This window comes from Manihot esculenta, chromosome 10 (genome assembly GCF_001659605.2).
Source record: "Manihot esculenta cultivar AM560-2 chromosome 10, M.esculenta_v8, whole genome shotgun sequence".
In the NCBI taxonomy this organism is placed as follows: Eukaryota; Viridiplantae; Streptophyta; class Magnoliopsida; order Malpighiales; family Euphorbiaceae; genus Manihot; species Manihot esculenta.
Window position 1 is genome coordinate 1169892 of NC_035170.2, and position 69132 is coordinate 1239023.

At 31.7% G+C, this 69132-nt stretch overlaps 10 protein-coding genes and 1 long non-coding RNA gene across 14 annotated transcripts in view; 4 read left to right on the forward strand and 7 right to left on the reverse strand.

The window, feature by feature from the left end:
• Positions 1–6514: 6514 nt before the first annotated feature.
• LOC110625346 (late embryogenesis abundant protein EMB564) lies at positions 6515–7345 on the forward strand. Its single transcript, XM_021770966.2, has 2 exons — positions 6515–6906; positions 6990–7345. Exons 1-2 carry the CDS (start codon positions 6786–6788, stop codon positions 7151–7153), a joined length of 285 nt encoding a protein of 94 aa, XP_021626658.1. The 5' UTR covers positions 6515–6785; the 3' UTR covers positions 7154–7345.
• A 136-nt stretch (positions 7346–7481) lies between these two features.
• On the reverse strand, positions 7482–10260 carry LOC110625309 (protein ESKIMO 1). Its single transcript, XM_021770923.2, has 5 exons — positions 9328–10260; positions 9000–9171; positions 8667–8869; positions 8420–8578; positions 7482–8078 (listed from the first exon to the last, which is right to left on the reverse strand). The coding sequence occupies exons 1-5, from the start codon at positions 9621–9623 to the stop codon at positions 7730–7732; spliced, it is 1179 nt and encodes a 392-aa protein (XP_021626615.1). The 5' UTR covers positions 9624–10260; the 3' UTR covers positions 7482–7729.
• Positions 10261–10409: 149 nt separating this feature from the next.
• Positions 10410–12568, reverse strand: LOC110624368 (protein ESKIMO 1). Its single transcript, XM_021769461.2, has 5 exons — positions 12064–12568; positions 11804–11978; positions 11246–11448; positions 10977–11141; positions 10410–10806 (listed from the first exon to the last, which is right to left on the reverse strand). Exons 1-5 carry the CDS (start codon positions 12513–12515, stop codon positions 10458–10460), a joined length of 1344 nt encoding a protein of 447 aa, XP_021625153.1. The 5' UTR covers positions 12516–12568; the 3' UTR covers positions 10410–10457.
• A 7133-nt stretch (positions 12569–19701) lies between these two features.
• LOC110624425 (protein trichome birefringence-like 28) lies at positions 19702–21646 on the reverse strand. The gene is made up of 5 exons (XM_021769552.2): positions 21150–21646; positions 20895–21066; positions 20588–20787; positions 20314–20478; positions 19702–20215 (listed from the first exon to the last, which is right to left on the reverse strand). Exons 1-5 carry the CDS (start codon positions 21524–21526, stop codon positions 19867–19869), a joined length of 1263 nt encoding a protein of 420 aa, XP_021625244.1. The 5' UTR covers positions 21527–21646; the 3' UTR covers positions 19702–19866.
• Positions 21647–23633: 1987 nt separating this feature from the next.
• Positions 23634–26340, reverse strand: LOC110624653 (protein ESKIMO 1). Of its 2 annotated transcripts, XM_021769874.2 has the most exons (6): positions 26190–26340; positions 25510–26078; positions 25243–25414; positions 24600–24799; positions 24372–24530; positions 23634–24276 (listed from the first exon to the last, which is right to left on the reverse strand). In XM_021769874.2, the coding sequence occupies exons 2-6, from the start codon at positions 26052–26054 to the stop codon at positions 23928–23930; spliced, it is 1425 nt and encodes a 474-aa protein (XP_021625566.1). In that variant the 5' UTR covers positions 26055–26078; positions 26190–26340; the 3' UTR covers positions 23634–23927. The 2 variants fall into 2 exon arrangements, with proteins under 2 accessions (XP_021625566.1, XP_021625565.1); XM_021769873.2 differs by lacking the exon at positions 26190–26340 and having other exon boundaries at positions 25510–26175.
• A 1490-nt stretch (positions 26341–27830) lies between these two features.
• LOC110624780 lies at positions 27831–39415 on the forward strand. Of its 2 annotated transcripts, none has more exons than XM_021770096.2 (24): positions 27831–28109; positions 28261–28400; positions 28736–28820; positions 29319–29372; positions 29537–29628; positions 29751–29854; positions 30167–30242; positions 30667–31120; positions 31635–31964; positions 32293–32496; positions 32613–32711; positions 32802–32874; positions 34836–34963; positions 35089–35383; positions 35459–35697; positions 35784–35908; positions 36075–36192; positions 37649–37704; positions 37812–37905; positions 37986–38175; positions 38269–38337; positions 38425–38525; positions 38601–38663; positions 39085–39415. In XM_021770096.2, exons 1-24 carry the CDS (start codon positions 28056–28058, stop codon positions 39190–39192), a joined length of 3351 nt encoding a protein of 1116 aa, XP_021625788.1. In that variant the 5' UTR covers positions 27831–28055; the 3' UTR covers positions 39193–39415. The 2 variants fall into 2 exon arrangements, with proteins under 2 accessions (XP_021625788.1, XP_021625789.1); XM_021770097.2 differs by having other exon boundaries at positions 32317–32496.
• A 1121-nt stretch (positions 39416–40536) lies between these two features.
• On the forward strand, positions 40537–43289 carry LOC110624941 (omega-3 fatty acid desaturase, chloroplastic). Its single transcript, XM_021770421.2, has 8 exons — positions 40537–41200; positions 41328–41417; positions 41534–41600; positions 41933–42025; positions 42123–42308; positions 42410–42490; positions 42590–42727; positions 42828–43289. The coding sequence occupies exons 1-8, from the start codon at positions 40692–40694 to the stop codon at positions 43011–43013; spliced, it is 1350 nt and encodes a 449-aa protein (XP_021626113.1). The 5' UTR covers positions 40537–40691; the 3' UTR covers positions 43014–43289.
• Positions 43290–43537: 248 nt separating this feature from the next.
• Positions 43538–46159, reverse strand: LOC110624942 (N-(5'-phosphoribosyl)anthranilate isomerase 1, chloroplastic). Its single transcript, XM_021770423.2, has 5 exons — positions 45972–46159; positions 45629–45691; positions 45110–45474; positions 44860–45023; positions 43538–44005 (listed from the first exon to the last, which is right to left on the reverse strand). Exons 1-5 carry the CDS (start codon positions 45979–45981, stop codon positions 43780–43782), a joined length of 828 nt encoding a protein of 275 aa, XP_021626115.1. The 5' UTR covers positions 45982–46159; the 3' UTR covers positions 43538–43779.
• A 5010-nt stretch (positions 46160–51169) lies between these two features.
• Positions 51170–54391, reverse strand: LOC110624629 (zinc finger CCCH domain-containing protein 29). Of its 2 annotated transcripts, XM_021769842.2 has the most exons (2): positions 54197–54389; positions 51170–53613 (listed from the first exon to the last, which is right to left on the reverse strand). In XM_021769842.2, the coding sequence occupies exon 2, from the start codon at positions 53602–53604 to the stop codon at positions 51601–51603; it is 2004 nt and encodes a 667-aa protein (XP_021625534.1). In that variant the 5' UTR covers positions 53605–53613; positions 54197–54389; the 3' UTR covers positions 51170–51600. The 2 variants fall into 2 exon arrangements, with proteins under 2 accessions (XP_021625534.1, XP_021625533.1); XM_021769841.2 differs by having other exon boundaries at positions 51170–54391.
• A 6790-nt stretch (positions 54392–61181) lies between these two features.
• On the forward strand, positions 61182–63372 carry LOC110624125 (jasmonate-induced oxygenase 2). Its single transcript, XM_021769230.2, has 3 exons — positions 61182–61906; positions 62119–62449; positions 63030–63372. The coding sequence occupies exons 1-3, from the start codon at positions 61392–61394 to the stop codon at positions 63276–63278; spliced, it is 1095 nt and encodes a 364-aa protein (XP_021624922.1). The 5' UTR covers positions 61182–61391; the 3' UTR covers positions 63279–63372.
• A 5409-nt stretch (positions 63373–68781) lies between these two features.
• LOC110624666 overlaps positions 68782–69132 on the reverse strand; it is a 2942-nt gene continuing 2591 nt past the window's right edge. The window contains exon 3 of the long non-coding RNA XR_002489458.2: positions 68782–69132. This exon is cut by the window's right edge and continues 246 nt beyond it. This is a non-coding gene — a long non-coding RNA (uncharacterized LOC110624666).

The following is a 69132-nucleotide window of genomic DNA, read 5'->3' on the forward strand; positions in this document are numbered from 1 at the left end:
CGGTTGCAACAATAATTTTCAATTTTATCTAATTTTTGCAATAAAATTTTCAAACTAAGTATAAAAAATCAGACAAAATAATATAGACTTCATATCAATATTATTATTATTCAATCTCTTCATATTAACAGTTTTTTCATTTCGGTCGAAATATTCTCAAATCTTTAAAAAAATTGTACAGATTAATCCAAGAAAAAAAGCATAAACCCTTTACCCACAACATGTTTTAACAATCAATAAACTGAAAATTAACTCTAAAAAATTAAAAAATAAAAGGAAAACAAAGCATTAGCCCTAAATGCATGGAGAAGAATAATCATTTTATAAGTTCACACCATTCAACTCGAACAAGAGAAACGCTACGGATATCTTGATGTGCCTCCTCTAAGTGTTGCGCAATTGAGCAGAAGATGGATCAAGAGGGATTGAGACAAAATGAAGATTGTGCAGATTGAAGAAGAAGACAAAGATGAAGACGACGACGACGACAACAAGGGAAGAAACGAAATCAAGAAGATGACAATGATAAGGGGAGCAACGAAATCAAGAAGAAGAAGATTAGAATCAATAGAGGGTGCTGAAGACTCATCCAGAATGAGAAGAGAGGGGGAGAGAGGAATGAGGAAAATGGAAGCGGCTAAAACAGTTAGGATTAAAACTTAAGATATATATATATATATATATATATATATATATATATATACCGGTTTGATTTTTTCTCATTGATTTCGGTTAATTAATCGAATAAAAAATCAAAATAAATAAAAATTAATAATCGAATCAAATCGATTGAACTGAACCGATCGGTTCGATTCGGTTCGATCTAATTTAATTTTTCAGTTTTGATTGAAAACTGCTCTATACTATGTGCAGGATTTTTGTTTTTCCTGTGAGGCTATTTTTTGGATCTGTTTCTATTTTATTTATTTTTTTGGTCCATCTGCTTGTTTGTTTTGTTTTTTGGAGTTCTATTTGAGCGATGATTTTGGTAGTATTTTGCCTCAATTGCTTTTGCCAGGCGTGCCGAGAGTTGGTGATAATCGACACTTTAACATTGTTTGCTCTTTCAAGACGGCTTCATAGTTATACTAGACTCAAAATGTTAAGGGTCAGCCTTTTCCAGCGATGGTGGCTCTGAATATACAGAATCTTGGTTGCATGTCGTCAACTGTTGATTTGCAGATTCAAGGTTTGGTTTCTTTGTTTTACTGTTGTTTCCTATTTTGTAGGCAATGGATTTTTTGGTTGGTTATGTAGTTGAGGCTGTGGAGGCGTGGGCGGTTTGTTGTGGTTGTTTTGATTTTAGTCTGTTTGGCTTGGCGTTGCTGAAATATAATTTTACTTGAATTGGTAAAAACAAAAAATGTTGGGATGTGATGCATCATGTGTGATGAGAGCAATCGATGTTTTTAATTTATTTTATTACAAAGTTGATAATAATTTACTAAGAAAATATTTTTTAAGGTAATATATAAACACGTTTTTAAAGAGATTTATTTTGTATAATTAATATGATATAATTATGCATTCTAAATTATATTAATATGAATATACCTCATAAAACATGTGGGACTCCTATTAATTAACGATTTAAATAATATAATTATATTATATAAAGGTATGGTTTAAATTTACATTAGAAGTAGATTGATCAAACTTGGATTAAAATTAATTAAACGTGAACTTGATGATTGAATTAAATTCGCTGTGTATGTTTATCATTAAAAATTGAAATTTTTTACTTTTAAAAAATGAATACCGTAGACAATTGAATTTAGTCAAACTAAATGAATTAAACTATAATTAAAAATAAAATCAAATTATAACTATATTTGGGATCAAAATTAAAAAAAATATATATCTAAATTCTTCTTGCTTTTAAATTAAAACTGCCCCTTCAACTTCAATTTCAATTTTAATTTAGAGGTCAAAAATACTCAAATTAAAGTAGTAAAATTGCTTATCATCTTTCTACCGTGATTAAACGCAAGAAGCAGCAAATTCTCAAGCTGAGAAATGGAAACAATGTGTGGATTGAAGATTCTAGTCAACTTAAAGAGCTTGCTAGCGGTTACTATCAGGAGCTGTATTCGAAAGATTTGGCGGTTGACTGCAGCCATTTTGTTAGACCTGATGGGCCTGCTCTTTCTTCTTCTCAACGGTTGCTTCTGGATCATCCTTTTTCTCATGATGAAGTATATGATGCTTTGCGCCTTATGTCTCCTTACAAGGCTCCAGGACCCAATGGTCTACAAGCAGTTTTCTTTCAGAAATCTTGGTCTGCGGTAGGTTCACAGGTTTCAGCGTTTATTATTGAGGTCTTGGGCGGGAGGGAGTTTCCAGAGGAAGTTAATGAAACGGTGCTGACTCTTATTCCTAAAATTGCTTGTCCAGAATTTATTTCTCAGTTCAGACCAATTAGCTTATGTAACGTGATCTATAAGCTTGTTACAAAAGTGTTGATTAACAGATTGAAAGATGTTTTGAGCTCTCTCATTGGATTGGAACAAAGTAGCTTCGTTCCTGGCCGACAAATTATTGATAACATTGTGGTGTTTCAAGAAGTTTTGCACACTATGAGAACGTCTAAGCGATCAGGGAGTTTTATGGCGATTAAAATTGATCTTGAAAAGGCTTATGATAGACTAGATTGGGATTTTATTCAGTGGGTGCTGGGTTCTTACCACTTTTCCGATGCTTGGATTTCTAATATTATGAATTGTGTTAGAACATCTTCTATGTCAGTGTTATGGAATGGTGAGAAGTTAGAATCTTTTAAACCGACTCGTGGTGTGCGACAAGGCGATCCAATGTCTTCATATCTTTTTGTTATGTGTATTGAACAACTTTCGATAATGTTTAAACAGCTTGTTCGTCAAGGCAGATGGAAGCCAATTCCTATCTCGAGTAATGGTCCGATGATTTCTCATCTTATGTTCGCGGATGATATGGTTTTGTTCGCAGAAGCTTCTGTGGAACAGTTGGATTTGATTTTATCATGTTTGGATGACTTTGCTAAGGCTTCCGGGCAGAAAGTGAAATTAGCTAAGTCTTCTCTTTATTTGTCGCCTTTTGTTGATAGTGATTTGGCGTCACTTTTGTCTTCAAGGTCAGGTATTTCTTTGACTGCTGATTTGGGAAAATACTTGGGTGTGCCATCTATTCATGGGAGGATTTCAGTCTCGACATATAGTAGTATTTTGGATAAAATGAGAGGCAGACTTGATGGCTGGAAGGCGAGAGCTCTATCAAAAGCTGGACGACTAACGTTAGTTCAATCAGTTCTTAATGATATTCCTGTTTTTGTGATGCAGAGTGCTCTTTTACCGGTATCGCTTTGCAATGAAATAGAGAAAATATACAGGAACTTTATTTGGCATGGGAAGGATATGAAGCCAGCTGTACATCTGATTAATTGGGATACAATGTCCTTGCCGAAGCGGTTAGGTGGTCTTGGCATCAGAAATATGCGACAAATGAATCAGGCTCTATTAGGGAAGTTGTGTTGGCGAGCTTACAAGAATCCACAAGCTTTGTGGGTTAGGTGCCTTTTCAATAAATATGAGTCAGGTTTTGTTCATTGGGAAGTCGCTAAGCGAGCTAATGGTTCAGTCAATTGGAAATCTTTTTATTATGGTTTGGAGCTACTTCGAAAAGGGATAGTTGTAGATGTGAATAATGGGATGCACACTAGATTTTGGCTGGATGATTGGCTTCCGGTTGGGCCTCTTTGGAATTTTGCACTTAAACCGTTGATTGAGTTGAATATGCAGGTTTGTGTTCGATATTTCTGGGTTCCTAATGTAGGCTGGAATTGGGACATTTTAAATTCTATTCTTCCTACTGATGTCCTTTTATATTTCTAATCAATTACTTTAGTTGATGATATGTCGTGTTTGGATGGTTTTGCGTGGAAGCATTTTTCTTCTGGCTTATATACAGTTAAGTCAGGGTTTGATACGTTTTATTCAGAAGTGTCAGGATCTAATATGGATTGGCAAGGGCTGTGGAAGGTTAGGGTGCCACAGCGAATTCAAGTGTTTTTGTGGGAAGTGGCACATGAGAAAATCATAGTTAATGTTCAACGCCGAAAGCGAGAATTTGTTGATTATGATTTATGTCCTCTTTGTGGAGTTGCAAGTGAATCTGTTTTGCATGCTCTACGAGATTGCCAACATGTGAAACAAATTTGGAATTCCCTTTTACCTACCAATTTCGTTTCTCCATTTTTTGATATTTTGAATGTGCCTTTATGGCTATCTGCTAATATAGAAAAAGTAGGGTTATTGGCTAATGGAATACCATGGGATGTGCTTTTTAGTTCGGCTGTTTGGTGGTTATGGAAGCGAAGAAACTTGTTGGTTTTTAATGAGAATAATGACTAGGATACTATTGATGCGTCCTTTATTCAGCTTCGAGCAAAAGAATATGTTCATGCATGGAGGTTTTCGATGCAGGCTGGGTCTGGACTGAGAGGCCGGTCTTTGAAGTATGTTGGGTGGAAGCCGCCAGAAATAGGCTGGGTGGTAGTGAATTCCGATGGTAGTGCATTGTTGTCAGCAGGAATGACAAGTTGTGCAGGTTGTTTTCGAAATAATAAAGGTAGATGACTTTTGGGCTTTCAACGGTTTTTGGGCAATTGTGGAGCAATGGAAGTTGAGCTATGGGGAATATATTATGCTTTAGTATTAGCATGGAATTCAGGGTGAAAGAAGATTGAAGTTCAAACGGATTCTCAACTCGCGTTAGATTTACTTGCAGGTAGAGGTGCAGAAGTTTTTAGAGTTGCTAATTTGGTGAGAAATTGTCGTGATCTTATCAATAGAAGCTGGGAAGTCAAGATGGTAAAAATTTACAGGGAAGCAAATGCGGTAGCGGATCGTTTGACTAGTTTAACCATTGGTGATGATTTTAATTTGAAAATTCATCAATGGACTCCTGTTATTATTAAATTTTTACTGGATACTGATAGGTTGGGACTTTCATGGCCTAGATTAATAAAATAAGGGCTCTATCCCTATTTTTTTTTTAAAAAAAAATAGTAAAATAAATTTAAATTATATAATTTTTAAATTCAATTTAGAGTTTATAATAAATGTGCACGTGTTTGTATGCGCCACCGACATACCCCCTTAGCAGATAAGGTTGTGACGGCAAAATGCCAAACTCCACCGGATAAGAAAAGAAGCAGAAAAAAAAAGTGTAAGAAAAAAAAAAAAAGAAAGCCAGCTACCGCCGGCAGCAAGAGAATAATATTGAGTCGTAGTAGGAGTTAAGAGTGAGTCAAGCTTGATAGAACAAAACCATATTCTTCAAAGTACGTAATTTCTTTAATTTTGAAAAATAAAATCACTCATTATACTGAAATCCGAATAAAAATAAACAAAGCTGGCGTAGAAAGATCAATTCCATTCCATATTAGCAAACGGCAGCTGATTATTTGCTTAGTCATACAATGGCTTGAAAAGAGAACCCAGTCTCCACATGAGACCAGAAAATGGAGAATAGCTGGACAAGCCCAGCACGCCCAATAGCACAGGTCTATCTCCGACTCGGTCTCTAGAAAGTTCCGGTTTGATGGCTGGACGTTTGCAGCTTGTTTTTTTTGTGGGTATTTGAACATATCGAAGCCTATTAAAACTGTTTTCTTATTATATAATCTTGTCTGATTAGATTTAATTTTAAAAATAATATTTATATTGAATTTAAATTTTATATACTAAATATTCGTTACTCAAACAGTTATATAAATAAATAATAGTTATATTTATATATATATTTATTATAATAATTATATTTTTACATATATTATATATCAAATAAATAAAATTTAAATATTTCATTCGATTACTAAATTTAAATGTAAATTATTTTTAAAACTGTGATTTATGTAAATTATTAAATTAATATTTATGAAATCAAACCCTTCAAGTGTTTTTCAAATAATAATCAATCTGAAATATATTTAAATAATTAAAAATAAATCAAATTTAAAATAAATTCATTTTATATAAATAATTTTTACAGATAATTTATCCACTATCATCATTAATTTCTTCGTCTGTTATTTAATTATTATCATAATAATTAAAATTAGTAAATTTTAAAGAAAAACTATGATTGAGTGTTTATATTTTAATGAAATTAATTATTTAATTTTTCTTTATTTTTGAATAGAGTTTTTCTTTTCAGACGGTTAGTTATTAAGTTAATAAGAATGACTAAATAATTTTTATTTTAAAACTATAGAGGTTAGATATATATTTTTAAATTATAAAAATTAATCAAAAAAATATTTTTAATTTTTTCACATATAATAGCTACTTGAAATAAAATACCACCAACCTTTTTTTTTTTAATTAATATCACTAACGGCTCAAATAAATCGTGTACGAGGCTAACTAAAATTAACGGTCAACAATGATCAACCGTTTGTCTTCTGATCAGGCGATCACCTACACCAACTCTAATCTGTACATGGCAGCCCAGCCCTCAGCATCGGACAGCTTCGAACCGTTTTAAGTAGGTACACGTGTCAGTTAGGAGGGCCCTTGTAATTGTATGTCACCAAGAACAAGATTCGTGTCATTCTGTTAGCACCTCAATTGTCAACGTGTCAACCAAAGTCCCTCCTCTTTTGCCGCATCATCCACCACGTATCACTCCACCTCTCCTCTCGCCTCTATAAATTCTCACGAACCCCGCTTAATTTCCCTCGACGTCTACGTTGATCAGCCTCTAAAAGCGAAAAACTTCGGTTAAGGTGATTGAAACGAAGGAGAAAAATGGCTTCAAATCAGCAGCAATCAAGAGAAGAACTTGATGCGAGAGCAAGGCAAGGTGAGACTGTAGTCCCAGGAGGTACTGGAGGAAAGAGCCTTGAAGCCCAAGAACACCTCGCCGAAGGTAAAGCTTTTAAACTGTTGGATGATATTATTCTTTTTCTTCTTTATGGGCGTTGTGTTTTAATTTGGTTTTTTAAATGATAGGGAGGAGTCGAGGAGGGCAGACGAGGAAGGAGCAGCTGGGGACAGAAGGGTATCAGGAGATGGGTCGAAAGGGTGGACTGAGCACCACCGATGAAGCTGGTGGTGAACGAGCAGAGAAGGAGGGCGTCTCCATTGATGAGACCAAGTTCAGGACCAGGAGTTAATTAGCTAGTACTTCTGCCATTTCCTGACGTTAACTGCCGCAGCTTTTAGCTTTGTAATAAGAATGTATAGGTGCTGAGTGTAGTAGGCAGGTTAAGTTTCGTCTGATGTATTTCCATTAGTAGGTTGTGGCTTGTAGTTGTGAAGTAGTTGAGGTCAGTTGGGATATGTACTTCGTAGCGGAGGCTTAAATGGTTGTCCATTTAGGGTTGCCTATTTAATGTCATTGTAATAATAATGAACTATTTACTAGTGTTTTTCCTCTTTTCCCCCTCGTTTTTCTTTTTACTTGTGTAATTCATGTTTTTCCTTGTTTGATTCAAAAAACCATGGCCATATTTATGCATGTTCATCGAAACCATGGGCATTATTTAATAATACATTAACCAAATATGGAAGATTTTATAAACATTAGCTTTTGAGATTTTTACGGGGATTTATTTGATTTATTAAATCATGAGCTAAGAGTGTTTCCCAAAAAAAAAAACACCGAGTAGGTCGAATGGACGACAAATTTGCATGTAGTGTAAGTGGATGACGTAAAGCTTAAGCTAAACGTAGGATTGAACAAAGAGTGGTCAAGACTGAGGTACGATGAAGGCATAGAGCAATTCATTCCAAGTATCAGGGAGGCCTGGGATGCACCAATGAACACAATCTGCATACTTGGCTGGATCAGATTTCTGCTTTGGGGTCAGAAATTTACCACCTTGAAGGATGTAAACAGAAGGATGTGCATCTTTTCTGTATTCCGACAAGGTTGTGATGTTGAGGAAATTGACTTTTACTTTCATGGATTTAACCACTTCTGCTGCAATTGTGAATATTTTCCTGTCTGTACCCACGTCTATTGGCGTGGCTGTGTTAGGAATTGGTGTCGTCTCCGTCGCACAATTAACCCCTTTTGGGTTGTTCCAGTCCAAGCTCCTGTAGCATTTCCTCACTTCTTGTTAATATTCTCATGGTTTAGCTTTTCAAAAGGAGTAATTCAAATGTGACAAATTTTAACATAACCTTGACTAAGTTTAGTAAAATTTATATATAACATCTTATTGCAAAAATTAAATCAATTGAATCATCTAGTCAATTTGATTTGTTAAAAATTCTATTTATTTAGCCATTTTAATATTCGATGTAACTCGGTTTGATTTACTAAGAATTTTGAAATCAAACCGAGGAATGCTCGCTCATCTGCAGACCAATGTATCACTTTTAGATATAGCTCGTTGCATATAACTAAGTATTAGCTAATTAAACAGATCTCATACCTGTAATGTTCAGGAGCTGCACTGTTAAAGAAGATAGAGGTCCGTTTATGATCAATGTTGTCCTCCACCCAATTGGCCCATGTCCTTAAAACTTTCTCAAATATTACATGCCGTTCGATCTCTACATACTTTGTGTCTCCTTCTTCAAAAGATCCTTGCCTAGGAATTTACATTACTAATTAAATGAGTTTTTTTCTTTAAGAAAAAAAGAATATCTGAAAAAGAAATAAATGGATGTAGAACTCACAGTACTCTTACAGTGGGTTGCTTGATCCACCAGGCATATGAATTGAAGATAAGATAATCAGCATCCTTCCAATTATTTCCATGCTTTTCAATTGATTCAGACATTATTATACCAATTGTTTTGCCATCCCTAAACTCTGGAGGGTCTACATTTGATTCAACTAGATATGGTGCCCAGTAGAATTCTATTGTCACATTATATTTCTGCAAAATCATGTTTGACAATAACATCATCTGGGTATAATTATATGTGTCGATTCGAAGGTAACCTGATCAGAAAATCTAAATTCGACGTATATTTTAATTTGTAGATAAGGTGTAAATTTAGGAAGACCTGAATTCTGAAGACTTGTGGATAGCCTGAATAGTCCACGCTCTTCTTGCTTGGTGAGACAGCAGATTGGACCAAACAAACCAAAGATTGCCATTGGTTAATATGTATAGAGTCTCCAACAAACATAAGCTTCTTTCCCCTCAGTTCCTGTAGGAACCTTTTTGCCTTAAACCTTAATCAACCCAAGAAAATACAATTAGTAATTTGGCCCTCTTCGGCAACAACCTTGGAGATAATGTACGTCGCAATGCCAGTATCTAGAAGTTGAAAAAAGAGAATTATGATGGCTAACTGCTACAGTTTAAGTGCTGCTAAAATAGTTACTTACTTGGGCAAAGAACAATCTCTGGGTTGCCATCTCCAATTCTGATAGAGAGAATCAGGCCTTCCATTTTTCAGACAGGCAGACCATTGAGACAGAAACTCACATTCATCTTCTTTGTACAAAGGATGTGTCTGATTATCCAAAATCCATTCTCCTATGAAGATATCACAGTCTTCTACTTTCTTTCTTCGATCTTTCTTATCATTCTTCATGCATTCAACCAATGATATTGACAAAAGAAGAATCACAACAACCAAGATGGGTGTGCATAGCAATTTCTGAGTACCAATAATATTCATTCTTAAAAAAACTTAAAAAAAAAGAAAAGGATATAAGGCACTCTTATAATTCTTTTCCATGATGGTTTGGCTTTATATAAGATATTTTTAAGAACCAAAGAATTTTATTTTTTTGGGTTTTGGTCAAAAAAAGTTGGCTGAATTTTTTTGATTAACTTTCTTTAAATACCCTTTTTTTTGGCTTAAATTTGGGGATTCTATTTCATGCATTGGAGCATGCATATCATGAGATTAATTTTCTAACCCACAGAAATATTCTTAGTTACGCTAATCAACAATAATAGTAAAAAAAATATATTCATTCAAGGATGAAATTTACTATAATTTTGACTTGTTTATTATTATTTATTTATTAATTAAATAGATATACATTTAAAAACGTATAAACATTTTCTTCAATTAAAAGATCCCTTCATTCATATGTGCTGACTGGTTAGTTAATGGGGGCAGAGTCTTTATTCATTGGTTCACATTGGCTTTCTAATTCCCTTCCGGCTTTTCCACTTAGCTTCTCCATTATTCTTCCTAATTGATTTTTTTATGCTAATTTAATAATAAACTTAACCTTGTTAAGAAGAAATCAAAAAGTGTTAAATACCAATAACGTATTTTAATTTGAGGGATAAATACCTTTTCTTCTAATTTTAGCCCATATTTTTAGTCTTTTTTTTTCTGAAAAAATGAAATAATATTTAACTCAGTCCTCCATTATTACAAGATATTCACTTCAATATATGGATAGCTTGCATCCATTATCAATATAATTCTTCTGCAATGCAAAGCTTGAAAAAAAAAAGAGAAAAAAAAAAGAAAAAGAAACAGGAGTTCTTTAAATTAAGAACCAGAGATGATACGAGTATAGAGCAATTCGTTCCATGTATCAGGCAATCCTGGAAGACACCAATGAAGACAATCAGCATATTTCGCCGGATCAGACTTTTGCTCTAGCGAGAGTAACTTGCCATCAACTGCGGTGTAAATAGAGGTATGTGCATCTTTCCTATACTCGGATAGTGTAGTTATATTGAGAAAATAGACAGGTAGTTTCATGGATTGAGTCACATTAACTGCAATACTATAAAGCTGGTGGTTGGTGCCCACTTCCAATGGCTTGGTCATGTTCAAAATTGGTGTAGTCTCATTAGCACATTTGATCCCATCAGGATTATTCCAATCCAAGCTCCTATTTGCATTTTGCATAATTTCCATATCAAATAAGTAAGGCCAAATAAACTGAGAATAGCAGTCGTTCATACTTTTAAATCCTAATAATTTATTCTATTTGAACTGAAAAATGAAAGGAAAAGAAAAAAAAAAAAAAAAAAAAGGAAAAAGAAGGTCAGACAGTCTTACTTCATATGAGTAGGAGACATGCTGTTGAAGAAAACAGAAGTCTTGTTTGGATTGACATTTTGTTCAACCCATTTAGCCCAAGTCCTCAAAGCTCTCTCATATGCTATTGGCAATTCAATTTCATCATATTCTGTTGTCCCTTCATCCAACAATCCTCTTCCTTTCCTTCAACTCCATTAAGGAAAAAGAATCAAATATTTTTTATTTATTAATTAAATTGAAATGAGAAAGAAAATAGAAATATAAAAAGGCAAATGGAGTGTACTTACGATACTTTGGTAAGAAGAGATGTCATCCACCAAATGTAGGTGTCAAAAATAAGATAATCAACATTCTTCCAATTATCACCATTTTTAGAGATTGATTCTGCAAAAATTATACGTTTTGATTGGCCATTTCTATTTGACATGTCGTCTGAATTTGATTCTACCAAGAATGGTGCCCAATAAAACTCTATTGTGGCATTATATTCCTGAAAAATGTTACAAAATATTCCAATATTTAAATTAAAATTCAATATAATTAATGTATAATATTGCATTTTTCACCAAAATTATTGCATTTTTGAACTAACTCATCATCCAATCTGATCCACAGTTGATTCACCACAAGACAAAGACTCAATTATTAGCTCAATTATCGCCTTTCATCTCTGCAATATACCCAAAATCCTTGTTTCGAAAAAATAAAAATAAAAATAAAAATGCACACCATAAAAGCTAAATCCCCAAATGTAATTCTGGAACCAAATTGAAGAGTTTTATTGCTGAATTCATGTGTAAATGATCAAGGCATGAATTAAAAGTAAGAAATTAAGAAAGATTAACCTGAATTTTGAAGACAGTGAGAGAAGTAGAATAGCTGAGTAAGCTCTTCTTGTCTGAAGGAATAGCAGACTGAACCAGACAGATCAAAGACTGCCATTGTTGATGAAGCAGTGAATCTCCAACAAACATTAGTCTCTTCCCTTTAAGCTTCTTCAGAAAATATTTTGCTTTGAACCTCAATACCCAGTTAATATATTAAAACCATATTAATTAATTTCTTCTCCTCCCCACAAAAATAATAATAAAAATCAAATTCTTACTTTGGCAAGTGACAATCTCTAGGCTGCCATCTCCAGTTCTGGTACAAAGAATCCATCCTTCCATTTCTGAGGCAAGTCACTGATTCTGAAAGAAACTCACATTCCTCTTCTTTGTATAGAGGATGTGTTAAGGTATCAAGAACCCATTCCCCATTGAAGATATTACAGTCTTCTGCTGGAACCACAACATCTTCTTCTGGAACCACAACATCTTCTTCTTCTTCTTCTTCTTCTTCAAGATTCCATGGCTGAATCTTCTTGGCATGTTCTTGAACTGATATATTCTTGGAGTTGGCATATGGTTCTTGAGAAAGATCTTTAAGTTTTGGAAATGGAAGGGATGAGAAGAGATTGATGTGTTCATTGAATAGAAAATATCCAAATAGAAACAAAGAAGATAATGCTAAGATTGGAAGGCAAATGCTTCTTTGGCTGCCATTTCCATTCTTCATTGTTTTTTTTGGAGGGTTATTCTCTGGAAGTGTGATGCTGCTGCTCTAAATAATTTAATATTCATTGTCTGTCGTGGGTCTGATCACGATTTTGGTGTTCGAGGCCCACAAAATTACCACAAATAATTGGATGTGATTAATTGCTAAACATATTAAATCTAGATTTACGTTTGCAATCCCCTAATCTCCTGCATAAAAATCTATTATAGATTATAGAAATTATACTGCCAAAAAGGGTTATTTTATTTTTTTAAATTTCGTTTTACTAAGGAAAAAAAAAGAAGAATAAAAAAACAAGGGCAGTTTCAATTGTTGAGGTTGGTCCCTGTGATGGGCATGCATTAAAGGGCGTTTAAGTAATAAGCAAAGCTACCGACAAGAGTCTTTCCTCATTGCAGACATTGAGAAATGAGCTGTCTTGGTCGCTTCCACACATACATCTAAGCCTTGAGGATAATGTTCTCATATATTGTGTCTTCACATCTACTGCTTAATGTTTCTCCCATTTTTTACTTTTTTTTTTTCTGTTTGATGCAAAATTTAACTTTTTATTTCTCCTCTTTGTCCTTTCTTTGATTTTTTTTTTTAACAGTATAAATGGGATTGCATTTAAAAAGCCGAGAAGACTCAGTATAAGAGGGTTTTAAAAGATGTATTCCAAGAAAAATCCATAAAAGATGTAAACATTAAGTTATAGTACAAGACTCAGTATAAGAGGGTTTTGTACTATAACTTAATGTTTCGGTACTTTACTATTACAAATCTTAAACTTCAGGTGCATATGGTAGGTGTATTATGTATTATTGTTGGTGAATTATTTTATTTTATTTTTATAAAAATGCTACATAATAGTGCAAATCCTTACTTTGTGGGAGATTTAAATTTAAAATTTATTTGATAAAAATTTAAAAAAGACCACATGCTCCGAAGGTGAAACATCGCTTATTTACGCTACATAACAATCACTCAAAATGGATAGTGTGCTATTACTATAAGAGGTGGACCCATGATAAGAATTTGATAAGTGATTAATGCGGTTCCACTCGAGATAAGCAAAATCCGGACATCTCAAACACTCAGTTCTACATTAAAATTCGTCCTCTCTGAAATAGGATGAATCTCGATATAAAGGTACCGTTAAATAAGGACATATCAGTATATTCCCGTTATGCTTGTAATCGTAAGATCACTATTAAGCAACTGGCTATATTATCCGGTTGGCCTGACCCTCATAATCAATTTTGCACAACCCAACCCCTTTCCTAGGGTCATGGCACTGAAAAGTTATTATAGGCGGACTGGTTGTGTAATACCCGGCTAGAATCCGGCACCGGAATTCCTGTAGTCCGGTGGAATTCGGGGTGTCGGAATTCTACAAAAAGGTAGGATTTATGTTGTACTAAGTGGTGTGATTTGTGTTGATGTTTTAAGGTTAATGGAAGTGAGTTTTGAGTTGAATTGACCTAAGGCAGTTGAGCCAAGTTCGGTCGCCGAAGGTAAGTTCGGCCGCCGAAAGTGCTCAAGGTTCGGTTTCCGCAGGTAAGTTCGGCCCCCGAAGGTTGCATGAGTTTGCATGCGATTGGGCAGCCGAAATTGAGTTGGCCAGCCAGCTTTTGGGCATCCTTAGTCAGCATTTTGGACAGGTGTTATGTCCAACTTGTTGCCAGAAGCTTGGCCACGTCTCCCACGAGTTATTTGCTGAGTTTGAGCAGATCATGTAGGAGTTTGCTAGTGTTCAAGCGATTGTGAGAGTGTGGAAGCAAAAGTTAAGCTTTTGAGAGTTAGTACGGTTGAAGACGAGTTGATCTGTTTTCCTTGGATTCAGAACGTTCATCTTCCTGTTTATAGAGGTAAGGGAAGATCTGGACCTTGTTATATGTTTTCTGAAAGTTTTATGGGGATAAAGGAAGGAGATGCATGCTTAGGTTATTAATGAAAGTTTTGATGTTTTATGCATGTATACATGTTTATGTATTATGTTTGTTTTGTTGTTTGGGGTTATTAGATTGTTTTGGACCCCTTTGAACATATACTTGAGTATATGTGTGTTGAATAGTGGACATATTCATGTTTGGAGCAATTGAAGGGAAGGAGGAGATGGTTTGCCGTTGAAGCTGAGTTCTGGATGAACTCAGGTTCGGCAGCCGAAAGTTCATTCGGCCGCCGAACCTCCTGCATGGTGGCTTGGTTGCCACAGTTTGCCCCCGAGTGTTTTTGCATGTTCGGCTCTGTTTGGGGGATTCGACCGCCGAAGGTGCCGCCGAAGGTGCTTGAGTTTCGTCTCTGGAGAGGACATTCGGCCGCCGAACCTGCCGCCGAAAGTGTTCTGTCCAGCTTTTCTTTTTGCATGCTTTGCCTGAGTTTTATAGTGAGATTAAGGGGTTTCTTGGGTAGTTTAAAAGAGTTAGTCTTAAGATAGTTTGGTCCCTCATTTGAGTCTTTATGTGCTTATACAGACCAGAGGAACCAGAGAGAGCAGCAGTGAGTACTGCTCCAGAGTTTACTGAACCTGCAGAGTCAGTCCAGAGCCAGAGGTGAGTGGAACTAAACTTAATGTTTTTAATGAAACAATGGAATGTTTTAGCATATCTCATGCATCATGATTATGCAAGTAGGTTGCCTGCATTAGTATTCACGAATATGTTGCATTGCATTGTTAATTGTTGGTGTGAGTAAATACTGAATGATCCAATAGTCTCTGAGTTAAGACCAGGAGCCTTTGACTACGCCCTGGCAGGTATAGTAAAGTCCAGGAGCCTTTGACTACGCCCTGGCAACGGTAAGTACAGAGGTGTTATACACACATATACATATATGACAGGAAGACCAGGTGCTCGATTCTACGCCCTGGCACGGAAGTTACTGAGGCTATGTGGTGACAGGTTTACTCTTGATGTGGCTTGTCTGTGTTATGATGCATTCCATGAGATCATATGTTATGACTGATTTTATTGTTCTACTCACTGGGCTATAGAGCTCATCCCACTCCCTTAATCCCAGTCTTGCAGGATTTCAGTGTACAGCGTACAGGAGAAGGTCAGAAGAGTTCAGAGATAAGAGAAGAAACTTGTAATAGCTTAGAGTGGACATATAATATTAAGAGATGTGTTAATTGTGCTTACAGTTAGAATTGTGCTTGACATAGTTGTGTTGTAAATCTTTGGTTTTTGTACATGATCTGTTTATGTATATATTTTGCTGAGCATGTGAAAAACCAGGCTTAACAGGTATGAGATAACCCATCTAGAGCCAGCTCTAGTCAGGGGTATAGACAGAGATAGTGCATGCACAGGTTAAGTCTTGGATCAGGAAAAGAGTTTTTTTTATTTTCACATAATATGTATGATCATGTATGAGATTTACAGGTACACAGAGAGTATAGCAGGCTTGCTACGGGTTCTGGCGGCCTTAAGCCGACCTGAATCCTAGCGCCGGTGACGGTCCATTTTGGGGTCGTTACAGGTTGCAGTCCTTAAAGCTAAGCAGTATGTTTGCACCTTCACGAAGACCCGCCTTCAACTACCCTTCGAAGACCATGAGAATATCCTCCGCATAAATCTAGTTATACTCAGAAGAAGTAAAGAAAATACCTTCATTTATGTCTCCCACAGATGACAATAAGAAAAGAAAATGTCCTCATTTATGTCTCCCACAGATGACAATCATAAACAAAAAGAAGAGAAATGATGATTCTTATATAGTATCCTAGTCGGAAAAGTTTTAAATACTACTCAAAAAATAAGACAACCATTGTGACCAAGAGAAGACAAAACGATATAAGCAGCAAAAGCTAGTCAAAATGTGCCATGTAGTCGAAAAGACAAACCGCCACCTTCAAATCTGAAGAATCAAATACTAATAGGGTGATCTCTGATGCTACAAAAAAATCATTTAAAGTAGTCGGTGAACTGTCACCATAAGACTAGACCACGTGACAAGAATATAATAAGTGATTAACATGGTCTCATCCGATAAAAGGAAGATCCGGACGTTTCAAGCACCCAGTTCTACATCAAGACTCGCCCTCTCCAGAATGAGACGAGTCTCGGTATAAAGTTACTGTTAAACATGGACAATCTAGTGTATCCCCGTTACGCCTGTAATCGCGGAGTCACCATTCTATTAGCTGACGATATCTCTTATCAGCAGCTCACATATCACTGTCGGATTATTGAGAAATGTTATATTTGCTTTCACCTTCTTACAGTATAAGAGGAGAGGAGAAGAATCATAGAGACAAAGATACGCTATTCTTGAACACTACTCACGTTTTAAGTAATTCATCACATTCTCTCTATTATTCAGTATATTGACTTGGGTGTCGGAGTAACTATTGTAGACTTCCACCACCACCACCTCGCCTTCTTTTCTTTACAGGTCTATCCAATTACAACTTAATTCCATTTCAGCTACTTCATCAATCTAATCTCTGCAATATCACTTACATTTTCTATCAACTCTATCAAATCCTTTATATTATTTTTTATAATTAATAAAATGATTTTATAAACAAAATGTATTGATAATACTTTCTTTTATACTCTATTTCTAATTAATGAGATATTTTTTCATACATCTACAAGTTAAAAGGGTTGATGTATTACATTATGTATGGATATGTAAAAAAAAAAAAGAAAACATAATAAATAAGAAAAAAAAAACTTATTTATGTTTCGATAAAGAAAAATGAGATTTTTTTTTCAGTTTATTTTATAAAGTTAAATGTGTACCTCCAACTATTTTTGGATAACACATTTTTTATATATAAATAAATATAAATTGAATTTATCAATTTAAATTTTATTCTAATTGAATTATATGATTTATTAATTTTATTTTAATTACTTTTTATTTTGAATAAGAAATTTGAGATATAAAGCTTTGAACCTAAATTTTTCACATGGATGATATATTTTTATCCATTGAATTAAATCGGTATCAACATTTTAATTATTTTCATTACATATATTTAAATGCATGTTTATTGATCCTTATAAACCATAAGCATAGAGGATCTAATCATGGTCTTGAAGAAAGAGACGAATCCCAAAAGCATAGAGGATCTAATCATCAAAGGAGAAGAGAACCATATTGGAATCACTCTTGGACTCTTGAAAAATAAATGAGTTAGAGATTCTGATTCTACTCGGAAGCAGCAGTCCCTTTCAAAGGAGGGAGTTCTCTTATGGATCAAAGGATTAGAGGGTAGTCTCTCTTTGAGGCCTTTCCACTAGAAAATTGCAATCTTAGGAAGAAGCTTGAGTTTTCACAATTCTTTCTAAATAAGCTCCATATTAGCACATACCATTAATGCTACAAGTAATTAGTCAATGCTCCAAGAATATCATTTGCTATGAATGATGTAGTATTCTTAATTGTTATAAATTATAAGAAATAAATATGTTAATATAGAAAATAAATATTAATAGATGGCTCAGTTACTTAATTTTAAGGATTGTATAATTATAGATTTAATTTTCCATTTTTTTTAGATACCGTCTCATATATAAATAGTATAGAATGATAATATTTATTGTTTTATTTCACAATACAAATTACAACCTATTTATACACAATAAACGATATCTAAACAGGAAGGAAAATCAAGTCTATAATTATACAATCATAAAATTAAGTAACTGATCTATCTATCAATATTTGCTTCCTATATTAATATATTTACTTCCTATAACACTACCTCTCAAGTTGGAGCATAAATGTTAATTATGCCTAACTTGTTATATATATAATCAATTTCAGCCATAAGAATAACCAACCCAAAACAATCAAAATAAATAAAAGATCAGAAGAATAGAACCCGTGAACAGTAACTCATGAACAGTAACCGATGAACAGTCGTAAATAATACGCGATGAACAGTGCCCGATATCTCTAAATGTTACCCTTTATGGGTAACTCAAATGAATAAAACCCTAAATTTTCAAATGTTACCTTTTATGGGTAATCCAAATAAACAAAACCTAAATCTCCAAATGTTACTCTTTATGGTAACCCGATGAAGAGTCTAAGTATCCAAAGGTTACCTTTAGGGGTAACCCAAAATGAACGGAACCCTAAATGTCCAAATGTTACTTTTTATGAGTAACCCAATGAATAGAACCCTAAGTTTTCAAATGTTATCTTTATGGTAATCCAAAATGAACAGAACTCTAAATCTCCAAAATGTTACTTTTTATGATAATCCAAAATGAACGGAGTACTGAATTTCCAAATGTTACTTTTTATAGATAATCCAAAATGATCAGAACCATAAGTCTCTAAAAAATTTAAATCTCTATGGGTGAGACTATAATACCATATAAAATGATAATATTTATTGTTATATTTCACAATACAAATTACAATCTATTTATACATGAGACGATATCTAAACAGGAAGAAAAATTAAATTTACGATTATACAATTTCTAAAATTAAACAATTAACCCATCTATCAATATTTACTTTTTATATTAACATATTTACTTTCTATAACCTATAACACTAATCAATAAAATTATAATATTTATTATTTCATTATTAAAATATATCAAATAAAAATAATTACTAATTCACTAAATAATTTTATTTTTGTGTAATAATATAATTGATAAAAAGTACCATTTCAACAATACTATGTTTGAGAATGAAATTCACATTTTTTATTTAAAAATATAGTGAATTTTATTACTGTATTCAACACTTATTAATTGTTAAAATATTATTTTAATAAAAATTTAATAAAACCTTAAATCACTTTACTTTTATATGCCAATTTTTTTTAAGGGATGGATTCAATTTAAATGATTAATTTATCACATGATTCAGTTTTAACGACCTTTTTTTTTAGAACGAGGATTTATGGAATCATAGTTTTAATTGAAAATAAAATACCATAACCTCGTTTATAGCAAGGATAATGTCTTGAGATCCACAACGCAATTAGTTGGAAAGGACAAAATCTCAGTTTTGACTTCTTTTTTCTCATCTGCGCTATCAATTTCCAATAATTTCTCCTTTGTTATTGGGCCAGCAGCCACTAATTGCGCCTGGATTTACTCTATGGCAATCCTCCCTTCAAATATTTATTTATTTATTTAAAAAAAAAAAGAAATCACAGATTAATTTTTTATTAGTTTACTAAGGTCCTGAAGAAAATAAAGGACTAACTTCAGAATTTCAGAGCTAAATCCAAATCCCAACCAACATCAAATTAATTGTTGAATTTGCCTTTCTGCCAAGAAGCTACATAGATGTTCTCTTTCTCTCAGGAAAATTTTTTTTCCTTAAAATCTGAAACCTATACATGAATTAAAAAGCATATTCTGAAGGAAGAAAAAATTCCAGGGGTTTAAGATTGAGAAACAATGTGTGTGTAGAGCAGCTCATTCCATATATCAGGTAACCCAGGTAGACACCAATGGATACAATCTGCGTATACTGCTGGGTTCTGTTGCTGCTCCACCGTGAGCAGCTGACCTTGGCGGGTAGTGTATATTGACGTATGGGCATCTTTTCTATACTCCGACATTGTAGTAATGTTGATAATATGAACAGGCACTTTCATGGATTTAGTCACATTCCTCACAATATAATGTAGGCGTTTATCTGTGCCTACATCCAATGGAGCATTCATGGTGGCTACTGGTGTAGTCTCTCTAACACACTTAAGCCCTTCTGGATTGTTCCAATCCGAGCTCCTGTAACCATTTGCATATATTCATATTCATAAACATTATCAAACGCTAAGAATCAAGGCAAGTGTATGTTAATTTTGTGAAGTCTGTAGCTAGCTTACTTGATATGAAGAGGGGACATGCTCATGAAGTAGACAGAAGTGAGATTAGGATCTACATTTTCATTAATCCATTTAGCCAATGTCCTCACAACTCTTCCATAAGCTACTGTTCTTTCAATTTCATCATATTCTACATTACTTCCATTGAACATAAATCCTTGCTTTCTTCACTTCCATCAAACCCACAAAGGAAAAGAAATATAGTCAACTTCACAACAAGCCTGAGTTGATTTCTTTTTGCGTGTGTGAGTGTGTATGAATTGAATTAACTTACAAGACTTTCATGTTAAGAGAGTTCATCCACCAAATGTATGAATTAAAGATGAGGTAGTTCACACCCTTCCAGTTTTCTCCATGCTTGTTAATGGATTCAGGCATGATCATGCGATCTAATATGCTATGCTTCAATGAATCATCCGAATTCGATTCGACTAGAAAAGGTGACCAGTAAAACTCTATTGTAGCATTATAGTCCTAAATTAACATTAGCATTCACTGTAAAAAGACATATAACTTAAAATGGGCAAGAGCCTCCACAAAATTAGGAAGTCCCCAGAGTAAATTGAAAGAGAAGAGTGTACCTCTATTCTGAAAATAGAAGAAGAACCTGATTCATCCAGGCTCTTCTTCCCTGGAGAGATTGCAGATTGAACTAGGCAAACCATGGATTCCCACTGGTTTCTATTTAGTGAATCTCCAACAAACATAAGCCTCTTTCCACGAAGTTTCTCCAGGAGCAATCTTGATTTGAACCTTTTTACAAACACATAAATCTAAAATCAACAGAAGAAGAAACATATAACCAAATGCGAGAATTTAAAAACACAGAGACTTACTTAGGCAATGAACAATCTCTGGGTTGCCATCTCCAGTTCTGGTATAAAGAATCTCTTCTTCCATTTCTCAAACAAGTAACCTGCCTTGAGAGAAACTCACATTCTTCTTCCTTGTATAAAGGGTGAGTAACATTATCAAGAACCCATTTCCCAGTGTAAAAATCACAGTCCTTTGGTGGTAATAAAACCTCCATATCATCATCTTTCTCACGGATTTCTGCAAGTTTAAGTCCTGATAAGAAGAAAGACTCTGCTACAGACTTGAACTTGTCACTGTAGGCGAACCATTTACAGAGCAGGAGGAAGAAAACGAGCACTAGTATGGAGGAGTTGCTCCATTTATGGATGAATCTGGAGGAAAGTTTCATTGATTGCATCAGAAAAATTTATAGCTGATAGTGATGAGATAAGATTTTGAGGATATGAACCCAAGGACTAAGGAGAGCATAATAATAGAATAAGAGAGAGCACTTGCATTTTTCTGTTATTTAACTTTAAAAGGCAGAGGTGAATTTTTGATATTATGAAGTGGGTGAAGCCTTGCTAGAACAGTGTTAAACCTATTTGGTTTAAATAAAAAAAATTGATTAAATTAAATTAATTTAAAATTTTAATTTAATATTTTATTTATTTCGATTTGATTTTTAAATTTAAAAATTTCAGTTATTTTAATTTAATTCAGTTTTGATAAAAAAAATTGAAAATATTGAATCAAACCGATTAGTAATAATAATATATTATTTTTAATAATATAGAGATTAAAATATTCTAATTAAATTTTAAAATATTAAAAATAAAATGTAAAAAATAATTAAAATAATTAAAAAAATTATTAAAAATTCAAATTAATTAAACCAAATCGAATTGAACTGAATCAGATCGATTCGATTCGATTTTTGATCAAAACTAATTCGATTTAATTTTTATAAATATTAAAATTTTAATTTTCTATTAATTTATTTCGATTTAATTTTAAATCACACCGACAGATTCAATTTTAAAACGAATTCACTGGATGCTGGCTCTAGAGCTGGCCTTTATTTGATTTTAGCACCATAATTTTCATAGATGGTACATTAATTTAAGAATTTATTATATTTTATAATATAATAAATGTAAGAAATTTCCAATTAAATATAGAAATAAAATCTCAATTCAAATCTTTTCAAATCTCGCCAAGCAAACTCCATTGCTAGATTATTGGGTCAATGTGACATGACCCTTGCATAGATTCATGGTATAGAGTAGCACTTTGGTCCACAAAGTTAGAGGATTGAATTCATTTTTGCCCCACTTGATTTCCAATTCCATAATTCATTCCCAAAGTAAAAAAAGGTTAATTTCATGAGAAAATTATAATTAATTATTTAATTTTTTTTATTGCTCTGTAATTTACTTTCTTGGACTTGGAGAAAGCTTTTCTAGTTCTTTTTCCATGGACTATGCGATGACACCATGATTACGAATTTTGAAGTTTTTGTATTTTGATTCAACCGAGGCTTACTTATTATTATTATTAGAAAAAATTATTATTTAATTTTTATATTATAAAAAACTATTAGTTAATTTATATATTTTAAAAATATATTAAAATGTGTTTGAAATTTTAAAAAAATTTATTAATTATTTTTTATTAATAAAGTAACTTATCTTTTATTTTTTAGTTTTAATTTAAAAATAAATGATATTAATAAATTTATATATATTAATATTAATAAAATTGTTAAAGTGACTTTTTCTATTAAAAAAAAAATTATTTTCATTAAAAATGACTATTTTTTCTTTGATGATAATATTTTTTATTAATTAATTTTTTTAAATATCTTATTAAAAAATATAAAAAATATTGTCCATGAAATAAACAGTTTTAAAGTTATTAATGTTTTACATTATAAAACAGACATTCAGTTATTAATTCAAGCACATTGATAATTCAAATAGCATTTTTTTTATAGAAATTAACCAATGACCATAATTATTTTATTGTATATTGTTGTAATATGAAAGTTTCAAGGCTTCCAACTCTGATAAAATCAAACTCTAAAAACGAATACAGACTCAAAACCTATCCAGATATTTTCAAGCAAACCGACATGCTATCGCGAATTTTAGTCCAAACACATGGGGCACGCCGGATGGATCGTGAGAGCAGGCTCAACGGGAAAAACTTAGTCCAGTGATGTGACAAAAGTTAAGGGAAGCGAGTCCAGTCACTTCGTAGCCCTGCCAACATACGCGCCGGAATGAATTAAATGGCCGTCTGATACGGATAAATGTTCTGACACATCCATTACGACAGAGATATATGACATTGTAACAGAGAGATGGTTAAATATTACTAGCAAACAAAAAAAAAAAAGATAAGAGAGACCGTTTTCTTTTCTATTCAAACTTATACACCCATTTATTATCGAATTTTAATTTAAATATTATTAAAATCATCTCAAAATTTTAAATTTACTTAAAAAGAAAATAAAAACAACATGACAATTTTATCTTACATACATGTTTGGATTTACTTTATTTATGTTGTTTACACAAGTACCTTGTACAATTCAAATGGTCTCCTTTCTCCCATCTTAGTCATGCTTTTGCTTCCAATTCGTACAAAATTTTCATTTCCGGTAATAACCTTCCCACCTCAGTCAAGTGAAGGATGAACAAAGTTCCCCAGAAACGAAAAAAAAATTATAAAAAAACTTGATGAAACTAAAAAGCTAAAAGACCAACCACATGAAATTAAAAAAGAAAAAAAAATACAGAGTGTGAATTTTCCTGTTACGAGCGAGCAATGATATGTGTATATATGAATTCATTCCACGTGTCAGGCAATCCAGGTAGGCACCAATGGATACAGTCAGCATAGGTTGCTGGATCAGCTTGTTGCTCGGGAGTTAGGATCTTCCCTTGGCGAATGGTGTAGATAGAAGTATGTGCATCTTTTCTATATTCAGAAAGAGTGGTAATGTTCATGAAATGGACTGCCACCTTTATTGATTGTGTCAAATTTGCTGCAATCATAAGAAGCCTACGGTCTGTCCCCACATTAAAATGCATACTTGTATTGAGTATTGGGGCAGTCTCTTTAGCACATTTTATCCCATCTGGATTGTTCCAGTCCATGCTCCTGTAAATTCACAATAATATTAATAATAATTTAAAGAATTTCGTATTTAGAATTAGCTAATTATTAAGATATAGTAATTAGGAATTGAGAATTACTTGATATGGAGAGGAGACATGCTACTGAAGAAGACCATGGTACGATTAGGATCCACATTTTCATCTACCCACTTAGACCATGTACTCAAAACTCTCCTATATGCTACTGGCCGTTCGATCTCATCATACTCAGTGGCTCCTTCATCGAACGATCCACGTCTATTCAATCAAAAGAATGATATCAATTAATTAATTACAGGATAAACAGATGAAGATGAGAGTACTTACAGAACTTTCATGGAGGCAGTGTTCATCCACCATATGTAAGTATTGAAAATGAGAAAATCAACATTTTTCCAATGAACACCATGTTTATTGATTGATTCTGGCATAATTATACGGTTCAAGATGCTGTGCATGGTAGGATCATCAGAGTTTGACTCCACCAGAAATGGAGCCCAATAGAACTCTATTGTGGAATTATAGTCCTGCAAACGTTTAAAAAAAAATCCAAGAAATTAATAATTAAAATTCTGAAGCTTTCTTGTAATTATTATTATTATATATATATATATAAACATATTTTAATATTTTATAGTGGAAATGAAGAGATTCTATTAAAATAATACTAAATTTCTGCATGGACAGCCACAGAAGTTGTTAGATTATTAGGTGGTCTTTTGAATAAATAATTTTCACTTCACCTAATAATATATTTCTTGCAAGTATCTTCACTCTCATTAATTGGTCCACTTTTTAGGTACAATGAATACTTAACTGAAAATGTAGACATTAATATTCTGTAAACTGTAATTATGTCAAGAAGCTTAGGGAAAGGTAACCAAGAACATTGATATTGCACCTATATTCATGCTTAGCTAGAGAGAAAGAAGGAGAGAGAGAGTGGAAAGGAAAGGAAAGGAAAGGGTACCTCCATTGTGAAAATAGACAGAGATCCTTCCTTCCTCCATGTTTTCCTTCCAGGAGGAATTACAGATTGAACCAAACAAATCATTGATTCCCATTGATTCCTATTCAACGAGTCTCCAACAAACATCAGCCTCTTGTTCCTTAGCTTTTTCAGCAATAATCTTGGTTTGAACCTTTTTGTAATAAACCCAAATCAAGAAAATCATCAATATTTATATATAAACACAACAAATCCAAGAATTCAAAGTCATGAGTTGTTTTCACTTACTCTGGTAAAGAACAATCTCTTGGCTGCCATTTCCAGTTCTGGTACGTAGAGTCTTTTCTGCCATTTCTAAGGCACGTAACTTGAGCTGTAAGGAACTTACACTCATTTTCTTTATACAAAGGACGTGTTGCATTGTCAAAAACCCATTTTCCTGAGAAAAGATCACACTCTTTAGGTGGCAATTCAACTTCCTCATCATCTTCTTCCTCCATCAATGGCAATTCAATCTTCTTCTGCTTATCCTCTTTATTATCTGCAACAGATGAATCCTTGGAACTGTTATGAGATTCTTGCTCAGTAGTTTCATCATGAGGTTCCTCTACTGATGAATTGAGAGAAACAGTAGCTTGTTTATCATTCTTGATGGTTTCTTGAACTGGGTTGGCCTGTGGCGATGATTCTTCTTGAATTTCTTGAGATTTTAGCCAAGAAAATGGGAATTCAGCCGTGGACATAACGTTCTCATTGTACATGAAAATCCCAAAAAGAAAAACTGAAAAAACTACAACAAATATAGAAAGATTGCCGCTTTTTCTGTGCTTCATATCTACTGTTTTCCTTCGAGGTTGCTGCATGAGACAGAGAAATAGAGGTGATGAAGAAGAGAAGGGAGAGAGATGAAATTATAGAAAGAAACCATTGGACAAGAAAAAGACATTGAAAGATTTAGAGAAACTTACACTGAATTAGGTTTTTTTTTTCATTATTATTATGATTTGGTGAGATGGGTTTTTCTTCAAGAAACTGGTTAGGCTTCTGGTAGAGGGAGAGTTGTCTCTCTCATTTTTTATATATATTTATTTATGTTTAAATCCATTGTTTTGCTAACTACTTTCCTCTATATCTTCTTATCTTGTTGTAACAGTTTCTTGAGGGAGAGATGAGTGATTTCAAAGTCTTAATTGCTAATCTCTAGTTGGTCTTAATCTATGAAAAGTTTAAGTACCAAAAGGAAAGAGATGAAAATAAAAGAGAGGTTGAAAAGTAATTATATAGTGAAGTGGTGAAAAAATTATTTATTAAATCTTATGTATCATTTAAATTATTAATATATAAACAAATTTGTTAACTTATGAATCGGAATTAAATAAATATAACATTAAAATATTAATTGTATTCATTTAATTTTCAATAATAAATAAATAAATTAATTGAATCATAGAAATTAGTACACTGACTTTTAATAAGAAAAGTAAAGGCAAAGAAATCTCTTTTTGTTTTTTTTATGTATGAATTGAAGGGGCAGTGACTACACCATAGTGCTCTCTACTTTCTCTTGTGTTTGGTTGATACATCTCTTTTTTTACAAGTTAAGTCATCACCAAGCTTTCATATCTTAATCACAACACTCTCTTTCTCATTTCTTATACCCATCTCTCCAACGCTATCAATACAACAGCTATAGATCTACCACCACCACCATTTCCCTTCTTTCTTCTTTTTCTATTCTCTTCCCCCCCCCCCCAAAAAAAAAAACCTTCTTTTTTATTATAATTTTATTTGACCTGGGAGTGAAATCGAGTCTTAGAGAAAAATGCAAGCCCAAAATCCATCAGGTCCTCCTTAGACAGACTGATCAAATATCGCGAGCTCAAAGCAAGCCGATCAATCATGAGCACGGACCTAATAAAAAATAACTCAGTTCGGTGATGTGATGTGAGAGAAATATGCATGCTAAGGAGAATTAAATGGTCGTTTCGTACGGGGAAGGGATCTGACACTTTCGTACATAAGAATCTGAAATCTCCTTCTCTAATTAAATTTCTATAGTCATTACAATTCTATTTTTTTGGATTTCAGAACATTATTAATAATTTTTTTATAATTTATAAATAAATAATCAATAATTTAATTTGGTCGGTAGTAAAAAAAGAAAGAGCGAATCACATTTATGAAAAATTTTGAGTCATTTTACGCATATTTTTATATAATTTTATGATAATATCACTAAACAAAAATTTCTAAAGAAAAATAATATGTAAATATGGAATAAAATACTGAAAATATACATAGCCAAATATTCTGGCCGTACTTTCTTGGGCTCTACGGAGCCCCCAAGCTCTGAATTGAGCTTCACCTCGCCTAATCCAGTCAATGTTTATGGTTTTATAACCCAACAAAATAGTATTTGGGTCAATAACCCAAATAATATTTTAAATCATTTAATTAAAATATTTTTATATTTTATAAAATTAAAGAAAATGTTAATTAATTTATTTTTAGTCTTAATATATATTAAATTTAACTTTTGCATTATCAAATATATGTATATTTTCAATTATTATAAATAATTTAATTTTATAAAATATTAGATATGATGGGTCTGTACTCAACTCTCTACTGTGGCCAAAGGCATCAACTTTCACCTTAACGACCAACGAACAACCAGTCATCAGCTTCGGATCACCGTCGATCATCAAACCCAAAACGCAAATTCCCAATGAAATTCTCCTCATCATCTTCTTCAATTACATGAAATTAGCTCAAACTCAATCTTAATTTGAAAGCAGCAGCTTGTAACATCTACTCCTCGATTCAATTTCATCATGCTCGCCAAGTTATTCCAGAAAAACAACCCCCAAGATCCACCCTCTCCTAAGGTATAGCTGTTTTTAATTTCTTATGTGAATTTTGCAACTGCAGGAACGAAATTTCCAATGCAATTTATAAAGATTGATTTTTTTTCCCCAATTTTATTGTACAAGAATTTGTTTGTTTGGTGTTAATTGATGAAGATTTTATGATGTTAAGATGGTGGAGGGAAGTGTGGAAAAAGGAGTGCTGAGACCTCAAGATATAAATCCAAGGATTGACGTTCACTTTGGGATCCCTTCTACAGCTTCCATTCTTGCTTTTGATCCCATTCAAAGCCTCTTAGCTGTTGGAACTCTGTGAGTTAATGAATTGCTGTTTTTGTTTTTTTGCTTTATAAAAATTCATAATTAAGTTTCTTAGTTTATACTTAATTAATCTAACTGCTGTTTGGTTTTCTTTGATTAATTTTTGTTTAAGAATTTAAATGTAGATGCTAGATAGTTCAGTTGGTATCATTTCACAGGTTAGGGATTAGGAACTGGAAGAATCACCCCCTTGTGTAAATGTGAATGGTTTGAATTTGCCATAAGTGATTTAGAATGATTGGACCAGATGAAATGTGCACAACTGAAGTCTTAAGTTTCTTTTATTTGTTTTTTGTCCCTGAAAAATCCATTTTTACCTCCTGTAGGGATGGTAGGATAAAAGTGATTGGTGGTGATAACATTGAAGGGCTTCTTCTGTCTCCTAAGGAATTACCTTTTAAGAACTTGGAGGTTTGTGTTCTCATACGTGGAGATTAATTTATATCTCTCTCTTTTCTTTCTACTATCTTTAATTCTTCGTCTCTTGGTTGTTATATGCTGTTGAAGCATTCATTTTTCTTTCTTTTCATTCACAATTTTGTGGTTAATGTTGCACATGTATACTTGATTTTTTTTTTCTTTTTAAAAGCTCAAGTGGAATCACATCTAAGGAAATGGGCGTGCAAGAATGTCTGATTTAGTAAATTTTCTTCATTTCCTTTCCCATATATTCTCATAACTTGCCTATAGTATAGTTTAAATTTTATAATTTGGTTATTTAAATATGATAACAGGATATACATCATCAGTTTGCACTTTGCAGTATCTGTATGCAAATAATTCTTGTTAGGTGCTTCAATATAAAAAATCTTTTTATATATTTAGCTAAGCTTTGTGTTAATTGTCATTATTTGCTTCTTAATCTGGCAAGTGGCTATATTGAGCAATTTTTAAAATTTTCTTTTACAGTTCCTGCAAAACCAAGGTTTCCTAGTCAGTATCACGAGTGAAAATGAGATTCAGGTATCGTCCTTTGTGTTTAAGCTTATTCAAAACAGATATACTGCTATTGTTATTTGTATCCTTCTCTCACACTTTAGTTTTCTTGTTCTTTTGCTTCTCTTCTATGTTCTCCTCTATAGCTGTTAACATATGATTGGTTTATTAATAGTTATTGATATTGGCAGGTGTGGGATTTGGAGCAAAGGCAACTAGCTTCAACTTTAAAATGGGAGTCCAATTTAACTGCCTTATCTGTTATTGGTGGCTCAAGTTACATGTAAAATTTATATCTGAAAATTAATAATATTTTACTGCATTCTAATTTGGCATTTATTTTTTTGGCTGCAATGTGATGCAGAATTTTAGTATGATTTGAATTTTGTCATGTCATCATCTTAGGTATGTTGGAGATGAGTACGGGATGGTGTGTGTGTTAAAATATGATTCTGAAGAAGGAAAACTTATCCAGCTTCCATATTATGTTCCCTCAGATTCAATAGCTGGTAATGATTTCATTTCTATATTTGCTGATTAAGTTTGATTAAGTGTATTCTCTTCAAAAGCTTTCATAATTTAATTCTCTTGTATCAGCATTTCATATCCATTTTAACTATCATTTCATAGAATAGTTTCATTTTGATTGATGATGAATTGCTGGTATGGTATGATGTGCATGGTACAATTAGACATGTTATTAAAGCCTTAGTTTGTGGTCTCTCAATTTGTGCATGTGGGCATCGCTTAGCATGTTGATTTGATTACGACTAACGGCTATATATTGTTAAGCTGTGTCACACTTTTAATTAATTTCACAGAAGCATCCGGGATGTCCTCCCCTTATAATCACTCTGTTGTTGGACTGCTTCCTCAACCTGCATCTCAAGGAAAAAGGCAAGATGTGCTTTTCTTTATTGTTTATCCTTCTGGTAAACATATTTACATTCCTGATTTTGCATTTTGATATCTTAGAGCATTTATTTTCTACTAGCATTCAACTTAATTATCTTCAGAGATTATTAATTCGCAATCTAGGGGCCATGGACTGATACTGCCTTCTGGCCTGATATGCCACTCAAAGCACATTCTATTGCTTTAGCAAACTTTTACTAGAGCATACTTCTACAATGGAGATTCAGATTACAAATACACACATAAAAAAAGTTTGTACTCGTTGATTCCTATGTATGACATCATGTGCAGGTCTCAACATATAATTCTATATTTTTATGTTTAGTAGGAATTTTTTTTTGCTATATGGCACACATATTGGTTTTTGTCTTTCTGGATGCATTTGAAAGATTTTATCCTTTTACAGAATTTTGATTGCATATGATGATGGCTTGATTACTATCTGGGACGTTTCTGAAGATAAAGTCATTCTGATTAAAGGCAATAAAGATCTCCAATTGAAGAGTAAAACGTTAACTGATTTTCAGAAAGGCATGGGACAGGAGCTTTGTGATGATGTATCAGAAGATGAACACATGGAGAAAGAAATAAGTTCTCTTTGTTGGGTATCTACAGATGGGACAGTTCTTGCTGTTGGGTACATCGACGGAGATATAATGTTGTGGAACCTATCAACCATGGCTTCTAATAATAAAACTGAAAAATCATCAACTGATGTTGTCAAGCTGCAATTATCCTCTGTTGACAGAAGACTCCCTGTTATTGTTTTGCATTGGTCTGCAGACAGTTCACACAATAATTCCTGTGGTCGAATTTTTGTCTATGGTGGAGATGCAATTGGGTCCGAAGAAGTTCTGACGGTGGGCTTTCCAACTTAGATTAGTGGGTTTACAAGTCTTTCATAGTTAATGTTTCATAATACCAATCAATAGAATACTTATAGTAAGTATCTTTTGTCACCTACTTGTAGTTTGTTAGCTAAATCTAGATGAATGATGAACGATTTAACATCATAAGGGGAAAAAAGTTGTATAGTAATAATATTTGAAGTTGCATGTGAGATAAAAGGAAAGGAAGTGAGGAAACATGAAAGAGAATTGTTTAAAATAGAAGATAAAAAGCTTTTATGGACTGCACTAACATGGTTTTTAATGTCGCTAGCATTTAACAAATGATAATGTTGACTGTCTCAGTACCAAGATAGATGTTAATATCCTCAGTTGTTGCAGATGTTAGATTTCACATGAAATTAATAATTAAATCAAATTATGACTCACTGAGTCATCTTACCATTTGAAATTTTTACCCTTGATGATGTGCAATTTCCATTGACAAATATCTGTTTTTTCTTTTTTTTTTTTTTTTTTTTTACAGATTTTGAGCATTGATTGGTCTTCTGGGATAGAAAATCTTAAGTGCATTGGGCGAATAGATCTTACTCTTAATGGTTCCTTTGCTGATTTGGCTTTATTACAAAATGATGGTATAAGCAAAACCAGAGGTGCTTTCATATTGACAAACCCAGGCCAGCTGCATTTTTATGATGATGCTTGCTTTGCTTCCTTAATGTCCCAGCAACAGAAACAAAATTCTGTTTCTTCATTGGAGTATCCTGCAGTCATACCTGTTCTTGAACCATGCATGACAGTGGGAAAGCTGGGTTTCATATGTAGAGATGAGAAATTCTCGAAGGCTTTCTCTAAGGTATGTCTTTTGTGAAATAAATGCTTCAATCGCTGTTGCATTTTCTGATGGGTGGACCATCATTTCACCACACAGGTCTCCCAAGTTCAAACCTTGGTAAAACTGGCTTACCTATAAAAAGAAAAAAAGAAAACGCTTTCAATTTTCCTGAAGTCATTTTGCATCTTTAGAGAAACAGGTCCTTTTCAGACATACTTCTTGAGCAAATTGATTATACTTTGTTTCATCTTAGAAACCAGAAGATCCACATGTTTTGGCAGCAAATGCTTTTTGTTTTCTATTACCATATATTTAGTTAAGTGGTTTCCTTTATGGATCTTTATATCAGACAATTTCTGCTGCTAAACTTCAGGAAGCACAGACACCAAGAAGTACAAAATGGCCTCTGACTGGTGGGATTCCTAGCCAACCTCTCAATGTGGAAAATTATCAGGTCGAGAGATTATATATAGCAGGTTACCAAGATGGATCTGTCAGAATATGGGATGCCACACATCCAACCTTTTCACTGCTTTATATCTTAGGAACTGGGGTTAGTAACTTAGTACTTTCTCACAGCTTTCTAACTTTCACTTTTGGTTTGCAATGGACATGCCTCTGTTTTCCAATGACACTATTGATCAAGAACCCAAAAATAATTAATGACAGGTGAAAGGTATCAACATAGCTGGTGCAAATGCTTCAGTATCTGCATTGGAATTTTGCCCATTCACTTTAAGTTTAGCTATTGGCAATGAACTTGGTATGGTAAGAGTTGAATATTTTGTGTTTGCTTTTTAAAATTTTTCAAGATTCGATTTCTGTGGTGATTGGATTTTTCTGTTTGAGAGAATGTAGATTTCTCTATATAAGCTAATGGGGAGTACAGATGAAACACATTTGTATATTGTCAAAGAAACTGAAAGAGAAGGTATTACTTTAAGTACTTTTACTGCTGTGCTTGTTTTTTTGAATTTCTGTGGATGTCATGTGAGTATTTATCCCTAAATTTTGTTACAGAAGTTCAGAAATCAGCTCTGACAATTATGATTGAGGAATTGCTAACTATTATATATTTGAGAAGTTTAAATTTAATGTTCTAGACAGATCTGAGTAGTTAAATAGGATTCAAATAGCCAAAATTATAGTTGTCAAGTTGAGAGTTGAATCGAGAATTAAAATCCTCATTTTCTGAATCAAGAATCGAACTCTAAAATTCGGTGCAACATTTAAAAAACCAATTGAAATTTATTATATACATCTAGATATATTTCCTATTAATTTATCAAAATTTATTAAACATTTAATTGTAAATGATATTTATATATAAATTTTAATTCCAAAATCATATGCTAACATAAAATCAAAGTGAATCTAATGACATTGTTGTGGCCAAGCTCAAAGTATCAAACAAGAAAGTTAAAATTTTAAAACAAAATAACTAGAGCTATCTTGGGCAACTTCATCTTTTTTCATTAAATTTGTTGTCATTCTTTGGGTTTTCTTTGGCCATTTGCTACTTATCTCTTTGTAAATAAATGAATTGATCGATTCATAAAGATTCTTACAATTCACCTTTGATTCATGCCATTATTGTCAAGTTCTTGGCTACTTACTATTCTAGATTCGAATTATTATATTCTAATAATACCGGACAGAGTGTGAAATTTATGTACCAGATTACTAGGATTCATATTTTTGTTCTCAAACTCTGTTTAGGACTTCTGTGGTGGAAAAAGCTCTTAACAGTAAAAGAAATTGCCCAATTTCCAAGAGTAGTTTCTTGCAATAGCCATTCCAACTTGTCACCTGAACAGAATTGACTCTGAGAAGCAATGATATAATCAAGTGACCGGTAACAGCCACACAATGTTCTTCAAGCCTCGTTTATAAAATTTCCAAGAATTTTCTCTTGCAATAGCCGTTCTAACTTGTCACTCTATGGCCCAAAAAACCTTTGTAAAAGGGTTTGCACAAAAAGCAATAATATCATCCAGTGATCTTTAACAGCCATGCAATGCACTTCAGGACTCTTTATCGAATTTCCAGGGGTAGTCTCTTGCAAATTGCAATAGCCATTCTAACTTGTCATTCTGTGGTCCATCCTTTTGTAACAGAATTTGCTGTCAAAAGAAATGATATGATCCAGTGACCTGTAACAGCTATGCAACGCTCTTCAAGACTCTTTTTTACCATCAGATAGCAGGGATTGCGAGAACTTATAGGATGTCTAACTACAAATTCCTTTTTAGTTTTCCTTCATGGGTATAACCACTGAGGGAGAGTTCTGTACATTAGAAAAAATGCCTTCTCCTCCTTGTCTATTTTCTAATCACTTAATAGAGCTATCAATGCGGCTTGCTTGATTAGAAATTAAAACCAAATTTGCCAATCTGAACCGCCAGATTTGAAGTTCAATCCATTAAAATGTTTGCTAACAGCATTCAAATGATGAAGCTACATACATTAACATTTTTGGGCTCTAAGGTTGGGTTCCTGTGAAGAAGTTTATGAATTCTGAAGATTGAAGAGAGAGAGAGTATGTGCACGTGTGTATGCAAGTTTTTGTTTTCTTTCTGTTATTTGTTTTTGTTTCTGTTAGGAGGCTATCTTCCAATAAACTTACACAATGTGATAAGATCTCAATGGGGAATTGTGGTTGTGTTAAACATGGGTTTGAGGACATCTTTATTTTTTTTCTTTTATCAGTGATAATATTATAACAATTAAAACTAATTTATTTTATACTCATTCTAAAGAAGTTAGAATCTCTTATCTTGTTGCTAATGACATTAGATTAAAGCTACTTTATGGTCCTTCATGACATTGACCAACTGTGCATGGCAATTTTGCTTTTTCCAGTTTTAAATTACATGTTAAGTACTTGTGCAGTTCACACTTTGAACAAAGGGGATAGGCCTCACTGCACAGCTGTCTTTTCTTTTCTCAATTCTCCAATATCCACCTTACAGTTTGCAAATTATGGAACCAGACTTGCTGTGGGATATCACTGTGGCAAGGTAGTAAATCTGTCTCTTTTTTTACTCTCTTCCTCATCTCCTTAGACTTGGTTGAATTATCATCTGGCAAGCCAAGTTGTTAACCTAATGAGTTTCGAGAATTGATGTTAAATTTGATATTTCAGGTGGCAATGCTGGATATTAGTGCATTATCAGTGTTATTTCTCACCGACAGTGTATCCAACTCTAGGTCACCTGTAAAGTCTCTGGCTGTGACGTCAATGTCAGATACTATTAGCTCAAAGAGTAATCCAGAGCACATTGAGTCCAAAAGCAATGCAGATTATGTGAAGTGGGAATTGTTTGCTACGACCAAAGATGCACATTTTGCTATTATAGATGGCAACACTGGTAGTTTAGTATGCTCTCAATCACTACAACCTGAAAAGGAATTGTCTATAATTTCAACTCATACCCTAGGCAAGTACTTTCAGTTGAGAGGCATATAGATTTTCTTTGCTGCCTTCAAGGTTTTGAGAAACTGTCTCTATGCAGATGGTGGCAACTTAATCTCTAGAGCCTCCAGCAAAAATGATCCATTAAATTCAAATCAAAAGAATGAGACTAAAAGTGAACCTGATCAGGGTGTCACTCGCAGTGGAAGTACTCCACTTGAAGTTGACAGTGAAACATCTCCTCGAACTGCCTATTCTAGGCAGAGGGTAGAAAATATTCTTCTTCTGCTTTGTTGTGAGGATGCATTGCATTTATACTCTATGAAGTCTCTGAAAGAGGTGCCTTTAGTTTTATCCATTTTCATTTCTGATTTCCAACACTTTTATGTCTCCTAATTATCGCGGGTGAAACATTCTCATTTTAGGGTGATATCAATCCTATTCGAAAGATGAATCTTTTGAAACCATGTTGCTGGACTGCAACTTTCAAGAAGGATGATAAAGAATGCGGGCTCATTGTCCTGTATCACACTGGTGTGGTTGAAATAAGGTGAAAAGCTCATCATTCCTTTGCTTAATTGGATACCACAAAACACCAAATCCTGGTTGTTTCTTAGCTTTAGTGGTAATTGATGTCCTTTATTAGTCTTATTACTACTAGTGCATTGATCTCAATAAATCAGTTTTCAAGTGGAAGCAAAATTTATGTTTTGCAGGTCTTTGTCAGATCTTGAAGTGGTAGGAGAAAGCTCATTAATGTCGATTCTGAAGTGGAATTATAAGACTAACATGGAGAAGACTATGTGTTCATCTGACACTGCACAGATTATACTGGTTTGTCCTTTCCTCTTCCATCTTTGAAATGGATCAGTTATTTAAATTTTATTGAATTTTTATATCACCAGGACTAGGGAAGATTCTGATCTGAAAGTGTCTGGCTTACCTTCATGAATTTCTTAGCATCCCAGGACGCTTCTTTTTTTTCCCCATAAAATGCAGAAAGAAATGTCATAACCAATAGTTACATGTGATAAATTTGTTTTCCAGTATGGCACAACTTAAATGATTATTTATGTAAAATGTAATTGTATTTAGATTTTTTGAACCCTTATTGTTGTGTTCTCTAATTTATCTCTGAATTATAACTTTCTAGAGCGAAGATGTTTCTCTTATCTGGTATGCAGTATGGAATGAAGTGTTTAGTCTCAAAATTTTCGAACAAAAGGCTTGGTCCTGATGTTCTCAAGGCTATTGTACTGATTTGAATTGACTGTCACCATGAAAAATATAATACAACTAAAGAAATTGTGCTATTGTATCTATTACCCATTAATCTCAGCACTTTATTATTTATCACCTATATAAGACAGTAAGTAATCTCCGCCTTTATGCATGTTCACGGGTTTATTTGAACTACAGTTTCATTTCAGTGCTTTTAGATTTTGTGGAAGTACTAGAAATTTATTTCTACAGATGGCTTATACATGTGACTTGTGTATATTGCCCCTAGGACTTCCTTGCCATGATATTTGTACTGCTGTAAACTTACTCGTCAAGGTTGCAGTAAGAAACATCCTTGGTTGTCCAAAGAAATCATTTTTCACTTTGGTTAGCGTATAATATGCATTTTAGCCTCATCAAATTTGTTATTATTAAATTTGGATCAGACCTAACCCATCTCAAAAGCTAGCTCAAGGGGAGAAGAGTGACTTTGCCCCTTTCCACAACCGATGTGGGATTCTCCACACTCGCCTCATGCCAGAATTTTACTGGTGTCACATTTATGGGAGGCCCAACATTGGATGGGAAGACTCTGATGCCATATTAAATTTGGAGTTGGCCTAACTCACCCCAAAAGCTAGAACCAATGTGGGATTTTCCACACCCGCCTCATGCCCAAAATTTTACTGGTGCGTGACATATTTTATGGGAGACCCAACATCTGATAGGATGACTCTAATACCGTATTACATTTAAGTCAGGCCTAACTCATCCCAAAAGCTAGCTCAAGAGTGAGTTAGGCCTGCCCAAATTTAACATGGCATCAGAGTCTCCCATCCGATATTGGGCCTCCCATAAATATGTCACGCACCAATAAAATTCTAGGCGTAAGGGGTGTGTTGAATCCTATATTGGTTGCGGAAAAGAGTAATGTGCCCTTGTATGGGTCATAGGCACTCCTCCCTCTTGAGTTAGCTTTTGGGTGAATTAGACCTGACCTAAATTTAATAGCTATTTTAGTTTGGAATGATAATGCCATACCTAATTGACTTGTACTTTTGTGTTATAGGTAAATGGGTGTGAATTTGCTTCTGTTTCTCTTCTGCCCTGTGAAAATATCTTCAGGTCTTCCCTCTCTGCTCCATGCATGTGCCCAATGTGTTTGTTGTTCTTCTATATAAACAAAAACCCTGAAACAATTTGTTTCTAAAGGATTGGTTTGCTAATTTTAGGATTCCAGAATCATTGCCGATCCTCCATGATAAAGTCCTTGCTGCTGCTGCTGAGGCCACTGTCAGTTTATCTCCCAGTCAGAAGAAAACACAGGTTGTGTGTTACGTTTCAGGCTTTCAGCTCTCTATGTTCATGAACAATTCTGAATGTTTCTTTAATTTCTGCACCAACAGGTTTCTCCTTCTGGGATTCTAGGTGGTTTCATTAAGGGCCTCCAGGCTGGAAAAGGGGAACAGAATGTTGATCTTCCTGAAGTTTGCAACAATAACTTAGCACATTTAGAGATCATATTTTCCAGTCCTCCATTCTTAAAGCCTTCTCTGGACATAACTGATAACCAGAAAGTCTTGGAGCTGAACATAGGTTCTTTGACTCCTGCTCCAAACATCCGCCTCCTCTGTTCCCATCTGTTTTTGTTTTTGTTTTTATTTTTCTTACAAGTGCTTCTTGTTGCAGACGACATTCATATCGATGAACCTCTAGTTGTCTTGCCTTCGTCAGAGATGAGCAAGAAAGATACAAAAGGTTTAATGCAAAGTCGCAAACCTCTTTGTGCTTTGGTATGTATGTTAACTTTTGGATGTTCTTAAACAATCTTGTCTTGGTTTGCAGATAAAGGAACAGAAAGGGATAGATTATTTGAGGGTACAACTTCTGATTCAAAGCCAAGACTTAGAACAGCTGAAGAAATTAAGGCCAAATATAGGAAGGAGGTAATTTTAATAAGAACTTTAGTAAATGTATTACTTTTGTAGCTTAGATTTTAACACGGTGGCTGGTTACTCCAGGATGCTTCTGCTGCAGCTGCACGAGCAAGGGACAAGCTTGCAGAACGTGGGGAAAAACTCGAGGTATCATTTTTTTTCCTTTTATATATTTGTTGGAATGAATGGTTTCATATGTAAGTTTACGTTGTCAGCTCGTTATTTTATTCTGTATTCTTGGATTAACAGTTTGGGTCCGTGACTGTCTTTTTAGATCCATCTACACAGGGTCTACACCTATATTGTTCTTGTCTGTAACCCAATTATACATGTTTAATCAGGGCCCTGGATTTTGTGAACCATCTTACAATGGTTGCAACGCTATAACCTACTATCTTGACGAATAGGAGCTGTAATCTAAGGAAGACAATTCTCAATAAACACTAAATAACCATCACCGTCATGGTGATTAATTTTCTTTTAACTAGTAACTGTGTTTATTTATAGTTTGTAGTATTGAGCTATTTAATTTTTAGCAAGCTTTTCATATGTTTATATTGTTCCCCAGAGGCTCAGTCTGCAAACCGAAGAGCTGGAAAGTGGGGCTCAAGACTTTGCATCAATGGCACATGAACTTGCCAAACAAATGGAGAAACGAAAATGGTGGAACATATGAGAGTCTCATACATATAAGTTCCAAGTTGTGGTTGGATTCATTAACCAGCTTCACTTTCTTACAAACAGTGTTTCATCTTTCATTCTTTTATGGTTGGATGTAATTGTATATCCTAAAGGATGACCTATAAGGTCTATGATATCTTTTAGGTCTTTTTTTATTCATTGGTCTTTGATTGTAAGTAAAATTATAAAAAAAAATAAATTTTTTGAAAATTTAATTATTTATTAGATGGTAATTAAAATTAAAATTAAAATGTTTTATAAATAAAAATATTAAAGTATAAATATATAAAAATGTATTTTGTGGAAATTAAAACATGAAAAATGATATTTGTAATTATGGTGTATTGTTTGAACACGTGTGAATACCAAAAAGATGCTCAAAAAGCATTCCCTTCTCCCTTATCCAGTTCTGGTTGTGGTGCTCAACATAAAGTGGTCGGAGAGAGAAGTTCAATTTAAATTCTATGCAAGTTGTCGGAGTAAATAGTTTATAGTGTGAATCACATGCGTATCCAAAAACAAAACCTGTCTTATTCATCCATTATTTTTTTTAAATTATTATTTAATTTCTATAATATAAAAAAATTATTAATTAATTTTAAAAAATACATTAAAAATATTTTTAATATTTTAAAAATATTAATTATTATTTTTAGTAATTTTAATAGTTAAATATTATAAAAAATTTAAAATATATTTAATATAAAAGAATTAATTAATAGACATTTTAAAAATTTAAAAAATTATAAAAATTAAATAATAAAATAATTTTAATAGTTAAAATTAATGAAGAAATAATTAATAAATTTTTTAAAATATTAAAAAATATTTTAATATATTTTTTAAAATAAAAAATTAACTAATATATAATTTTATTATTTTTTTAAAAAGCCTTTGAAAATGGGAGAACTTGGTATGAAACGTCCCAGGGCAATGTCACTTTCTTTTCTCTTTTCCACACGTTCATTTACGAGGCTGAAAATTCCACCATTTTCTGTTAGAAAATATTATGATTTAATTTTAATATTTTAATAAAATTAACTATTTAATCCTTTTATTTTTAAAAATTACTTCTCATCTTTTCAAAAGATGAACAATTTAATCTCTACTTTTCAAACTGTTAACTAACTTCCTCTATTTATTTGAATTGTTATCAATATATGAAACAAGTAAAGTGCCCTTATCTTTAAATAATTAATAATTTGAAAGACAATAATTAATTAATGTGCTTTTAAAAAATAAATAATTAATTTTATTAAATTATAAGGATTAAATAATAATTTTCCCTTTCAATTTCTCACACGAGATGGAGAGGGAGACGGGTATATAATACACACACATACAGAGAAAGATAGCAACAAGAAGCAGAAGCTAGGCTTTTTAGCAGCTGAGGAGAGAAATGCTCATGTTATCTCTTCCTCTGCTTTCCAATTTTTAACTTCTTTTTTTACAACAACTCCATAGATTCTTGCATTTTCATTTTCTGGGTCTTCAATGGCTGCTTCTTGGCTCTTATCAGAATGTGGCCTAAGACCTCTCCCAAGAATCTACCCTCATCCCACAACTGGATTTGCATCAAAAAGCTCTAATCTTTTCAACCTAAGACCAGTACCAGTCTCAAAAACTCGCAATCTTTGTCCTTCTTTCAAGCTCTCTTATTGGTCTAAGCAAGGAAACTGGCAATTAAATGTTGCAGCTCCTGTAAGTTTTACAACTGTGAATGAAGAGGAGGATAAAGAAAGCGAGGAGGCTAATGAGGAAGGAGAATTTTTTGACCCAGGTGCCCCACCACCTTTTAAATTGGCTGATATTAGAGCAGCCATACCAAAACATTGTTGGGTTAAAAATCCATGGAGATCTATGAGTTACGTTGTGAGAGATGTGGTTGTGGTTTTTGGATTGGCTGCCATTGCTGCTTATTTTAATAACTGGATTGTTTGGCCTCTCTACTGGTTTTGCCAAGGGACTATGTTCTGGGCTCTCTTTGTTCTTGGCCATGATTGGTAAAATAATCATATTTTTCCTTGAATTTTTTGAATTTATTTTCAACTTTTTTCTTTGTGGTTTACTGTTAGATTATCAGTTTTCATTAGTTTGTTTCTGATATGAATTGTTGTTGCAATTGTGCAGTGGTCATGGAAGTTTCTCAAATAATCCAAGGCTGAATAGTGTAGTGGGTCACCTTCTTCATTCTTCAATCCTTGTTCCTTACCATGGATGGTCAGTCCTGCAATTTATGCTAAATTCTAAGTTTTCTGTATCGTTTTTTTTCTTTTTTTAAATGAAAATTTGGTTGTTGTTTATGATATAAATAGATGTTTTGCTGATTATTTCAGGAGAATTAGCCACAGAACCCATCATCAAAACCATGGACATGTTGAAAATGATGAATCATGGCATCCAGTGAGTTTCTATCAATATTTAATAGATAAATTTACTATTTAATTCGTTATATGAATTTTGTAAAACAGTCTATTAATTTCATATTGAAAATATTTTAAAATTTTTTATAATATTTAACCGGTAAACTTAATGAAAAAATTAATTAATTAACATTTTAAAATTTAAAGAATATTTTAATATATTTTTTAAAATTAAAAAATTAACTAAATAGTTTCTATATACCACAGGAATCAAATAGTAATTTATCCTATTTAATATCCCTTGGTTCAAGGATCTTGCATGTCTCTTTTCAAACTTGAAATTCATTAGAATACATCCCTTTTCTATTACAGTTGTCTGAGAAAATCTTCAGAAGTTTGGATAATGTTACAAAGACATTGAGGTTCACCTTGCCTTTTCCAATGCTTGCTTATCCTTTCTATCTGGTAATCCTTTAGCATCTCAATTAATCAATTCTACTTTTGATCCTAATAAACTGTTTATGAGACTGATAGTGATGTTTCATTTCAATTAATCTTGCAGTGGAGTAGAAGCCCTGGAAAAAAAGGTTCTCATTTTCATCCAGAGAGCGATTTGTTTGTCCCAAATGAGAAAAAAGATGTTATTACCTCAACAGCTTGTTGGACTGCAATGGCTGCATTGCTTCTGTGCTTAAACTTTGTAATGGGTCCTCTCCAAATGCTTAAACTCTATGGCATTCCCTACTGGGTAGGTCTAGTTCTGCAATAACTTGCATGTCAAGCCATAGGAAGCAATCTCTGCAATTCATTTTCTTCTTATTTAATTCATGAATTTGCATTGAAATGCAGATCTTTGTCATGTGGTTGGACTTTGTGACCTACCTGCATCACCATGGTCATGGAGATAAACTTCCCTGGTATCGTGGAAAGGTGCGATGATAAACGATAAAATCAATGAGCTTTAGTTTAATGGTACTGGAGTTTCCTCCAGAGCTGACTATCGTTTTCTTGCTTCGGTTGTTACGATAGGAATGGAGTTACCTGAGAGGAGGGCTTACAACTCTTGATAGAGACTATGGATGGATCAATAACATACACCATGATATTGGTACTCATGTGATTCATCATCTCTTCCCCCAAATCCCCCACTACCACTTGATTGAAGCAGTGAGTATAATCTTTCTCCTTAATTATTACTTGAACTAGGTCAATTTTGCAGCTCAATTTCTTCTAGTTCTTATGATTTCTGCATTTAACCTTTTGACAGACTGAAGCAGCTAAGCCTGTGCTAGGGAAATACTACCGGGAACCCAGAAAATCTGGACCTCTTCCATTTCACTTACTGGGAAGTCTTATAAGAAGCATGAATCAAGATCACTATGTAAGTGATACTGGAGATGTTGTATACTACCAGAAGGATCCTAATCTGTATGGTGGTGAGAAAACAGAGTGAAGCTGCAAATGTTCATGGTGTAAAAAATAAAAGCCCTACCAAGCCAAGATCTTTTGTGACCAGTGATTTAACTTCTGACAACTACTCAATATTTGGCTTACTCTGCTACAGGGTACAGCCATTCTGCCCACATATAAATATTGCTTTCTCCTCATATGATTGGAGAGATTGCAGATAGATGATATTAGATGGTTATGTTGTAATTTGAGCATAAAAAGGTTCAGTGTATGATGTATCAATAACTGAAAATATCAAATCTTCTTTTTTTTTTTGGCACTTTCTCTTTGTCGTTATATGCATTACATAGTCAAAAGGGCAAGAAGGGAAAAGAAAATGCATGGCATAGGAAGATGATCGTGTCACTTCCACAACTAGCAATTGTTCACTAGTTTCCAACCACATCTCAAGTTCCTTCCCTTATAGAAAGGACCTTGATTAAATATTACTAATATTTAGGAGTTAATTTATACAATCCGAAACTTCACATTTATTCTGTCAATAAGGAAGGAAAAAAATCGACTATGGAAAAGAATGGCAGATCATATTAACCGCACATTGAGCTACATTCTTGAGATGCTCATGAACTTGCTCCCAATAAATGAATAAAACAGTCAAGAAATGCTGGTAGTATTTTAGCATGAGCAAAAGCCTATGCAACATCCATATATTTATCCTTGGATATGTAAAAGTAAAATGGAATTGAATGCATAGTAACAACGTAACGACTTTCAGGCAGTTACCAATAAGTTCTCTTGCTCATGACCAGTCAATACTGCACAGAACGGACTGCATTCATGAAGGAAGATATTTGTGATTGATCCTTCTTGATGCCATCTGAGCCACAAATGCCACTACTGACATCTACACCATGAGGTTTCAGGGTAGTCAGCGCTTCACAAACATTGTTAGGGTTGATCCCTCCTGCCAAGAGCCACCCATGCTTGCTTCTAATTGGTGGTAGCTTAAACTGAGCCCAGTTAAATCCTTTGCCGCTGGAAACAGGATTTCAATAAAGAACTTAAGAACAAAAAACGAGAATATTGAGAAATTTCTAATCTCAAAGTGATAATGCAAACAGAAATTAGATAATAGGGGACAACAAGAATACAAGATTGCAAAACACAATAAATTTACACCCTGTTCCGAAGGAGGTAAAGTTTTTAAAGGTAAAATTTTTGAAAGCAAGATTTTTCATGATTTTCAAACCTTTATAATTTTTTATTGTTTGGTTAGAAAGGGACTTTTTATGATATTTCGAAGTTTTAAAAAAGAAAACCTTATTAACCACTAATTTAGGAGGTTGGAAATGGGGGTTTTTAGATTTATTAAACAGCCCCAAACACCTTACTTTAAAAAACCTCATATTCTCAAAAACACAAGTTCAAGGTTTTTAGACATTGAAAACCAATCACTACTTTAAAAAGAACCCCTCCCAGACAAAGAGTTTATTAATTTAAATACGTTTGATAGACCATAATGGATGTCTATGAATTATAAAATGGAGATGCAATTGAAAGATTATTGAGAAAGTTACTCCTATGCTCTATTATAGACAGTCTCCCAAATCTAATCTAAGCTTTTTAGTCTTGGGCTTCCACGCAATGGCATGCAGTAGGCATCAAAAGACAGTTCACCTCAATGGTTCCATCAGTAATACACCTAGTATTCTTGTATAATATTGAGCGCATATCTACTCAATTTGAATATGAACAACTACTACAGTGATATCATAAGATTCAAAGTTGTGTATGTTAGACTTGAGATGATTCATAGAACAAAGACATATGCATGCAAAACAAAGCTAGACAAATGAACCTACTGAAGTTAAAGTAAGATATTATCTTACCTACCACCTGTTGCACTATCCACCAGAATCCAATCAACCGTCGAACAATCTTCATCTGAAATTTGATTTAGGAGGTCTCCATCTGCATTTGCTTGAAGAACATATACTATTTGTTTTTCTTGAACTAAATCTAGGAAAGCTGCCCGTGAACCATTTCCATGAAGCTGCAATCAAGAGCATAAAAAAAAAAAAATTAATATGTTACTGCTAATTTGCTATAAACAACTAAGCCAAAAATGAAAACATATACCTGAACAAATTCGAGATCACAAGCATCTGCAGCTCTCAATATTGTGTCTGCATCATCATCCACAAACACCCCAACAGGTTTTGCTCCATACTCCCGTGCAACTTTTGAAATTTCCTTTGCTTTTGAAAGTGAAATGGAACGTTTTGAGTTGGGCCAAAGAATCATCCCAATAAAATTAGCTCCAGCTTCTGCTGCCATAGCAGCATCTTCAGCACTTGTAATCCCACACATCTTAACCAAAGGCCAATTCTTTTCATGTTCCTTACAAGTGAATGCAACTTTCTCTAGTGGGGAAAATGCGCAAGTTATTCTGTTATTCAAATGAGGCCTAAATTTTGAAAAATATAATTTCTCCACCTCAAAACCTGCAAAATACCCAACAGTCTTGAGAAGCATAGTGATAAATGTTAAACATGCCAGAATTACATACATCAACCAAGAAATGATGAAGGGGTTAAATATTATTGCACATTTAAGGTGCAACAGGAAGAAATTACGAAAATAAGAGGAAAAACATACCAGTAGCATGCCTTGCTTGCAAATTGACAAATTTGGGTTGTAAGTGACCCCCAGTAGCCAACCCTTTAAAGAACAAATATCAATATGAAACTCAAGTCCCACAAATTTAAACTCCAAGAAAATGAAATAACAAAAGCACTAAAACCAAAGAGCTCTACAAAATAATTTGAACTGTAAAAACAGATATTCCCCCCTTTTTCCATGAGCAAACAGGCAAACTCATGAAACAAATAGGTGGGGAATATAATCGAATGATAAATTGAGTGAGTTCTCTAAGAGAAAATTCAGCGAACAGGTGATATGCATTGTAGTCCAAGTGTACAAAATGAAAAAGAACAAAGACCTGAGAGCATAATTTGGATTCAATTTTGATGGGATGCTCAGTTCTTCTCTGTAGATACCCTGAAAGTATCGAAATGAAGCAAACAGCGATGCCTCTTCTACCCTCCGTTTGGAATGTGGGAAACGGTGAGAAAGAGCGATGTTCTGAGGCTATGTTTGTTGAATTTCAATTCTTAAATTTTTGTGGAATTTAATTTTATGTTTTGTCTGTTTATTTTGAATAAAATTTAGAATTTAATTTTAAAGATTTAATTTCATAAAAGTGGTTATAACACAACAGCATTTTTTGAATTATAATATTTTTTTAAATAATTTTTTTTATGATTTATTCTTTATACTTTATTAATCATAAATGAAAACTATAAATTAATTTTCTATTTATCTATTATTATTATATATAAATAATTATATAATATATATTTTTTATTTTTTTATTTTATAATATTTAAATTTATTTTGTAATAAAATTATTTATTTTATTGTGTAAATTTCCCATCATAAGAATTTATTAATATATTTTTAATGGATTTATATTTTTATTAGTTGTTATAAATTTATTAAATATAAAATTTTTTGATAGTGAAAAACTCTTTTACTTTATTTTGTTTTTGAAATAGGGGTTGGGGGAGTCGAACCTTAGACGTTTCAAGACTATATGATGCACTTTTCACCAGACTAAGTCTTGGATTGCTCTTTTATTTTACTTTTAAAAGTAATTTAAAAAATAAAAATAAATTATATGAAATTCAATTGAATTCTACCTTTTAAATTGTATTATACCAAACAATATAATTCATTTTAAATAAATTATATTTAGAATTCAATTGAATTTTACATAATTTTAAAAGATATAATTAAATCAAACACTATTTTTATTTAAATAGTAGGGAGTAAAATGAAAGATAAATTCATCAAAATTAATAAATTTTTCTCTAGTTATATTTAAAAATAATTTATTCTTTCTTTATAATTTGATAAAATTGAAATATAGCGAAGAAATCCAGAAATAATAAGGTCTACTTCTAAATTTATAAATATTATATTAAGTTCTATTTAAATTTATAATAAGGTCTACTTGTTTTTTTACATAAATAATAAAGTCTATATTAATTTTTTTACTATTTTTATCCCATAATTCTTATCCATTTTATCTTTTATTAAAAAAATAATTTTTTAATTATATTCATTTTAAATATATTAAATTATTAAATATTAAAAATATTTTGAGAAGTTTTTTAAAAATAAAACTAAATTAAATAAGATTATGATAGTTAATTTATATATATTATTATAGTATAAAAAAAGTAAATAATAATTTTAGAATAATAAAAAAAAGAAAAAATAAATACAAATTATGAAATAAAAGAGTATTATTTAGATATATGTAGAATTGAATATAGAAGAATTTTCATAAATTTTGAGCTAAATTTAATTTGAATGAGAATGCAAATTGAGTATTACTTTACCTAATTTGATAAACAAAATTAACTTGTTTGGATTAACTTGATAATTCCAATTTTAATTTTAAAACATAGCTGTTTTGAAAATTTAATATTTTCATTAAAAAAATGTACATTTTTTAAAAAAATTAATGTGAAAATTATTATATAATGACATGAATTAATTCACAATTTAAAAGAAATATTTTGAAATGATAGAATTAAAATGAGAACACACAATCTTGATAGCTGTCACTGTGGAATTAATGTCCCACGGAGGAGCAAACTCTGAGTGTAAGGCGGAATGAAGGATTTTGGGAGTCCATAGTGCAGATTAGTTGCTGAGTGCCTCTATGAAATGCTAACCTTAAAGGCGTAGGCGCAAAACCCTTCACTATTTCTAACTACCATATGAAAATATTATAATTAGAAGCAAGGGAACGTTTTATTTTTGAATGAAACGGTGTGAAAAGGCCGATTTGTGGAGGAACTGATCTAAAGGCAAATCTGTGCAAAGAGACTGATTTTTCGATCTTAAAAATAAATTTGCAAAAAAATTTATCTAGAAACAGACATATGCGAAGAGATCGACCTTCTAATTTCAAGAGACTTGTGTGGAAAGGCAGATTGAAAAAATTAATAATTCGAATTTACATCACAATTAAACTTAGAATATTTTAATAGAGACGCTATTCCACGATAATATTTAATATTCAATAAAATATAGTACTAATTATTTATAGCGCACTAAAAAATTTAATTAATTTATTAATTTGAAATTAATGTGTATTTTTTATTATTGATTTATTAAAAATATGTTTATTTATATTAGTTTGCAATTTATGTTAATAATTGAGTAATATTTATTCATATTTTTTATTTTCATTTTATATTAAATCAAGAATACTCTTCAAAACTATTAATATAGAAAAAATAGCCTTAACTTGAGCCATGTATAAAAAGGTTATGAATCACTTATGACTTTTCATTCACAAAAATAAAAAATTGTACTTATGTTTACAATTTTTAATATTCAAGTGTAAAAAATGAATTAAAAAATAAATTTAAATTATATAAGTTTATTAATCCAAACGCAGGGATTGGAGATAAATCCAAAATTATTATTTTAAATTTTCTACGTTCAATCAATTTAGATGTCATTTTTGAATATGTCAACCACTGTGTTCTATACAAAGCAACAAAATCCAGAGGATGTATACTAATTTTGAACAACCTCTTTTGAAAAACGATGATTTTATCTTAGCATCATCTAAACTCTGCATATGCAAATGTGTTCACACTTCACACCCAAAAACATAAAAAATGGCTCATCTAAAGGAGGACTTCATAGCTAGGCCTGTGCAGATTTCGGTTTAAACCGAAAAACCGAACCGAACCGATTAATTTCGGTTTTTCGGTTCGGTTAATCGGGATGATCGGTTTGGTTCGGTTAGTATATTTAAAATTATTCGGTTTTCGGTTCGGTTCGGTTTAAACGTGTTAAATAACCGATCAAACCGAAATAACCGATTTCGGTTCTAATCCCAACCCTCGGCCCAGGCGTTCGCCTCCCCTGTCCCCTCTCCATCATTGAATCTCTGAAATCTTTCTGTGGATCAACTGAGGACATAACCACTGCAAACCGAATTTACCCAAGCCAAATCCGAACCACTGTCGCCTCATCGCCGTCAATCAAATCGACCGGCGTAGCGGGGATTGCAGCGGAGCCGGCAGCCGCCGCCGAGGGAATACCTGTAGCAGAATTGTCGGACCACGAAGCGGCAACGACTTGCGCCACATCGATGTTGCTGCAGTTCCGGCGGGACTTGGTGCTGAGCTGGCGCACGAAGTTGGGAGGGAATTTCAAGATCAGAGATGACATTCCGCCACCGAGAAATGAAGCCGTTCCAATGACGATGCCGCTTCGTGGCGACCGTCGAACTTCCATGACGATCCAGCTTTCATGAAATTGATTAGTTATTTCGGTTTGAACCGAATCGAACCGAACCGAACCGATTTTTATCGGTTTGATTCGGTTCGGTTATACTTTTATAATCGGTTTTTTCAGTTTTGAAAATTTTAATAAATCGGTTTTCGATTTTTTCAATTCGGTTCGGTTCGGAACCGAACCGACCGATTGCACAGCCCTATTCATAGCTTCTATTTAAAATTAAAAATTTTATGAGAATTTAATTTAATTAATTTTTTATTATAATTTTTTTATTTTTGATTTTAATTTAAATTTATTTTCATTTTATATTAAAAATAAATGATTCATGTTAATTTTTGTTATTATGCAAAGCTAACTGCGTTCAAGATTCAATGGGCTAAAGGAGAAATAAGTCTAAAAGAGAAGTAAACCCGCCTAAAACCTATCGAAAACCATCCAACGACCACCACCATCTCCACCATGGACTCAATTCAAAACAGAGAGGTATAGCACATGCCTAAGGAGATAAGCTGAAAAACAAACACAACAAACAATCATATGGAAGTCCAAAACACCTGGACAGTTATTATAAGATGATTCTTATTGTGCAACACCACCAGCACCTTCGGCATATCCAAACTAATCCGAAACTTAAGACGGATTTAGTTCATCGATGACAACGTAAACACCATACGAAGGGAGACGACGTGACAGAGTCAAGAGAGCGTCGTCACCGGCAGTCAAACTTTCTCTCAAAATCCAACAGCAAAATCATCGGAGAAGGAGAGAACGAAATTTCTCTCTGCTAAGCAGACTCAAAAGACACCTGCATAACAAAACTATACAAACCGATCAGAAAAGAAATGTTGAGACCAACACCGCTTCCTCGACCGTCAACATCAAAATCCTCACTGCATTCAGTTCACACCTTGCAAGACAAAGAAAACCCTCATAAATTTTTTTTATTCTTGTGTTTCCTCTTTATTCACGTTAATTGTTAATAGTATCCATTGTGATTTGAGTTTGGAATTTAAATTATAAGTATTAACAAGGTGAGTAGTAAGAAACTTCTTGTGTGGGACCATTCAACTGGTGTTTGGTTGACAACTATGCTAGTGGGCGGCTATTGACACAACTCATTGCTTGCTGAGAGTCCAAGAAAGACAGACAGTGCTGACGATGGAGGGCCCAAACACCTATTTTCATATGAATTATTATTTTAACGTTTTGTAAAAATTATATTCTTTCCTGTTTTGTAATTTTGTATCTATTTTTTTTAATTACTTAAATATTATTATTTGCCTTTTTAACTTATATTAATATATAAATTAATTATTATAATTCTATTTAATTTTTATTTTATTTTCAAAATAATTTTTATTGACTATTATTTTTTAATAAAATTTAATATTTTTAAAATAGATATAATTAAAAATTAATAAAAAATATTTTTTAAATGTAGAAAAAAGTATATAAAAAGGCTAGTTATTTTTTTTAAAAAAAAATTATTAACAAAAATCAATATGTCGATGACCCAAATTATAATTTTCAAATGGAAGGACAAATAATAATTTGTTTGATTGATAAGACCATCATAACAATTCAAGAGTTTTGACGTTATTTGTCAATTATTCATTTCATGGGACTGATAATTTATTGAAATTATTTTTTATTCAACGAGACTCAATATGCACACCAAATATTATTTAAGAAAAGAAAAGAAAAGAAAAGAAAAGAAAAGGAAAGAAAAAATTTATCTAGACCCTGGAAAAAAAAAAAAAGATGCCAACTAAAGACCATTAAAGAAAGTGCAGAATCAGCAACTCATCATGACAAAGAGTATTTTATTACAAAGGTTGCAATAAGCTGTTATTATGAGGCAACTAGAAAGAGAAGATTCCAGAGGATAATATTACAGAATTTTATCAGAGAACTTATAGTCCTCCATATTCCATTGAATCATAAATTTTTCTCAGAAATACAAAGCACATTCTCCTCAGTTGGGGAGAAAAAGAAATAAGAATATAATAAATAATTAAAAAATTATCAAACTTTCTTGTTCCTTCTAATTTTTATCCTAATTCCTCTGTTGGTCTATGAATGATAATGAGCAGAGAGTTTCTTATGTCTTCTTTCACTGATCTGCACTTCACTATTATTTAACTTCTATGTTTCTAATCATAATAAAATCATCATCTACTAAGAAGAATTCGAACAGTATCGAATTTGTCAGGATAAGCTTGGAGCACACAGATGTTTGCTTATGCCACCATCTGCTCTTGTTCTATGTACAACTGCTCCATCCATGGCGGAACCGATTCATGAACTCCTTTAACACCAAAGCCAGCAGTAGGAACATCTTTAACCAAGGAATTCACCCAAGACACATCAGGCTCGTCGACTTTGGACAGTGTCAAGTTTGCTGCTGTTGTGCTGTTGGTGCTCCGAAACCCAAACGAAGCAGACTTCCTGAGCTTGTTTAGCTCGTCTCCTTGAACGCCCCAATCGAGTTTTCCATCTGGAGAGCTCCAGTCTGAAAGATTAGAGGACATCATGGATACAGAATTTGCTGCTGCAGTGATACCAAAGCGGTTGGTTGCTGCTCCACGGTCAATGAAACTATGGCTCCGCTTAGCGAAGGCAGACGACCTCGAATTCATCACAGCTGCAGCCACTGCAGCAGATGAATCAAATCCATGTGAAGCAGGTTTCCTCAAGGAAGTGGAGGAGAGATTCGCCGGGTAGCTTGAACGAAGCTGATTCATATTTTGGCGAATCTGAAGTCCAGTAGGAGATTGCAATTGGGTTGGTGTTGAAGGGTTTAATGACATCCCCTGCAATGGAGACAACAAAGAAAGATCGAGAGATCCAAAAACATCATCAAGGTTAGTAGGCTTCAAATCTCCAATCCCGTTGAAGTCCTTGCTCCAACAGGATGGGGAGGATAGACCAGATAGATCATCCATCAATTGCTGCTGCTGAAGTTGGTTAATGTGATTTTCCAGCCCAAGCAATTTCATCTCCAAATCCAAATCTCTAGCACATAACGCCGTCTTTAGCCTACTTCCTGGGAGCTGCAAAGCTGGTGGGGTGAGGTTAACTTTATTCTGCCATAAGCCTCCACTCTTGGGGGATGAAGAGGCTGCTGTCAAGGGAGACATGGGTGGTGTTGAGACAGCAGGCAATGTCAATGATGGTGAACCCAGACTCAGTGGAGTCAGTGTTGCCATGTCCATTGAACTAACTGAAATAGACTTGGGTGAAGGCATTGCTGAACCTGTGGAAGCATATACAGGCCGCAATTCCTCAGGCTTGTGAGCAAAGAAACAAACCTTCCGCGAGCAACCAGTCTCATCCTTGCAAAGCCGGGTTCTATATTGAGCAGGATGCAGCCATGACTCAAAAACGCCATGTGCATATTCACAGGAATCGCCCTTCTGGCATGCCCCCTTGCGAAACTCAGGGCAAGGGACACAACTGTAAGGATACTTCTTTGGGTCTCTTCTCCTTGCATTCTCTCCTGGATGGACAAATGGGCACTCTGTCCAGTCATGAGAATATGCCCTTGAGCAAGGCTTAACCTTAAAACAATACATTCTAAACTCATCTGTACCATATATCCCATTGTTGATATCTGGTAGAGACACATCAATTGGATATTCTTTCTTCTCAGCTCCTTCTTTCGCTGGCAAAGACATCATGATCAGCTTTTCTTCTTCATCTTCACTCGGGCTTTCACCTTTTAGCAACAACTCTACCAACTTCCTTCTTGAATTGCAGGGGGACTTCAAAGAAGGGTTAAGGAGATCCTTGGGTTTGTTTCCATTAGCATCGAAGCAGTTAACATCAGCAGATGCATCGAGCAAGAGCTTGACAACTTCAACCAAAGAACTGGAACCACCAGCAACAGCACAGTGAAGGGCAGTAACTTTATCCCAGCCACAAGCTCTATTGACATCAACTTTTCCAGTATCAATGATATACTTCAAAACATTAGTACTTCCAAACATGGCTGCAATCATAAGGGGTGTTCTCTCTTCAAGACCCATCTTTTTCGAAGCAATTCTCCTACCATACCAATAGCTTGCCTCATCAACATCTAAACCCTTCTCCTCAATCTCACTTTTGAAGCCAACAAGGTCATCAGAGGCTGACAATTCAAGCAAAACTGAGCATTTGCACAAGATGCCATCCTTCGAGATGCGAGATTCAACTTCCATGGTGGGATTTGCAGGGAAAGTTTCACCCTTGGAACCACTGCACATACCCGAACCCTGCATAATTACAACACGTAGATATCAAAAATCCACTCTGTCAAAGGGAACAACAATCTAATTACTTAAAAGCACAACCAAATACATACATAAGAGGAATCCAAAAGAAGAAACTACAATTATGAGTCTCAAATAATTCAGTGATTGCAAGCAACAAAACTAATTTTTCCCAGCAACCTAAAAATAGAAAGTCCTAAGAACCTGTGAGATATAAAATTAGATAACATCAGTAGACGAATTGAAGAAGTCAGATTAAACTCTTCCAATACCATTTAGTCCAACTTGTATTTCCCAAATTTTCAGACTTAAACAAGCAGAAGGAAGCTCTCAGATGACAGATTAACAACAAAAGAACCAAAGCTAACATAAATAGTCAACCCGCTACCCACAAGCAAAAGAAAACAAGACCTCGTTCTAGTAAGATCAGCTAACATTCAATCTAAGCTAACCCAGAAACCAAAAAAGAAATTCGAACTTTAAACAAAATAAACAAAACCCATAAAGGAAAACACCCAAAGAACCCCATCAAAGATAACAAAAGAAAGATTGCATCTTTTATCCGTTTCTTGAATAAGAAACATACCTATGAGCAGGACTCTTGTGCTGTGAGAAGAAGAGGAGGAGAAATTAAAGAAGGTTTATAAAATGCAGATGAAATGAAGGTGTGAGATGGAAGTGGACGAGGGGAATCGCAGGCTTTTTATATGTAGAAAAGGGTTTCTTCAAGAGGAAGGAGAGAGGAAAGAAAGACTTTTCTTCTGCTGTATTTCTTGCTTACTCTTTTTTTCTTTGTATTGTGCGGTCAAAGTCAAAACTTCAAAGCGAGGGCCACTTTGCTATCAGGGCCTAATTGCAAAGTACTTACTCTCTGGCATCTGCTGGCTCTGGGAATTGAAATGAAACCCAAATGAAAATGAAAATGAAATGAAATGTAAATGAACTTTTTTTTGGAGTTTCAGAAGCGGACCCCACCTCCGTCAACTACTATCTAACTAACCGTCTCAACCGGTTGTCCTTCACGTGTCCTTCTATGCCACTACCCTCAACACACGCGCGCCACCGAAAATTTGTTCACTCTCTTTGTTCGTTTCATTCTGATTCATAAAGATAAATATTCTTATGTGTATATTAATTACTAATATATTAAAAATAATATTCATTATTATTGTTTGATTAAAGTTAAATAAACTGTGTTATTAAATTATTTTTAAAAATAAATAAATTATATTTTGTAAGTATATATTCAATGGAAATGTATTTATAAGTTAAAAATAAATTATTATATAAGAAAAAATATCATTTATGACCAATAAAAAACAGTAAATTTCATAATGAAATGAGTATTATATTCTCCCATTCTATAATTTTAGTTGGTTTTTACTTTTTTTAAATTATTTTAAAATTATTATTATTTTTTATTATAATAATATATAAATTAATTATTATAATTTTCTTTAATTTTATATTATTTTAAAATAATATCTTATTAATTATTTTTTTAAATGTGTGTTTAAGATATTGTTTAGTATTAATAAAATTTTATATTTTTGAAATGAATATAATTAAAAAATTAAGAAAAAAAATATTTTTCTAAATATATATATATGAAAAGGTAAAGTAAAAATATTATGTTAAGAGAAGAGTATTAATTTTAGGAATTATATTAATAATAGGATAAATAATATTTTAATTTGAGTTTTAATATGAGTTATTATATTTTTAAAATTTATTATTTAAATACGTTTATGATCGGTCTTTTCAAATCAGAAACATAAATGGATATACTTTTAAAACTGAATATCTAAATATTTTTATAATTAATCAATTTAAATCAGACACTCTTCTATTTATTTTTATCGTTAAAAATATAAAAATATTATTATTATTATTTTTAAATAAATAAATTATATTTAAATTTTTAAATTTTAATATAATTAATAAATTAATGTCTATATTTTTAAAATTATATTCTTAAATCCCTCTATAATTAATCTATTCTTATCTATCACAATTTAAATATTTTAATTTTAATTTTTTATTTGAGATAACACTTAAATTTCTACAAATTTTTATTTATAATATATCATTTAATTAATTTTTAACGCTTTATATTTTTTAATTTTTATTTATTAAAATATTTTAATATTTATAATTTTAAAATTTTTAAAAAATATTTATAATTTTAGCTATTTTTAAGTTATATTAATTAATTTTTAAGTAGATTATAAACTTTATAAAGAATATTATAAAAAGAAATTATAAAAAAATTTAATCATTCACTGATTTTGAATTAATATCTATAATAAATAGAAAAATTATAATTTTAGACAGATTAAATATAAAAAAATTAAAAATTTAATTTTAAAAATATAAAAATGATTAAAATATAATTTGTATAATATAAAATTTTTTATTTATATTAAAAAATATAAATGCTAATAAAAATATTTTAAATATTTAAATAATTTTTTTTCTTGATTAATTAATTAACAGAATTATATATAAAAGAATTTTTAATTTATATATACTGATTATATAAAATTTTAAATATTTAATTTTAAAAATATAAATATTAATTTATTAATTATATTAAAATTTAAAATATAATTTACCGGGAAAAAAAAAAAAGCATTGAAAGTAAGAAATCGGAGAAAAGGAAAAGAGAGTGCGTGCGAGTGGAGAAAGAGAGAGAGAGAAAGGGAATGAAAGAGCATAAAAAGGGTGACCGGGTGAAGCAAAAAAAAAAAAAAAAGATTCCAAGGGGGAGCGTGTCGTTGACGCTGAACGCGTTTCTCCTTCTCTTCCATATAGGTGGGTGACAGAGGATATGCCTGACTCATCCTTCCACTTTCTATTGTTATTATTATTATTTTTTATGACATAATTATTAATTAATTTTTTAATTTAAAAAAATATGTTAAAATATTTAAATTTAAAAATTTATTTATTCATTTATTTTAATTGTTAAATATTTTATTATTTAATTTAATTATTTTAAAAAATTTATTAATTTTATTAAAATTCTATTAATTAGTTTGTATTCAAAATATTTTAAATTATTTTATAATATTTAATAATTAAAATTAATAAAAAATTAATTAATAAATATTTTTTAAAATAAAAAATTAAATTTTTTTATATATAAAAACTAAATAATAAAATTTTCATTTTATATATTATTATTATTATTGTATGTTTTTTTGTTATCGTTTTCTGACCAGGCTATGGTCTGGACTCTCAAGAGATGTTTGCTGTCTGCCTATCTCTGTTGGCCAATCCACAATAGACTTCCAATTTGGTTGTTGCATCCTCTTCATCCCTTCTCAACATCCAGCTTTCATGGTGTTTCTGTTCGCTGTGATTCAGGTTAGGGAAAATTACTGCTTAATTTTATACAAATAGTTTATGTAATTTTGATAATTCAATTAAAAAATTTAGGAAAAATTACTGCTTAATTTTACAAAATAATTTATGTAATTTTGAAAATTTAATTTCGTTAAATTTTAGCACTTTTACCATTAATTTATACATAAAAATTGAGTGAGAAGTTAATGGTAATAATATAATTTGAAGCTTAAATATGTTTCAAATTTAATAAATAATTAATATTCAACAGAAGCTATATGTATATGATATATTATGGAATAATAAAAGTTTATCTTATTATCCAAATAAATAAAGAATGGAAATTTGGATATACTCATCAAATAAAATAAACTAGAATTTATTTTTTTAAATATGAAATAATCATGCATTATAAGTAATGGATAAGACATAATCTTATAAAAAAAATTAAATATAAATTATGATAATTAAAAATCCTAATTCTTAACTTGCCTTTTAAGTGACTATTTTCCATATTTAAAACCCATTTTATTAATGATGTTTGAGTCAAAACATACATTCAAATTATAAGTCTTTCTTTATATTTTTCTCATTGACTTCTCTTGTCATTTCACCAAAAACCCTATGAAACTATTATTGGGAAAAATATTAATTAGAAATACTTAAAAAATTAGTTTTATCATGTTCAATTATAAAAATTCTTTAAAATATTCAAAAAAAACCTTAAGTAAAATCTAATTGAGTTAAACTGAGCCAACAAAAAAATTAAATTGAAAAACTAAAATGAAATAATTTAGTTTTATTTTGTATCCCCTCTCCTAAGAATAGACCGATTTTATTTTATATAGTCTAAAAAAATTATTAAAATAATAAAGTTGATATATTTTTTTATTCATATTGCTTAAAAAAATTAATAACTTTTATGATCGCCGAATTTTTTTTACTTGGAACAAAATCAGAAAGGCCTTCTTGAAGTGAACCATCACACATTGCGCGTCTCAACCCTGTCAGGAAATTAGGTCGGACAGACCTCATTCGCAATCCCTATCAAAAGAAGTTCAGTCTAGTGATGTGATCTGAGAAAAAGAGTAAGTCCAATCACTTCATAACTCTGTCTGCATGCGCGCTTAGAGAATTAAATGGCTACTTAGTGTGAAGAGCGGCTCTAATACCTCCGTACGTACATATTTAAGTGATAAAAACAGGTGGTACTATATTAAAGAGGCAGTTAGACGTTATTAACAGATAAGAGGAGAAAGAATAAAAGAGAATAAACGTCTTTTTCTCTATCTAAATTTACACACATACTGTAAATTTTACTTTCTGAATATCAGAATATCAAACTCAATAATATTACTCAATTTTCTAGGTTTGATAGGTTTGGTTAGCTCACGGAGAATTGCTTTTGAAGGTCTCAAACATTCTTCATGGGACACAATGTTGATGCAAGCCCATTAATTAACAATCAAAATGGTTTATATAATAATTCGGTTTTGAGATTACTAGCTCGACATTTTCTTTTTTTAAGAATTCAATTTTAATGAATAAAACAAGTGTTTGCTATAATCACACTTAGAAATTAAACAGAATTTAAAATTGAATTTGAATTGGAATGACTGATTTTATATTAAAATTGAAGAGAATAAACTGCCAATTGAAACTTAAAAAATAAAATAGAGCTGATTATGAACTTAAAAAAAATATATGAAATGATGAATAAATGCAAGGGTTAATAACAAAATGATTTAAATTTAATTAATTAATTTAAATTTAATATTGCTAAACATGGGTTATGGTAATGGCTAGCATTTATTGAGAGACAAATTTAAATAAAATTTGGAATTGCATTGATGAAGCTCATGGACCACATTTGGTCATTATGACTTTAAGGAATGGGCCACAAAATTAAAGGTATAATTCATTATAAAAGGCCCACAAAAAAAATTATTACTCATATTTAGTCCATTAAGAATGCAAATATGGTAAATAGATAAGTCCTGTTTTTTTTTTTTAAAAAAAATAATAAGTCCCCACTTCAAAAAATAATCCTACCATAAAAAATGTATATATTTTTAAAATTCTTCATTTTTACAATTTTAAATAAAAAATAATGTAAGAGCTAATTAATAATGTAAAAATTTATAAATTTTTTTTAATTTTAAAAATTTATTTAGAAATTATTATTTTTTTAAAAAATAGAGATTGAGAGAGTAAACTCTGATACCTCTCAAATTTACGTAGATATATTTACGATTAAATTAAACTGTGAGTACTTAAAAATAACTATTAAATGCGTCAAATTTTAAAAAAATATAAAAAATATTTTTAGTAAAGAAAAAAACATTAATGAATAAAGAATAATTCCATTTTGAAAATAAGTTTTTCAACATAAACATATTTTGTATATTAACTAGTAAAAACAAATGGATTATTTTTCTAAAAAAAGGAGCGGTTATTAAAAAAGACATAATTTATTTTTTTAAAATGAAATAAATATTTTATATTTTTATTGTGATTTATTTATTTGAGTGGATAATGGAAGGACCAAGCAAAGTGGCTTTCAGGGGACCGCTTACGGAAAATGAACAACTACTTGCGTACAGCTATGCTGGTCTGATCATTATTTATTTATATTAATTACTCATTTGTTTCTTTTCAAAAAAACAAAAAATTAATTACTCATTTTTAATATTACAAAATTATATAAAAGTATTGAGCGTAATGATAAAAATAATTAGATAAATTTAAATAAAAAAATTGATTAAATTAAATTAATTTAAAATTTTATTTTTAAAACTTTTAATTATTTTAGTTTATTTAATTTTTATTAATAAAAAATTGATTAAAAAAGTATAAACAGTTTATTATTTTCTATAATGCAAGGAGATTAAAGTATAATTAAAATTAAAATATTTTAATTAAATATTAGAATGCTAAAAATAAAGTATAAAAAAAATAAAAAATTAATTAAAATGTCTAATTAATTAAAAATCAGATTAATTCAATTTAAATTAATTTTTATTTAAAATTAATTTATTTTAATTTTTATAAATACTAAAATTTTAATTTTTAATTTATTCCGTAAAATTAAACCAACCAAACCTTTGCATAGGGAGATTTGATAGGCATGACATATCCTTAACAAAATAATTAGCAATTTTATTAAGGGGATGCTCATTTGTAATCTATGTGGGTATCCAAAAAAATCAATTCCCTACGTGATTACAAATTATATGTGGCTAAGTACACCATGCACACCGTTGAAACGTTAATTATTTTTTCTTGATTAGTATAATTGGTATTTAATTATGATATTTTCCTAATCTTCCATTAATTTCATTTTGCAACTATGATGAGCTTCTACAGAAAGACCCATTCGTGAAACATATTACAAGAAAGGAAAGCCGTAAGAAAACAGAAAGAACAAATAAAGAAAGCAGTCTCAACTTGGGCTGCCAATTAGCTTAATTAATTAAAAATATACATTAAAGAATTTCAAAACTCTAAACATAAGAAAATACTTTTATTATAGTTGGCGTCTATAATCACCTTTTTGCTTTGCTTTGCTTTGCTTATATACTTGGGAGAAAATGGTTGAAATGATTTTATATAATAATCATTCACAAAATTTACATTTCAATCTCAAAGAGAGACAAGAGGAACCCACACTCCCAAGTTAGGGAGAGACAACCTCCTTACTCCATTGCAGGTGAAGGTGGAAAAATTCTCAAAAGCAGAAAAAAAAAAAGAAAAACTTTCTGAAAAAACTAGAGAAGAGAAGAATATTATTATCTATTCTAATTTAGAAAAAAAAAATTACTCACCTTTATTTGTTATCACTTCTCAATTAATCTCATAACGAAGATATGTATAAATGGATTAGGGATTAGTGTGTGAATACATAGTATTAGTTAAATGTATGAGATGACATCATGAATATGTACGACAAAAATTTATAAATATAATAATTCTTTTAATTATTCAAAAAAATATTTCTTTTAATTTATAAAACGCAAATATACGTTCTTAGAATTCTTTGAAAAAAAACGTTGATTTTAATTTTTTAATGTTAATTACGCATTAAATATTTGATTATTAAACAATATTATCGTGTGTTTATACAAGTGAAAATGACCTCTAATGGCGGTTATGTCAGGAAAAAAAAATCTGATTATTTTCATGGTCACATCTATTCCTATAAATCCTATTCACATGTGCTTGATTTTGCCACACTTCTTCCTCCCCTTTTCACCACCGCTCCTTAGTTGCTTCTCTCTCGACCCCATCTCTCTCTTTTCTTTCTTTCTTTCTTCTTCTTCTTCTTCTTTCTTTCATTTCCTGGAAAAAAAAGTTTAACAGAACTTGTTTGTTTCATGGCACTTCGTCATCATCAACTCCTATAGAAGAACACCAATTCCTCGTACAAAAAAGCTATGAACAATCTTCAAGATTGGCCTGAACCAATCGTTCGTGTTCAATCTTTATCAGAAAGCTGCCTTGGTAAAATCCCTGATCGTTATATCAAGCCACCAATCCAACGGCCAACTTCTTCTTCATCTTCTGCTTCTGCTGCAAGTGATATTGATGATGTCAATATCCCTATTATTGACCTTGGAGGTCTATATGGAAACAACGACACACTTCGAGCTTCAACACTTGAAGAAATTTCCATGGCCTGTAGGGACTGGGGATTCTTCCAAGTTGTTAACCATGGAATTAAGCCTGAGTTGCTGGACCGAGCTCGCGAAATATGGAGAGAATTCTTTTATTTGCCGATGGAGGTGAAGCAAAAATATGCAAATTCTCCCAAGACATATGAAGGCTATGGAAGCAGATTAGGAGTACAAAAGGGAGCCATTCTTGATTGGAGTGATTACTATTTTCTTCACTATCTTCCTCTGCCATTAAAAGACTTTAACAAATGGCCTAGTCTCCCTTCTGATTGCAGGTAATCAATTACTTCATTTCTTGCTTTCTTCTTCATTTTTGAATACCCTTTTCCATTTTCTTACATCCATCTCCGTAGTTTTATTTATAAGATAAATAAAAATGAGTTCTTTTTTTGATATTCTTTCATCATCGTACGATAAAGTTTCCTACAGGCTTTGCCGGCCGCTAATTGTTGTAATAAGTGATAATCTGATTTTGTTTGAATATTAGGGAAGTGATTGATGAATACGGTAAACAAGTAGTGGAGCTATGTGGGAGGTTAATGAAGGTGATGTCTATAAACCTTGGATTAGGGGAGCTACGTCTACAAGATGAATTTGGTGGTGAGAATATTGGGGCATGTCTAAGAGTGAATTTTTATCCAAAATGTCCACAACCTGAATTAACCCTTGGTCTATCATCCCATTCGGACCCCGGCGGCATGACCCTTCTCTTGGCAGACGATAACGTTGCCGGTCTTCAAGTCAGGCGAGGGAATGATTGGATAACTGTGAAGCCAGCTCCACATGCTTTTATTGTAAACATTGGTGATCAAATTCAGGTAACAAATGCCTTATGCATCTCTCTCTTTCTCTATCTCTTTCTGTTTAGATTTGTGAACCTAATTAAATGCACGTGGAGGGGTCATGTTTTGATGCTTCAAGTAACATATCAGTATATCACTTGGCTATTTAGTCACCTTAGAGATCAAATTTCAGTTGATAAAAGATTTCACCTTGACAAGTCATCACCCATTTATGTCTTAGAAAATTATTTAGTATCTTCCTTCTTTGCAACATTTCAATAGTGACTTTAGAAATATACCTAATATCTTTAAGAATTGGACACGTTTTAAATGTGTGTAGCAAAAGGTTAATATTTGATATAGCAATCCAATGAATCATTGTTGAGGTCATCACTTAAACAGTTGTATAGAGAGTTCTTAATTGTCATATGTACAAATCAAAGTTTGACTTCTCAACAATCACTTTAAAAGACTTTAGTAGCCTCCAAATTTGCTAGCTTATCTCCAATTCATCTTCTACTAGTACTCAACTATTGTCGGCTGTAATAGTAAAGCTATTCTCTGCATTTCTAGAAAATTAAGATTCTTATTTATAGATTTTAATATTGTTTTGTAGGTATTGAGCAGTGCAATATATAAGAGTGTGGAGCATAGAGTGATTGTAAATTCAGCAAAACAAAGAGTCTCACTTGCCTTCTTCTATAATCCAAAGAGTGATATACCTTTAGAACCATTGAAGGAGCTTGTGACACCAGAGACACCTTCGCTATATCCAGCTATGACGTTTGATGAATACAGACTTTTCATTAGAACAAGGGGTCCCCAAGGCAAAGCTCAAGTCGAGTCTTTAAAATCTCCCGTATGATATTATATATCTATAATAAAGACATTGTTGTAAGTAATGGGTTTTGATTTAACGGTCTTAAATTTAAATTTAAATTTAAATTTTAATTGAAGTAGATTGTATGGAAAAAAGAATATTATTTTAATTTAGTTAACTATATACATCTCATAAAAAGATTTGCTAATATCAATGGAAGTTTAGATTCGAAATCTTTTAATTTGAAAACGACACTCTATCGATAGAATAGTAGTAGGTTGTTATTATTTGTATATAATCTTTTTTAATTTTTTTTATAGAATTTATGGGCCATAAAGATACTAATTTTATCTAGTGGTTGGATGCTTGTCCTATTTGCAACCGTTGATTGAGGCAACAAGTTGCTAATATACAACTTGTTATGTTTATTAATAAACATCAAGCAAGTTGATTGAGGCAACAAGTTGCTAATATACAACTTGTTATGTTTATTAATAAACATCAAGCAAGGAGAAGGGGAAAGAGAAAGAAGACAATAATAAGGAGGAAAAAAAATAATGGAAAGAATTAACAATTGAAAATAATACCATATTCATAACTAAGAAAAAAAAAAGAGATTTACCACTAATTGTATTAATAATTTCGTTTAATAATGATGATGAACGCCGAGTCTTTGGTATCTAGACTGAGACTGGACTCTAAAAAACAAAACATGTCCAAAACCCAGTAAAACTCACTACGCAGGCTGACCGGGCTGACTGAGGATCTACAGGAAAGTCTAACTCATTTAATGTGATGGAAGTAGGAGTACATGTCCAACTACGTCACAGCCCCACTAATATGTTTGCGTCTGACGAGGATGGATAGGCAAATACATACGTCCAGACGTGATGGAGAACAAGAGAAAAAGAGAATAAAGGAAGGGTCACAGCTCCACTAATATATTTGCGCCTGACGAGGATGGATATGCAAATACATACATCCAGACGTGACGGAGAACAAGAGAAAAAGAGAATAAAGGAAGGGTATCTAACCTTTCAAAACTAAACTTATACACACTCATTTTTTCTCTAAATCTCAAACAATGTCCTTAGTTCAAATTCTATGACTCCAAGTGAATTGGATATTAATTCAAGAGCTTCACATAGTTAAAACAAAGAATAAAAATACCTCTGACTAACTTTTTTTATATTATATTTAATTAAGCTTAAATTAATCATTATTATTAATTTTTATTTAAAACTATTAATAAACATTTTTAATTTTCGATATCTAAAAAGTTTAAACTCAAAATAAAGTTTTTAAAGATAAAATGCATCTTCTATAATATATTTAAAAAGTGAACACAAAAAATTTTAACAAAATTTAAACTCATATTGTTCCGCATTTAAACTCAAAATAAAGTTTTTAAAGATAAAATGCATCTTTTAAAATATATTTAAACAGTGAACATAAAAAATTTTAACTCATATTGTTCCGCTTAGAGTTTATTGTCAAAGAGTAAATCTTGAAAAAATCCTAACTTTACCTACAAATTAAAAATCAATTTATACCCATCAAATCAGAATTTAGTCTTGTTACTGTTTTCTTTAGTTTACATTACTACTCATGCGCCACAGTAATTTGCGTTGGCTACTCAATTCACCATCTTGCCTAATTCATAGGTCCATTTCATAGCTCCATACCTGCTGATTTGCCCTAGTTAATTGTAGGTGTGTAGTGCTTTGATGAACAATGAAAATTCAAAGGACATAGTGCCTCTCACGTTGGATATATTCAGTATTTCTTGTAAGTGAAACTATAGATATGAAGAAAGTCAAGATAGGGAAACAATTTTCATTGATTCTATAATGGTTAGATGGCTAACTAAGTTTTGACAAAAAGGAAAATAACTTCATGCACCGTCACTTTTCTCTCCAATAATACTAACAAATAGTCAAATATATAACATTATAATTATTTAACATATAAATTTTATAAAATATAACTATGGTCCATCATCAAGCTAAGTGGACATTAACAGACAATGGTCCAAACCCATATACATCAATTGTACAAAAGCTAAGCTCTTTAAAGTCAATAGTGTAAACTATATATTATAAAAGGTTATGATGAAATTGATATACAAACCATATTATATATTTTCATTCATATTTAAAAATCACATGCATGTTTGTTTTCTTGTAGCTTTCATTCTACCATAATACTATTATACTATTGTTGTTGTTGACATCAAAAAGTTCATTTAGGTAGTTTGAAATGGAGAAATATTTTGAATGATCGTTTAATTTCAATATCATTCTATTAAACTATTAATTTAATAAATCACGAGGGATGAATGATGAAAAAAATGTTTTGTTATTTTAGTGAATATATTCTGTATAAATCTAAATTAGTTGAATTATTTAATTTCAAACACTGAATAATAATAAAAAAATTGCGTATTTGAAATTTGAGTTACTTCTAGTATGTTTAACTTAAAATAACAGGCTCCTGAGACTGCCTTGCATATTCTTGTTCAATGTCCTTTTGCCCGCAGTTGTTGGTTAAGTTCGCCTTTGGGTTGGCCTGCATTCTCCGCTGCCTCTCTTAGGGAGTGGTTCTCTTTAGCTTTTCTTACTGTTTCTACGGAGAATGCTTCCCTTATTCTAATGATATATTGGGCTTTGTGGCATAACAGAAATAATGTTGTTTGGAAAGCGCAGGGTCGAACTGTGAGTGATGTGTTCTTCATGGCACTGAATTTTTTGTAGTAATGGAGGGGGGCCTGCTCTGATTCTACCAGCTGCACCAATGTTGTATTGGTTTTGACTGTTTGGTCTCCTCCACTGCAGGGTTGGATTAAGGTTAATATTGATACCTCTTTAAACTCGCAACGAAATTCACTAGGTTTCGGTTGTGTAGTCCGAGATGCTAATGGTAGATTTATGGCGACTAAAACAAGCTGTTTTTGCAGTCAGATGGAGGTTAAGTGTGCTGAGGCAATGGCTTTTCGAGAGGCGTTGAGCTGGATTAAAGAGTGCGGATGGGATCGAGTTCTTTTCGAATCGGATGCTCAAGTTCTTATTGTGTCCATTAACAATGCTTCGTTAGATGATTTATCACCTTTTGGTTTTTTGGTTTAAGATTGTAAATTGCTTTTATCTAGTTATGAAGAAGCAAGATGTGGTTTTATTCACAGGTTTGCAAATAATGTCGCTCATGTTCTAGCAACATCGACTTATTCTGAATCAGGTCAAGGAGTTTAGATTCATGTTCTTCCTCCTCATATAGTTTCTTTGATCGCTTTGAATTAATGATATTTTTCTCTTTTTCAAAAAAAAAACTTAAATATAAATTAATTAAATAAGTGAATTTGAGATATTAAACGGTATATGAAAAATAAATATTAATTGAATAGTAAACTAGTATGATGCGTTTAATATGTTGTCAAATTTCAATGGTGATAATCACCATTGTTTTACTAGGAAAGGAAAAATTGATACAAGAGTTTATAATTTTATTGCTTTTATATATCTTGAAAATATTAAAGTATAATAGAATTGTCAGAAACTAAATTTTTTATCCTTTTAAATTATAAGATATACTCCATTGTTAATAATGCTTAGCCAATTTAGGGATATAAATTCAAAATGGGATGATTTTAATAGGATAGGACATCAATATAATAAATTATTAGTAATAATCGTTTATAGAAAAAAAGTCGCTGATTTCAAAACAGACTAAATTTTCATATTAAGATATCAAAGTAATTTAATAAATTTTTATTATACCTATATTTGCAGAATTAATTAGTCGATAAAATTCTTATCAATTAATCGGTCATATTATTATTGAATTTTTCAAAAAATATTATAATTAATCTAATTTTCTTACAATATAAAAGATAATATTCACATACATAAAAACTATATAATTTTTACACAATTATTCTTAAAATTTAAGTATTACATTACATTCATCATCATTTTTAATTTATTAATTTAAGTATTAAAGTGGCTACTATAAATACTAACTGGCAAGTAAATTTATAAAAATCAACATATTTTAATTATAAGATTTTGTGTCATAATTTTTAATGTTTAAAATATTTAAAAAAATTAATTAACTACTAAAAAATATTGTATAAACTAAAAAAAGTTACGTTATTTTTAAAGAAGATGAATTTATTTATTTTTCAATAATATCATTGCATTTAAATTTATTAATATTCTTTATCTTTTTATATTATAATTAAATAATAAAAAATAAATTATAATTTTCAAAAATAAAAAATATATTTGAAAATACCTTTTTATATATAAATTAATTTATGAATAAATGGTGGGTAAGTATGATTGGTAAGATCACATCATAAAACATGATAGTAATTAATAATATAAGATCTTATATAATTCTAACCTAACGAGGCTTGAATTAATATGAAGAAATAATTAAGAAAAACGTAGACAAAGTGGCTTTTAGCATACTAATTTACTATTATCATAATGAAATCTATTATAATTATCGTTAAAAATTCTTAAAATTATAATAAAATATTAACAATTAAAATTCAATAATCTGATAATTTTTTTTAATATATATATATATATATATATATTTAAATCTATTGTAATTAAGATACATATCTTGGATAAATATGATTTTTTTTTTCTTTATGTATATATATATAGCTATTCTCAATAATTGTATAAGTGGGGCCCATTCCCACCACCATCAACCCGTTTGGAGACAATTCTAGTGTCATTCGTGACGCGAGAGGGAGAGGGAAAGAGACCACGTGCCCGAAAACCTAGAGCCACGTTTATTTGGAGTGTGTAATTCATCTTTTACCAAAAGCTCCTCGGAATCAGTTATTCTACAATCTTCCACCACCGTTTTTGTCAATTTATATTCAGTCTCAAATTTCAATATCGGTGATTGCTATTCAAAGTAAAATATATTTTCTTTATTTTATAATTTTTTTAAAATTATTATTTAGTTTTTTACATTATAATTAATATATAAATTAATTACTATAATTATAATAAAAAGCTATGTTTTTTAATATATGTGAAAAAATAAAATAAACTTTTATAAAACTATGAATTAAATTTTATGAAATTTTATATTTTATTTTAATTTGTTTATAAAATAAATTTATAATTAATTGTATTTAAAAAATAATATATTAATGAAAAGATTATAATAATTCAAAAGAATATATAGATATACTATTTTTTATAATTTTTTCAAAAATTAAAATCTATAACTGTTATAATCTTATTTTATAAAGTTATAAAAATAAAACATATGTAAAAAAATATTAACAGTTCAAATATTAAAATACTAACATATTTTTATCAATAATGGAACAAATATTACTTTTAATTAATAATAATATTATTAATTTAATATAATTTTGTTATATTAATATATATATATATATATATATATTTGAAAATTAATTATTTGATTTAATATATTTTCCATAAAAATATTAATTACTTTACATATCTTTATAATATAAAATCTAATTTATTTTCATAACTAAATAAATAGGCACAGATAAAAAGATACGTGAGCATTGGACTTGGATTTCTTAATTTTCCGAAATTTGTATATGACATATATACCTAAAGAAAAGCAACTTTGGTCTGGCTTTGCTGGTAGCAGAAACAAAGTCTGTGGTGCTTTGGCTACTGGTAGAGGCCTCCTCCAATCCCTCCCTTCTCTGCTAAAACATTAAGAATTAATTCACATTCTTTGTAGAGGCTTCAGCCACTTACTGGGGCATGTAAACCAAGTGGAAGGAACAAGGAAACTTAGAAGGGTGTAACTATCTGTGATTTAACGATAACATCAGTGTGTGCAGGACAGTGAGGTTAACCACCTTGCGAAGCATTTTTCTTCAGTTGTT

Coding starts and splice junctions, on each gene's coding strand:
- LOC110624125 (XM_021769230.2), top strand. CDS start 61,392: ATGAACAATCTTCAAGATTGGCCTGAACCAATCGTTCGTGTTCAATCT. Junction 61,907..62,118: donor AGTCTCCCTTCTGATTGCAG/GTAATCAATTAC, acceptor TTTGAATATTAG/GGAAGTGATTGATGAATACG. Junction 62,450..63,029: donor ACATTGGTGATCAAATTCAG/GTAACAAATGCC, acceptor ATTGTTTTGTAG/GTATTGAGCAGTGCAATATA.
- LOC110624942 (XM_021770423.2), bottom strand. Junction 45,475..45,628: donor GCAAGCAAGGCATGCTACTG/GTATGTTTTTCC, acceptor GGTATTTTGCAG/GTTTTGAGGTGGAGAAATTA. Junction 44,006..44,859: donor GATAGTGCAACAGGTGGTAG/GTAAGATAATAT, acceptor TCCTGTTTCCAG/CGGCAAAGGATTTAACTGGG.
- LOC110625309 (XM_021770923.2), bottom strand. CDS start 9,623: ATGAATATTATTGGTACTCAGAAATTGCTATGCACACCCATCTTGGTT. Junction 9,172..9,327: donor AGAGATTGTTCTTTGCCCAA/GTAAGTAACTAT, acceptor GGGTTGATTAAG/GTTTAAGGCAAAAAGGTTCC. Junction 8,579..8,666: donor CAACCCACTGTAAGAGTACT/GTGAGTTCTACA, acceptor GTAAATTCCTAG/GCAAGGATCTTTTGAAGAAG.
- LOC110624941 (XM_021770421.2), top strand. CDS start 40,692: ATGGCTGCTTCTTGGCTCTTATCAGAATGTGGCCTAAGACCTCTCCCA. Junction 41,201..41,327: donor TTTGTTCTTGGCCATGATTG/GTAAAATAATCA, acceptor GCAATTGTGCAG/TGGTCATGGAAGTTTCTCAA. Junction 41,601..41,932: donor ATGATGAATCATGGCATCCA/GTGAGTTTCTAT, acceptor TTTCTATTACAG/TTGTCTGAGAAAATCTTCAG.
- LOC110624425 (XM_021769552.2), bottom strand. CDS start 21,526: ATGCAATCAATGAAACTTTCCTCCAGATTCATCCATAAATGGAGCAAC. Junction 21,067..21,149: donor AGAGATTGTTCATTGCCTAA/GTAAGTCTCTGT, acceptor GTTTGTAAAAAG/GTTCAAATCAAGATTGCTCC. Junction 20,216..20,313: donor ATGTCCCCTCTTCATATCAA/GTAAGCTAGCTA, acceptor AAATGGTTACAG/GAGCTCGGATTGGAACAATC.
- LOC110624368 (XM_021769461.2), bottom strand. CDS start 12,515: ATGAAGAATGGAAATGGCAGCCAAAGAAGCATTTGCCTTCCAATCTTA. Junction 11,449..11,803: donor TCACTGTCTTCAAAATTCAG/GTTAATCTTTCT, acceptor AACATTTTTCAG/GAATATAATGCCACAATAGA. Junction 11,142..11,245: donor TCTCTTCTTACCAAAGTATC/GTAAGTACACTC, acceptor ATGGAGTTGAAG/GAAAGGAAGAGGATTGTTGG.
- LOC110624629 (XM_021769841.2), bottom strand. CDS start 53,619: ATGCAGGGTTCGGGTATGTGCAGTGGTTCCAAGGGTGAAACTTTCCCT.
- LOC110624780 (XM_021770096.2), top strand. CDS start 28,056: ATGCTCGCCAAGTTATTCCAGAAAAACAACCCCCAAGATCCACCCTCT. Junction 32,875..34,835: donor CAAAGAAACTGAAAGAGAAG/GTATTACTTTAA, acceptor GTACTTGTGCAG/TTCACACTTTGAACAAAGGG. Junction 35,698..35,783: donor CTATGAAGTCTCTGAAAGAG/GTGCCTTTAGTT, acceptor TTCTCATTTTAG/GGTGATATCAATCCTATTCG.
- LOC110624653 (XM_021769873.2), bottom strand. CDS start 26,084: ATGCAGCAACCTCGAAGGAAAACAGTAGATATGAAGCACAGAAAAAGC. Junction 24,800..25,242: donor TGTCTATTTTCACAATGGAG/GTACCCTTTCCT, acceptor AAACGTTTGCAG/GACTATAATTCCACAATAGA. Junction 24,531..24,599: donor ACTGCCTCCATGAAAGTTCT/GTAAGTACTCTC, acceptor TTGATTGAATAG/ACGTGGATCGTTCGATGAAG.
- LOC110625346 (XM_021770966.2), top strand. CDS start 6,786: ATGGCTTCAAATCAGCAGCAATCAAGAGAAGAACTTGATGCGAGAGCA. Junction 6,907..6,989: donor CCAAGAACACCTCGCCGAAG/GTAAAGCTTTTA, acceptor TTTAAATGATAG/GGAGGAGTCGAGGAGGGCAG.